We start from the raw sequence: 72,089 nt of genomic DNA, 5'->3' as shown, positions 1-72,089 counted from the left end.
GAGGAGTCATAGCTCACTACACACCACTCACCACGCTCATCATTGGGAACCTGCATAGGGAGGAGATCTCGCTTCTGGTGCTAGAAGGCTCTACAGCTGATGTTATCCTGGGATGTCCCTGGCTGCAGATCCATTCACCTGTCATTTCCTGGTCCAGTGGAGAAGTAGACACCAAATGTAGTCATGTACCAAATGTAATGGAGTTAGTTCTCTTCCAATCATTGTATGCATCTTCCTCAGGAAGACCCTTCATCTCAACCTCCAGAATCCACTCTCGATCTTCACTCCACCGCTGTTGAAAGCCCAGAAGTGCAGTCCACAGTGAAGGTGCCATAAGAACACATGGCGTTCCAGGACGTGTTCAGTAAACAGCTGGCTACAAAGCTTCCACCCCATCGGTCATGGGACTGTGCCATCGAGCTGGTACCTGATGCCACACTACCCAAAGGTAGAATCTACCCTCTTTAGATCCCGGAGACACAGGCCATGGATGAATACATCAAGGAGACGCTTAAACAAGGGTTCATTGTGGTAAAGAAGGACGGAGGCTTGAGGCCATGTTTCGCTTACAGAGCTCTCAACAACCAAACTGTCAAATACTGTTATCCTCTTTCCTTGGTCCCAACCGCCTTGGAACAACTGAGAGGTGCTCGCATCTTCTCTAAGCTGGACCTGCGCAGCGCCTACAACTTGATCTGTATTCAAAAGAGCAACGAGTGGAAAACAGCCTTGATCACACCCTCTGGGCACTATGAATACTGGGTCATGTCGTATGGGCTAGCTAACTCGCCTTCAGTCTCCCAAAGCTTCATGAATGAGGTACTCCGAGACATGCTCCAAAGATTTGTCATCATCTACATCAATGATATCCTGATCTACTCCCAAAACCTGGCTGAACACCACCATCACGTTGCGCAGGTCATTCAAAAACTAAGAGATCACCGACTTCCAAGAACACCCGATCCCAACCTATCCTTCGTTGTGGAATTGGATGTATCCTCCAATGGTGTAGGTGCGGAGCTCTTGCGGCAGCAGTGGGAATAAGCCTAATTTTATCCATGTGAAATTCATCTCCCGAAAACTGTCCCCAGCTTCATTCTTCACAATAAAACTTAAAAGTCACCTACCATCCAGGAGACAAGAACATCATAGTGGATGCGCTTTCCCACCCTCATTCTCCAGACTTACCCCAACCGTCTCCTGAAACCATTCTCCCTCCAGACTTCTTCGTGTGCCCTATCCAGTGGTCTCTGAATGATCTGATCACAGCCGCCACCAGAGAAGAGACTGCTCTGCCGGAAGGTCCTGAGGGGAGCACTTACGGTCCATCTAACCTGTGTGTAACCCTCATGGTCTCGTCTTGTCTCCGAGACCAGGGCATCCAGGTAACCAGCAGACCCTCTCGCTCCTCCGTGAACGCTTCTGGTGGCCAGGTATGACCCAAGACATCTAAGGTTCGAAGATGTCCCATTTGTGCCATCTCCAAAACATAGTGACATCTACCGGAAGTCAAGCTCCATCCTCTACCCATTCCTCACCGTCCATGTTCTCACCTGGGAATAGACTTTGTCACCTTCCTACCTCCATCCGAAGAAAACACCTGTATCATGAATAGGCTCATGTCCATCTGCAGGGGGCTGTTCAAAGGAACAAGAGCCAGGTCGATGCCAGAAGATCAGCAACACCCACCTACCATCCTGGACAAAAGGTCTGACTCTCCATCAGGAACATCTGCTGACTCCCAGATGTATTGGCCCATTCACCAGGTCGTTCAGCTCCACTCACTCATTCCTAATTACCATAGTACTAACCTGCCACACCTGTCACATCCTCATCAAGCACCCTTTATAAGCACACTGCTCTCACTCACTCATTGTCCGGTCTCGTCAGTCTCAACATGGGAGTGAACTTACCTGACGAGTCGACTTACCTTCATGTACTTACCTTCATCGTCTTAAAGACACTTGTTCCTTCTACCCAGTTATCCTCATCGTGTTCATCCTTCCTTCAAGAAAAAAATCATTGTCAGTTAAGTTTGACTTTCGTTTGAACTGCTTATGCACTTCACTCACCTGTTTGACGATCCTATAGATCGCAACCAATCTGTGAATAAAGAACTGTTACGTGTCTCCTCTCCTGTTTCCTGACACTACCCAATTTGGCAGCACTGCTCCTGATATTTACAGGCTTTTATACAGCATGCAATTAATTCATCACAGCTTTAAATGAGGCTAAGGCAAAGATAGCAAGCACACTGAAGATAAAGACTATAGTACTGAATCATTATGATTTCACTATGATTAAGATTTATACTTCAGGCAAGACACGAAGCGGATCTATGTTATGACCAAATATTGTCATACTGTACTCCCATAATACTTCATGTTGTTGTAATGTAATATATTTAGACATTATTATACAATATACATTATTATGCAGCAAGTGCAATCAAAGTTTAGCAGGTTTAATATTTAACACTTACATGCCCCAGATTACAACATAGAAATGAATAACAGTCTCTCCTGTCAACATTAATTGGCATGCATTCTGTCAACATTGATGTATTTGTATTCTGAATTCAGTTATTCTAGATTAGATTAGTATATATAACCATTACAGGGAATGTATTGAGGAAGCATGCATTATATGGATCAAAGGTGACAGTAAAGGCATGTACTGTTATATTTCAAAATAAAATTATATTTCAAATAAAGCTGTTCTTTTGAACTTTCTATTTATCAAAGAATTCCATCAGCATATTCGAATGATTTATGAAGGATCATGTGACAATGAAGAGTGGAGTAATGATGCTGAAAATTCAGTTTAGTTACAGGAATAAGTTACATTTTACTATGTATTTACAGAGAAAAGAGTTCTTTTAAATTGTAATAATATTTCACAATATTACTGCATTTTTTATCAAAAGAAGGAACTTTTTTGGTAAACAAAAGAAAAATCTTACAGACCACCTTAATGCATGTCTTATTATGCATGTCAAATATTTGACCCCATAATCTATTTATATTGTCATCTGTTGTATTGGCAGTCATTTGTCAGTCTACAGATGCTCATCACGCACTGAGCACAGATGCTGATGTCACACCCCAGGTTCCAAAGGTCAGCGCTGGCATGCCTACAACAATGGTCCTTATGTGTTGGACTCTGTGGAAAATATGCCATTAGAAGCATATATGCATATCGGTTAATTAGTAACTAAACTTGATAGCATAATTGCAGTTAAAAGCATCGTATGCTGTAAAGCGTTTTATAGCACTTTTATTTAGAACTTACATTTAAATCTTGCAATGTTACATACAAAAAAATAGGTGTTGGCCTATATATAGAATTGCTTGGGAACACTTTGGACTTGTTTTTTTGCACAATATCAGTTCCACTTTGTTATATGTATTTGGAATTAATTTTATGTCACAATGCCAAAACTGTAGCAATTTGTGTCACGGGTGGAATAATGGTGAAGTGGGGATTCAGTTGCAGGAAATGAAGGACCTTTAATTAAGTGGTAAAATGAAACAAAAAGACAAACAAAACTACCCCGAGGGGGAAAACAAGACAGGCATCTCAAAACTTGACTTTGGCAGGAAAAACCAGAAACACGAGGATAAATAAAGCGACGAATCAGCACAGGACAGCAAACACAGGGAGACTAAATAGGGAAGCAAACAAAAGAGGGTAATGAGGGAAGCAGGTGGGGCAAATGAATCAATCAGGTAACAAGATGATAGACAATCAACAGGAGAGCACATGGCACAAAAAAGAAACACATGTCAAGCCATGTGCTCACAACAAACAGGACTATAACACAAGCACATGACAAACCGGGAGTGTCAGAGCTCTGTCACCAAACCAAGATATAAACTAGACAGGCCAAAAGTGATGTCCGGCCTTGGAAAATTGACATCTTTACCCTTTATTCAAATATTATCAAAAATCTGTTAAAGATTTTGTAAGCATATTGTGTATTTGTGCTTGCCTTGGACCCAAACATTTTATTTGTGATAACACAATGACACATGCTAAATTGTGTCGACATAATTTCTTTGTATGACAGCCTGGCAAAAAATAATGAACACAAGCACAAATAAGAGAGAACCAATGAAAAATTAATAACTGATTATGTTGTAGCCAATGTATGTTTTTTTTCCTGTGATCTTTTTGGTTCTCTGTGCATTTTAAAAACAAAAGCTGTTTTTTTTTTGTTTTTTTTGACAAACCATTTTGCTACTTCACTGTAAAACGTCTTTTAATGCTTTGCAGAAGTGTCAAAGGTATTCACATTCATTACTCAAGTAGAAGTATAGATACTAGGGTTTAAAAAGACTTCTGTAGAAGTTGAAGTATCAACTCAAGCTTTTTACTCAAGTAAAAGTGTAAAAGTACTGGTTTCAAAACTACTTAAAGTATAAAAATAAAAGTAATATAAGGAAAAAAAATGCCATTAAGGACTTAAAAGCTTAGGCTTATAGTGCACTACCCCACCTCCTCAAAAAAAAAAAAAAAAATTCTAAAGGCCATAATGACTATAATGTTATATTAAATTGTTAATGTTGAAAAATGTGGGATGCACTAGGCTACTTGTTTCAGCCGCATATATGCCCATTGAAAATGAACACATTTTAGTGCAATGCAAATACATTAAAGAACCATATATGTGTACTACTCAGCATTAACGTGTTTCATGGAGCGGATATGATGACTAGTTGCCTAGGTAAGTATTGTAATGGTGCACAGTGTTGCCAGATTGGGACGGTGATTTCCAGCCCAAAAGTTCACCAAAACCTGCCCACTCCAAGAAAAAAACGCCCAAAAATGTACTGCCAAAATAATGTAATATAATTTTATTACCATGTCATTCAAGGTTGATAAGCACCATTTTTATCTCTTTAAAACAAAATAACGATGATAAAATAAAATAAAAAATAAATCAATTTATGATTTAAAATAAGGTAACACTTTAGTTTAGGGTCTAATGATCACTATTAATAGGTGTTTATTATTGATAGGTTGATTTATGAATCATTTTCTCAGAAGCATTCATTTACTGAAAGCTACTAGCAAATCTAGGTAACTAAGTTTATTAAATACATTCACAATATGTACACATTCATTATTGATCTTATGCCTAATTCAGGGCCGTAGACAGGGCTTTAAAATCAAAGAGGTCCTAAATTTGAGGTTGTTAGGGAGTTACATTTTTTTATTTCTCTGATATGTGCATTTCAAGATGTTTGAAGGGCAAAAAAAGTATAAGAAATAGCTTTAAAACCATGTTAGCGGGCAGTAGATTATTTGTCAATCTCTCCTCATTTCTCTCAATCTCCTTATTTTGCCCTGTCTCTTCCCCTCCTAAAGCTGAACTTTTTTTTTATTTGCTGAACTCTACAAATTGTATTATATTAATTCTTGATATGTACACATTAATCTTGTGCCTAACATGATGAAAACGGCTTTGTTCATTTTTCTTGTCACCTCACAATGACAGTAAACTAATTATTACATTACATGCGTCACGTTACATAGGCCTATTTTCAGTTAAAAATGGCGAAATTAGACAAAAGTTTATTAGTTTGCCTGATTATTTGTGTCCATTCGTTAAACATCTATGACCTAAAAAAACTGTCAAATATGAAATGTTTAGTTTAGCTACTTACATCTTATCTCGCACTTGATCGTAAACTGAAGCGTTGAGTCGCTCTACTACATTTCGTGCTCAGCAGCTTCTGTGAACATAAAGCCCGCCTACTTTGATTTGATTGGTCATCTCAAATATTCTGACATTGACGAGCAATGACAGACCAATGAGTCTCAGATGAACACACACACACACACACACACACACCTCGAGGGCGCCTACTCTAGCCTGTTAGTCCTCTAAAACAGGGGTTTTCAACTGGTTCTGTGCCAGGGACCACCATTCTGACTAACAAGTAATCGGCGGCCCACTATTGTGTGTGTCTGTGTGTGTAGTATGTGCAGAGCCGATCCTGACCTCCCTGGGGCCCTAAGCAAAATTCTGTTTAGGGGCCCTCATACCTGACCCGTGAGCCATGAACCATTTGCCATTGCCACACAGTCACACCTGACACCCCAGTGTTCCCACTACAATCCCTCCTTTAACTAGTTGTAGCGAAAATGTAATTCCTGATATCAGAAGACATTGTTACTAGTAAAAAGTTCATTCTTAATATCAAGAATTTACATTTTAAATAGTACAAATTGAATTATTGATATCAAAAATGCATAATTATCCTGTGAATGAATAAAAGCTAAAATGGCGCCATAGCATGCATGTCACTGTGTTTTAAATGATAAAAGTTAATTCTTGATACTCTTGATTCTTGATGGTTATTATTTACTGAGGGATGTGCATCCATATTGACCAGAATCTCCAGCCAATCAACATTTTAAATTCAATGGAGCCTATCAATAGTCAATGTCAATACATTGCTTTCCATATTGCATTTGGGCAGAGTTGTAACTAAACCTTGACTGAGCGACTAGATAATCATCGTCTTGTTTTAAAACTATAATGAGGAGTGCCATCACGCCCGTATTGTACTGGTCCCAACTCACAACAGATGTTTCTGCTGGAAAGTGCGCGTTTCATTTCATGCACGTGCATATGATATGATCGCATGTTAACGCGCGACGCGGTTATCTTTTCCGAGCTGCAGTTTATAAACAAACACCGTTGTCCTTTGTCGTTTATTAAACATAATAAATCAACTCACATCAACTTAACTTTAGCCTACTGTTCTTTGCTGACATCAAACTTTGAGAGGAGAGTCACAAGTCTGCCTGATAACTGTTGCCGCAATGAACTCTTATGGTGGTTTTTTCTCTCTCTTTTCGTGACCAGAAGGATAGTTCCGCTTCATTTTCTCATCGATATTGTAAACATTGATTGACACGCTTTGACACGAGGGGGAGGCGGGGCCTTGAGTAATTTGCGGGGCCCTACGCACTTTGCGTAGTGTGCGTATAGGGCTGATCGGCTCTGAGTATGTGGATTCCTTTGTCAGATAGCACAGTCAGACGTCGAATTGAGGAAATGGCTTCTTTTTTAAAAAATTTTTAATGAGTTTGTCATGTCATTTTGCTGTGTACTGAACCTATTCACGGCTCCATCAACATTTCATGCCAAATCGCTATATTTCCTTGTTTAAAATGTACTGCAAGATGCAGTTTCTTTCCCAATCGCGATAAGCGCCAAACCTATTTTTAGCCTAAACGCGATACATCCTCTCGACTAATCAGAATTCTCTCTCTCTCTCTCGCTCTCTCACCCTCAAATCACTCGCGCGTATCACGCCAGACGCTCAATTTGCCTCATTCGCACGACCGCGCCGCCCTAAACGCCTCATTCGCGCTGCAGGACCTCCAGATGCGCGTAAACGCGTCTTTACATTGACTTGACATGAAAATCACTTGCGCCAGACGCTCTATTCGCGTTTGGTGTGAACGCTACTCACTCACTCACTCACTCACTCACACAAGGTCATGTTGTGATTTGTTTTATGTAAAGCAGACAATGGTTCTACTTTTTATGGGTTCGACACTTTACTGAATGCCAATGTATTTATTACTGACTGACTTGCCTTTTTTTTTAAGACAAACTTTTTTTTATGGAAAAAAAGTGATTTTAATAGTGAAATTATGTAGGCTGGAATGCATGTCACGGACCACATGCAATGCCACTGCGGACCACCAGGGGGCCGCGGACCACCAGTTGAAAACCCCTGCTCTAAAATGTTACAATGAGGAAATGCATAAATGATTTAGAAACGCACAACAACAGCTACAAATAGAAAATACCCCAAACATATTTTTTTACCATCGCTTTGGCGCCCCCATGGTGCTGCGCCCCTATATGCACCGCATATAGCGCATACCCACTTTTTGTGCCACTGAGGGTTGCCAACCGTTCCGTATAATCCGGAATCCGCCCGTATTTAAGGCATCAATGAAGGTCCCGTACATTCAGGCATACGCTCTAAATTGAGAATTAACCATTTCTTTGAGACAAATCTTTGTTTGATTTGCAAACATAGACGTTCGCTGAAGGCTTTAAGACCCAGCAGAATCCTCTACCGGCTGTTGCTCCCGCTTCACAGCCATCATGACTCACGCTAAACGGTAAATTCATTCTTTCACTGTCCGCGTTTTGATTCCGGCTACAAATAACGTGATTATTGTTCATGATTCCAACATTCAGCAACGCAAGAAAACATGCAATCTACCTGAGGGAAGACGTTATCAAAAATTTTACATTTAAGTAACTTGTACCGTAGGCTACTTGGTTGAACCTCCTTATTGAAACACAAAATAAACAATAAAATCTCAAGCACCAAAAGCAGCCCATACTAATCATCTAATATCTCTTTTCCACCAAGGCAGTGTTGGTGCTGGTTCGGAGCCAGAGCCTAGTTTCAAATCGGTTCTTTGTTTTTCGACACCCAAAGCACCAGCTCTGAACCAGTAAAAGTGGTTCATAAGTAGCACCCAAACATTCCATTGTTGATGGAAAGCTTGATGAATCGGAGCGGCGCGGACCGATCGTGTTTGGAGAGCATATGACTCCTTGTGCTTTTGGATCGCTTTCGCAGTGCTTTGATGTCATGCGCCAATCGGTCTGCGAGAAGCCGAACCATCTCGAACAAACCTGATGTGTTTGTTTTTAGCACTGCCGCGCAACATGAGATGTATACAGTGATGTAAGATCTGGCTCTGTGGTGGCTCTCTGGCCTGTGGAAAGGCAAACCGGTTCTTAGAAAGCTTGTCAGTCGAACCAACTCCGAACTGGCAATAGCGCTGGCTCTGAACTAGCACCTGGTTCTTGCTGGTGGAAAAGGGGTATAAGTTCCCTTTCGGGGGGAACTCGCGATGCGTCGATGACGCTTTGGGAACGCCCCCAGCGTGATTGCGTCTGTAGCATCTATGTCAACTAGTCCAATGGAAAGAATGAATGTCACGGGCGGGTGACGTCATGACCAGGAACAGATTAAAGCGCCTCCGGTGCAACCGGCATTAGCTTCTGTTGCCTCATCAAGCGATCTGTGTCTATAATGTCTGTTATATTTTCTGTTGTCTGTCATGTTACAAAACACTATGGCGAAACAATTGTACAAGCCGTGTGCTTCTCCCTGCCTGCGCTATTTAACGGGTGGGGATACACACAAGCTTTGTGTGATGTGTTTGGGATTGGAGCAGCAGCAGGCTTAAGCATCTGGGGGCCCGTTTCAATAACTAATATGGGGCCCTACCCACATAAAACATAAACATAATAGAGCAGAAAAAGCAAGGATTCCTGTTGGTTTGCATCAATGGTATATTATTTTAAGTGTGCACTTTCAGTTTCAGGAACAGGCAGCTATCCATAATAAAATATAGAAATAATCCAACCATATTTTATTAAAACTATATACAATTATACTCGCCCTTTCACGCAGGGCAACTTCACTGCTTAATTGATTTGCGCAGTATATTTTCAGCTGTCTGGGCTGACTTTCAAAAACTGTCTGTCTCTGTAAACGGGGCTTACTCCCTGGCATATCCCTCACCTGTCTCAGCGGTAGGAACTTCATAGTCATGTTCTTGTTCTACTAACAATGTTTGGTCATCATTATTGCCAGCAGTTTGAGTTGAAGACGGATAATCTGTATTTTGGCTAGCATTCTGTGACTCGGGTTCGGCCGCTGCTGCCGCCGGTAGGGTTACAGATGCTGGACCAAAGAAAGAGGTCACTTTTGAGTAACTGAATAAAGCTTTTCTTTTGTTGTCTGACATCTTGTTGGATGATTAACATTAATGGCGCCGCGGATGGCTGCCTCGGTGTTGAGCTCTCCAGTTGTTACACTGTTTTTGTTAGTTTGTCCTGTTTTATGTTTGTCATTCGCTATCAGTTATACCAGGGACGAACTGCTGAACATTCGGCAGTGCACACCAACTGATCACCAACCAGTTTTTGATTCTTCTGGCGTTTTGCGGAACATTGTCGTCGGTTGCGCCGCTGCACTGTGGAAACAGTATAAGACGCGCAGGCGTGGGAAGCGAGCCGGCACACTCGTTAAGCTCAGGCAGCGCGGATTCAGAACGGCGCTGCCTAGCATCCATCTGGCGAATGTCCGCTCTCTCCCTAACAAAATGGACGAACTACTTCTGCTCTCACGCAAAAACAAGGACTTTACCAACTCTGCTGCTCTGTGTTTCACGGAAACCTGGCTGAACGAAGCCATTCCGGACAGCGCGTTACATCTACCGGACTTTCAGCTGTTCAGAGCGGATCGCGATATGGAGTCAACGGGGAAAACGCGCGGTGGTGGGACATGCTTTTACATCAACAGAAGGTGGTGTACTGATGTAACTGTGTTAAGGAAGATGTGCTGTCCTGATGTGGAAGTGCTTTTCATTAACTGTAAGCCGTTCTACTCGCCGCGGGAGTTTTCCTCGCTCGTTCTCATCAGTGTTTACATTCCACCGCAAGCACACGTGAGTACGGCGCTGCAACAGCTGGCTGATCTGATCACAGAAACAGAACAACAACACCCGGACTCTGTTCTTATCATTCTCGGAGACTTTAATCAGGCAAAACTCACACGTGAACTGCCTAAATTCAAACAGCACATTACATGCCCCACCAGAGACAATAATATTTTGGACCATTGCTACACCACAACAAAGGATGCATATCGCTCCGTCGCCAGAGCAGCTCTAGGACTTTCCGATCACTGCCTGGTTCATCTTCTACCAACTTACAGGCAAAAACTTAAAACTGCTAAGCCAGTAATAAGGACTGTAAAGAGATGGACCAACGACACAGAGCAGGTCTTACAAGCCTGTTTTGAATGCACTGACTGGAGTGTTTTTGAAGCTGCTGCCAGCGATCTGGACGAGCTCACAGAGACTGTAACATCATACATCAGTTTCTGTGAGGATTTATGCATCCCTACCAGGACTTACTTATCATTCAACAATGATAAACCATGGTTCACACCAAAACTCAGACAGCTTCGTCAGGTCAAAGAAGATGCCTACAGGAGTGGGGATAGGATCTTGTATAATCAGGCCAGGAACACATTGACAAAGGAGATTGAAGTGGCTAAGAAGAGCTATGCCAAAAAGCTGGAAAACCAGTTTTCCTCCAACGACCCTGCATCAGTGTGGAAAGGCCTGAAAGACATTACCAACTACAAGACACCATCCCCCAGCATCGACAGCAACAAGCATCTTGCGAACGAGCTGAATGTCTTTTACTGTAGATTTGAGACCCCCGATCAGACACCCCATACCCGCCCTGACCATCTCTCTACACAGCCATCAACACCTCCAGCCATCCCCCTCCCCTCCCCCCCTGCACTTCAGATCAGTGAGGATAATGTGCGTCAGATCTTCAGGAAACAGAAGAGAAGGAAAGCACCAGGCCCAGACGGTGTTTCACCAGCCTGTCTGAAAACCTGCGCTGACCAGCTGGCCTCTATCTTCTCACTGATCTTCAACAGATCACTGGAGCAGTGCAAAGTCCCTTTCTGCTTTAAACGCTCCACCATCATCCCAATCCCGAAGAAACCAAAGATCACAGGACTCAATGACTACAGACCTGTTGCCTTAACATCTGTGGCCATGAAGTCATTCGAAAGACTGGTGTTAGCATATCTGAAGGACATCACTGGACCCTTGCTGGACCCCCTGCAGTTTGCCTACAGAGCAAACCGGTCTGTGGATGATGTGGTCAATATGGGACTGCATTACACCCTACAACATCTGGACAAACCAGGGACCTATGCAAGGATTCTGTTCGTGGACTTTAGTTCTGCCTTCAACACCATCGTCCCATCACTGCTCCAGACCAAACTGACCCAGCTCTCTGTCCCTAGCTCCATCTGTCAATGGATCACCAGCTTTCTGACAGACAGACAACAGCTAGTCAGAATGGGCAAAATCACGTCCGACAGCCGCACCATCAGCACCGGTGCTCCACAGGGATGTGTTCTCTCACCACTGCTCTTCTCCCTGTACACAAATGACTGCACCTCTAAAGACACCTCTGTCAAGCTCCTGAAGTTTGCGGACGACACTACTGTTATCGGACTCATCCGGAACGGTGACGAGTCTGCGTACAGACAGGAGGTGGAGCAGCTGGCTCTTTGGTGCAGTTATAACAACCTGGAGCTGAACACGCTCAAAACAGTGGAGATGATCGTGGACTTCAGGAGAAACCCCCCTGCACTCCCTTCACTCACCATCATGGACAGCACTGTGACTGCAGTAGAGTCATTCAGGTTCCTGGGCACCACCATCTCTCAGGATCTGAAGTGGGACACTCACATAGACTCTATTGTGAAGAAAGCCCAACAGAGACTGTACTTCCTGCGTCAGCTGAGGAAATTCAACCTGCCACAGGAGCTGCTCGTACAGTTCTACTCAGCTGTCATCCAGTCCATCCTCTGCACTTCCATCACCGTCTGGTTCGGCTCTGCTACCAAAACCGACCTCCGTAGACTACAGCGGATAGTTCGGACTGCTGAGCGAATCACTGGCACTACCCTTCCCACACTCAAAGTACTGCACTCATCCAGAGTGAGTAAAAGGGCTCGCAAAATCACTCTGGACCCGTCACACCCAGCACACTTTCTGTTTGAACTGTTACCGTCTGGTCGACGCTACAGAGCACCGAGCACAAAAACAACCAGACACAGGAAAAGTTTCTTTCCCCAGGCCATCTACCTCATGAACACTTAAATGTTCCCCTACTGTGGAACAAACATGTGCAATACTTCCCTCAGACATTTCATTATAGCACCTTATAACTTTATATATATTTATAATTTATAATCTTTTCTTTTTATTTTATTTTTATTTTTTCTTTTTTTTATTTATACCTATGTTACTTGTCACTTGTCTTGTCACTCTGTATTGTATGTGTACTGGAAGCTACTGTCACCAAGACAAATTCCTCGTATGCGCAAGCATACTTGGCAATAAAGCTCTTTCTGATTCTGATTCTGATTCTGATCTTTCGTTTTTCAGCACCACTGGCATATGTACGTTTCATTTCCTCTTACTGTAAAATAATTTTCCTGCTCAAAATAACATTTTAACCTAACGGCAAATAAGGCAAAGGTATAAAAACATAAACTAGCGATATTATATTTCAGATCGCTTAAGCCGTTCGCGGGGGCGGTAAACGTTGCCATGGTAAACGCGGCGCGAGTTCGACCAATCAGAGACGTCATGGTTTTGCTTAGAATTGTGGGTAGTGTAGTATTTCTACAGAAGATTGCAAATAACAAGGTTGATTTCATACCTTGTGGCTTTTATAGGAGCAGAAACTTTCGTTTCACAACCTCGTAGCTCGTGGTCAATCTACCTTGGATGGTTTAGACATTATGGCTGAAAATCAATATCCTACGGAGAAAATGAATAGGATTCTGCTTGTCTGTTGGGGGCCCCCTTGGAGGGCGGGGCCTGTTTCAATTGAAACGGGTGAAACATAGGTAAGACCGTGTCTGGAGTGGAGCATGCGGTATCAGCCTTCGAGGGGGCTGATTGCCAGCATTGTGAGAAGTTTCCGCTTCGCATGCTCCGCTCCCGCCTGTCACTTTTTGAGGAAAGTGGCCAGGCTCACGATCCTCAGGGTGCTGGACCCGCTGCTGCTGAGGCAGCACGGATAAATCATTCCTGGGGATCGCAAATGGATCTCTCAGCGGGGTTGGAGACGGGTCCGAGGGCCTTATCTCCTCCCTTACCTGGGGGATCCAGTGCTCTCTCTCCGGTGTCAGGAGCCCGAACTGCATCTTCCCCTGCCCGGGAAGAGAGCCCAATGCTTCGGTGCTCTAGCTCCGAGGAGGTAGATGTACTGAGTATTTGACAGTGACACAAATAAGGGGGAAGAGGATTCGCCATCTCTTTCCCCAGCATATGAGGAGCTGGTGGAGGTGATTACTCGCGCTGTAGATACATTTCATATTGAATGGCCAGCCGAGAGAAGATGGGCTTCCTCCCATCTAATGTTTCACCTCCATCACGAGGCCTTCCATTTTTTCCCGTTCCGCACTGTGAGATGTCTAGATCGTGGAATAAGCCATACTCGTCCCGTCTTTTCAGCCCCCAAGTTCACGTATATTCACAAATAAGGGGGTTGAAAGAGTATGGCTATGGGACGATACCCCGGGCAGAACAGACACTTGTGAGCTATCTGTCTCCCGGTTCAGCATCGTCCCTGAAGGCCTCGGCTTTGCCCACTAAGCCATTAGTCAGGTTCATTATATTCAGATTTTAACCTTTGTGGGAATTTTTGGGGGATTTGCTAAACTATACATTTTTGGAAAGGTTATTGTATAAGGAGTCAGAAAATCAATGTTTGCATTTGCTCAGATGTCTATATGGCGGCCATATTGAAGTTTAAAAAATGGCCGCCGTAAAATTTTAAATTGTAATATCTCGACTTCTGAATAAACTGGAATGTTGATTTTTACTGCTAAACCCACACTGTAAGGGTCAAGGAATCCAATGGTGCTAGTTAAAAAGCTACAAGATGTTACCACATTTACCCATAGATGCATAATTAGGTAAAAAAAAATTACCCTGTGTGGTTGTTTTCTTGCAATATCTTTGTAATGAAAAGTTATCATTTCATATTCCAGCTGTTCTTCAAAAAATAAAGATTTTTTATATCACTCATTAAAACATTTAATATTTATTGTGAGAATGATTACAAAGACATGCACATTGCAAACCTACTAGAATGGGTGTTGAGAGTGATCCACACACAAAGTAGTTCCTGTTGAAAGATTTTATTTGCAGTGATGTTTCGAGCCAATGGCTTTTCCTCAGACTTGCTATATCAGAAGTGTCATCCCTTAAGAACATTGTTTTACAGAGCATCTAACACATGTATAGTAAGTATTATCTTCATTTTACCTCAGAAAATATGTTATACATTTCAACAACATATTTATACATATATGACTACAGCTAACTAAGCTAGCTAATATTACTGTATAGTGTGTGTCATATATGACTTTTGCTCCTCGGACTTCTGATATACAGGGATATTGTGGAACACACAACATATTATATCAGCTGTGCCATCCCTCAAGAACATTGTTTTACAGAGCATCTGGTACATGTATAGTAGGTAGCCTATTATCTTGATTTTTTTTCCTCAGAATGTTATATTTCAACAACATATACATTTATGACGGCTGCTAACAGGTCGCTAATATGTATATTTATACAGACTTCATCAAGTACAAGCGACTCTGGCCAAGATACATCGCAGACATGCATGACTTGAGGACCAATCACCCTCAGACATGGGAGGAACTACGAGCAGGCAATATATCAGTCACCAAGAGAGTCATTCCCTTTGTGTCTGTTGGGGCAGACCATGCATGCGAACACCTGAACAAGCTAATGAAGATTAGCTCTGGGATCATTGGCATCTCCAACAATGCCACTGCCAGACAGAGATTTTTCATGGTCACCCCAGAACTTTCTCGTCTGTCGAAAGAGTTCAAGAGTCAGTTTGACATGGAAGCTGACAGAATCACAGAGCATCATGAGCTTGGGCCAAGTGCAGTCAAGAGGGCACATGATACAATCGACAAGATCAAGGCAGCCATACTCAGCCATGGAAACCCCTTTATCAATGAAGGTGACAACCTGCACAATGTGATCACGCAAGCCTACATCCCAGATGAGTATGTACAACAGATCTTGAATGCTGATGCCACTGACCAGAAGTTATATGAAGACTATGTGTCAGAGCGTAGCAATGGAGATGTCAGCCTCTGGGCCCCTGTGAAGAAAGAGAACAACAAGATGTTCCTTTCTGGGAACAATGGAACAATTCTGCTCCTGATGGAACAATTCTGCCATGCCATGACAAGTCCAAATTAATCCATCTACTTGAGAAGCTGACAGAAGAAGACATGCCCCATGAAGACCATCAGCCGCCTCAAGTTGGAAGTTCTACTCACCAAGATGCAATGCATACAGGACTCACAGACCTCACATCTACTGATCAGCCAAGTCGGAAGATGGCACTGGTGGACGGTATGGTGCTTGTGCAGAAGCTGAGAAAAAAAAACGGCGACAGTATTGACAGTCAAGGATCTGAGTGGCTGCTTCAATGACAGACTGATGCAACTAACACGAGATTATGATGAAATCATCCTCGTGTTTGACACATATTGGGCAGATTCTCTGAAGAGTGCAACTAGAGATAAACGAAGACAAGGAAAAGCTTCTATTCAGTATCAAGTCAGAGATGACACCAGCATCAAACACATCCCAATGAGCAGGTTCCTCTCCCATGACAAGACTAAGAGTGATCTGACTGAATATCTTGCTGCCAAAATTCTGGAGTACAACAAGGGATCCTCCAAGCTGATCATCACATCTGCTTCTGGGCTCACTAGGAGCAACAAAGACCTTGTCTTTGAAGAAAACAACCACGAAGAAGCAGACACACTGCTGATCCACCAGGCTGTGCTGGCTTCACAGCGAAACCCACATGATGCACAGTTGGTGTTTTTCTCACCAGATACAGATGTTTTGGTGCTAGTTACAGCAAACTATGATCTCATGTTGAAGAACACGCCCATTTCTATGGCTTCTGGTGTTGTGCAGATTGAACCACTGTGGTGAGCTCTAGGTAAAGAAAGAGCAAAGGCTTTGCCAGCCTTCCATGCATTCACTGGGGCTGACAATACAGGAAGGTTATCCCGCATAGGCAAGGCAACCTGTCTGCAGGTCTACCTCAAAGCAGATGAAGACATTGTCAAAGCTCTGCAGATGCTTTTGGATGAAGCAGATGTGACAGAAGGAATGCTGTCAGTCCTAGAATCCTTTATATGTGCAGCTTACTCACCCAAGGGATCAACATCAAGGCAATCCCTCAACTGCGATGGCATCTCTTCTGCAAACATAGGGCAGAAAGTGACAAGCTCCCTCCAACACTTGGAGCTCTGAAGCAGCACATCTTGAGAGTTCATGTCCAAACAAAAGTATGGGCACAGGCAGCCATTGCACTGCAGGATCCACAGCTGGATCCTCTGCAAAACGGATACTTCAAACACTTGGATGGCATGCTCAAAGCAGTAACCACAGAGGTCCTCCCAGCCCCAAAGGCCATCCTTGAGTTGGTTCAATGCAAGTGTAAATCTGACTGCTCTTCTGGGAGGTGCTCCTGCAGAGCTAAGGACTTAGCCTGTACTGACATGTGTCAGTGCAGCAGCCAGTGCCAGAACGATGATGATTCCCAAGCCGTGATGTATGAAAGCGATGATGATTATGATGATGTATAGAAACTGTCTAATTAAAAAGGTTGCTTAATCATACTGTGATCTAAATGTGTATGTCGATAGTTCCAGAACATCCACGTTTTACATTAGCTAATTTTAAACTCTTCAATAAAAGGAACTCCAAGTTATCTGACCAACTGCTTGTGATGTGTAGTTTTTTTTTACCCATATTGTGGATGTATTTCAATGGGATGATAAAAAAAACATGGTTTTTAAGGAACATGGAATATTAAATGCGAACAACTTTTCATTACAATGATATTGCAATAAAACAACCACACCGGGTCATTTTTGACCCACTTATGCATCTATGGGTTAATGTGGTAACGTCTTGTAGCTTTTTAACTAGCACCATTGGATTCCCTGACCCTGAAAATGTGGGTTTAGCAGTTAAAATCAACATTCCAGCTTATTCAGAAGCCGAGATATTACAAATTAAAGTTTTATGGCGGCCATTTTTTTTTTATTCAATATGGCCGCCAAATAGACATCTGGGCAAATGCAAACATTGATTTTCTGACTCCTTATACAATAACCTTTCCAAAAATGTATAGTTTAGCTAATCCCCAAAAAATTCCCACAAAAATATATAGTGAACCTGACTACATTAAAAACAACATAAAATCTAGTGGGCAAAGCATATACAGTAGCAGGTCAAGCCGGAGCCTGCCTTCACACTATAGCAGTGCTTCAAGCATATCAGGCTGACCTGCTGGGGGATTTGGACAGAAGTGAGGGGGTGGGGCCCGATGAAATTCGAGAACTTTGTCGGGCCACAGAGTTATCCCTCAGGGTTACTAAGGATACAGCCGGAGCAATTGGGCAGTCTATGGCAGCCCTTGTAGCAACTGAGAGACACCAGATAGAGCTTTTCTGCTAGATGCTCCTGTGGTTCCTTCTGGCCTCTTCGGCGACGCCGTTAATTCGGTCATTGAGAGGTTCCAGGAAACTAAGAAGCAGGCAGAGGTTTTCAAAAAAATGTCTCGGTGCCATCTCAGGGGGCCATTCTGCCAATCCCGCCACCCTTGGTGTCTCGGGGCGCAGCAGTCTCCAGCGAGCTTCTGGCGCAGTGTCAACTCGACATTGCGTCAGACTCGCGCCTTCTGAGGGGGGTTCAAAAACGGTCAGTTCGGGTGTTTCCTGCCAGATCCCCGAAACACGAAACGGGGTTTCAAATACATCAGAGGCCAGCTTCGAGAGGCTGGTTCCCTTAGTAGATTTTCTGGCAGAATGAAAGAGTCTGCCAAACATATCTCAATGGGTCCTGCAGATAGTAGAAAGAGGTTACAGAATCCAGTTTGGTTCTCGTCCACCACTCTACAACGGGGTGTTGCTCACAATAGTGCATCCCGAGAAGGCTCTGGTAATGGAGCAAGAGGTGAAAGCTCTGTTAGATAAGGAGGCTATAGAGCAGGTGTATCCACCCGACAGAGCATCGGGTTTTTACAGTAGTTATTTCATTGTTCCAAAAAAGGATGGAGGGTTGCGTCCCATACTAAATCTTCATCGTTTGAATCGTACAGTTTTCTTTCAAGATGCTGACACACAGATCATGACTCAAATCAGATCCGAGGACTGGTTTGTCATGATAGATCTGAAAGACGCATACTTCCATGTCTCCATCCTCCCTCAGCACAGGAGGTTCCTGAGGTTTTCTTTCGGGGGCAAAGAATACCCGTATCGGGTACTTCCATTTGGTCTAGCTCTATCACCCCGCACATTCACGAAGTGCGCAGATGCAGCTCTAGCCCCGCTCAGGCTGCAGGGCATACGCATTCTGAATTACATAGACGACTGGCTGATTTTAGCGGAATCAGAACAGTTGGCGGTTCGGCATCGAGATGTCGTCCTCGCTCATATGCAGAAATTGGGGTTGAGGCTCAATGCCAAGAAGAGTGTGCTTTCTCCAGTACAGAGGACCACTTTTCTTGGTGTGGTCTGGGATTCGGTCACGATGCGACCCGTTCTATCACCCGCTCGTGTAGCTTCTATCCTCACAGCCACAAAAGAGCTAAAGCTAGGCCAGTCACGCACTGTGAAACAGTTCGAGAAACTGTTAGGCCTCATGGCAGCAGCGTCCAATGTGATACCCTTTGGCCTGCTGTACATGAGACCTTTGCAGTGGTGGCTCAGAACCAGAATGAAACTCCGTATGATCAAGATCACGCGGTTCTTATATAGATCGTCAGGGGGGGCTGCGTTCGCGTCCACTATGCAAACTGGCGCACCAGATCCTCCTGTGGTCCCTAGGGAAAATACTCTCTCTGAGGGCAGTGTATATTTCCAGGGGGCCAGAATATAGGAGCAGACACCCTGTCGAGGTAGGGGCTGAGGCCAGGGGATTGGAGATCGAGGCGGTGGAGCAAATTTGGGAGTTTTACGGCCAAGCAGAAGTGGATCTGTTTGCGTCTCAGCACACGATGCACTGCCCACTTTGGTTCTCCCTTACTCACCCAGCCCACCTGGGGCTGGATTCTTTGGTGCAGGCGTGGCCGAGGCCTATTTGGTTTGCGGACCTAATTCATCTCCTCGACGGCCCTCCCTTAGAGATCCGGATCAGGAGAGGCCTTCTGTCTCAGGCAGGGGGCACAATATTTCACCCCCCGGCCAGAGATTTGGAAACTATGGGTTCGGCCTCTGAGGGGGCACAACTTATAGAGTGGTTTCTCAACCGAGGTTGTTGAGACCATTTTAAGCTCCAGAGCTCCTGCTACGAAGAAACTATATGCATTGAAATGGAGAGTTTTCACTTCTTGGTGTCACCAGTGTCAGTGGGATCCGGTTAACTGTTCCGTTAATACAGTACTTGAGTTTCTGCAAGATCGCTTTGCATCAGGTTTATGTCCATCCACCCTTAAGGTTTATGTGGCGGCCATTGCGGCTTTCCACGCCCCGGTGGGTAGTACATCTTTGGGTCGAGACCCCCTGATCACACGTTTCCTTCATGGCACCTTGAGGCTGAGGCCTGCAACTCGGACTAGGGTGCCGGCTTGGGACCTTTCAATAGTTATTGAAGGCCTGTTTGGGGCTCACTTTGAGCCCTTAGATTCGGTTTCAGAATTTTTTTTTTACATTTAAGACCGACCAATATTCCGAGGCCTATTGTGCTGCAGGCTTTCTGTCCTCATCTGTTTACCTCTTCGGACCAGGAAAAGCTGAACCTCTTGTGTCCAGTGCGAGCAGGCAGCGAGCTCTTGTGTTCTGTTCATCGGACCTCTCCGTGTAGAAAATCCGATTAGTTATTTGTCTGCTTTGGATCACCCAAGAAAGGTCTTCCAGCCTCTAAGCAGCAAGTGGATAGTTGAGGCTATTTCTCTTGCTTATGAGTCCTCTGACCAGCCGTGCCCTTTGGTGGTCAGAGCTCGTTCCACTAGGAGTATGGCAGCCTCTAAAGCCTTATTATCTGGGGTTTCTCTCCAAGAAGTTTGTGATGCGGCAGGTTGGTCCTCACCGCTCACATTCGTGAGGTTTTATAGCCTGGACCTGGATGCTGCCCCAGGGTCTCAGGTGCTTAGTGCTTTGTGTTAGTTCTGACAACATGCTGACACTCAGGTATTTGTAAGTCTGGTGATTTGGGTATTCTCGTTCCCAAAGCGTTGGTCCATTGACGCATCGCGAGTTCCCTCGAAAGGGAACGTCTCAAGGTTACAACTGTAACCCTGGTTCCCTGAGTAGGGAACGAGACGATGCGTCGCCCTGCCATACTTCCTATATCCCTGTGATCGACTTGCTTCGGCAATTTCGAAGCTAACAAGCTACAGTTAGTCCAAAATGCCGCCGCTAGAGTTCTTACGAGATCAAGAAAATATGATCATATAACACCGATTTTATCATCACTGCATTGGTTACCTATAAAGCTCCGTATTAATTACAAGGTATTGCTACTGACTTATAAAGCCCTAAACGGCTTAGCTCCAGTCTATTTAACGGATCTTCTATCGCCCTATAATCCATCGCTCTCTTTAAGATCACTAAATTCAAGGCTTTTGGTCATACCTAGGATATCCAGAACCACCAAAGGAGGGAGAGCATTTTCACATTTGGCTCCAAAACTCTGGAATAGTCTTCCTGATACTGTCCGTTGCTCAGACTCGCTCTCCCAGTTTAAAACTAGATTAAAGTCGCATCTCTTCAGCCAGGCATTCATATAATCCCACAGTTCAAACTACAATCCGGCCTCTAGCTCATAAATGCCAGAGGAGACCTGGCCCCCGACTGAGCCTGGGTTCTCCCAAGGTTTTTTTTCTCCATTAGGTCACCTGATGGAGTTTTAGGACACCATTAGGTCACTTGATGGAGTTTTTCGGTTCCTTGCCACTGTTGCCTTTGGCTTGCTCAGTTGGGGATATTTTGGGGATATTTAATTTAATTTTAACAATCAATAAATTCCTCTTGAAACAAACTTTGTTGTATTATTTAAATGTAATACTGTGAAGCTGCTTTGATACAATCTGTATTGTGAAAAGCGCTATACAAATAAACTTGACTTGACTTGACTAATGCCGGTTGCACCGGATGCGCTTTTATCTCTTCCTGGTCATGATGTCACCCGCCCGTGACGTTCATTCTTTCCATTGGATTAGTTGACATAGATACTTCAGACGCAATCACGCTGGGGGCGTTCCCAAAGCGTCATAGAAGCATCGTCTCGTTCAAAAACATTTAGGCCTAGTTCAAAATTGTAAGTGCCATATAAATGCTTTTTTTTTTTACTGTAATTTCAAAGACGTTCAGTTATTGTGCTTTTACATTTGATGCCATCTATGTATCTTCCTGACAAAAAAAAAAAAAAAAAAGATAATAATAATAATTATGTTTTGAATAGAGGTTGATGATCGTAATAGCCTATCCGTTGGTGTAGCTATATATAGAAAATGGGTAAAATTCAACAATTTGAACATGGAACCACATTATATCTATAGGATTGAACCATATAGGGCCTTTAAAATGAAGATTACAAAAGAAAAGTTTAGTCTCTATGGTATTCTGTCTCTATTCTGTTATATTTGAGGTATTATTCATGTCCATATTGCAAATAGTGACTGGGTTAAGTATCAATACTTAATACTTACAGGGTTAGTTGTTTGTTCAGATCACTAACCCTGTTATAGTGATCCCTGTCTTCCCAAAGAACACTAAATATTTGTGTGAAATTAATATGTGTATATTACAATGCGGGAACATTTTTTAATTAAAATTTTTTCAAATCAAATTTATAAAATGGAAATAATTCAGTTGATGGTCATGTTTATATTTAGAGCTGCCTGATATGTGGCATGCAAAATGCCTCAATATACCGAAGAAATATCCGCTTAGATTAGTGAGGAGATTCCCAAACATTTAAAAAATACATGAAGAAATACATTGAACGCTTAACCACACAAACTCAGTGAACCCGCAGATAAGCAAATTAAGCTGTTTACTGTGGATATGCCAACAACAAACGGTGTGTATTGCATTTAATATTTAGCTTGATGGAGTAGTATAATATGTGTAGTTTACTTTATGACATTTTTATTATGATATCATAAAGATATAATAGACAATGCAGACGATAGAGAGAGAGAGAGAGAGAGAGAGAGAGAGAGAGAGAGAGAGAGAATGTGCTTGGATAAGAATAAATCTACAACTTTAAATAGTTATATATTATATTTTTAGAAAAAATAGTTTTATAGTTTTTTATTTTAAATATTAATAATTAATTCAACATGCAAAAATATCTTACATAATTGTTTAAATATCAGAAAAGATTAAAATTATATTGATATTTGTTTTAGCTCAATACGGCTCTTGTTTAATTGATCTTTATGGAAATCCTTGAATGAGAAAATTAATACTGTTTTTTTTTTCACCAGTCATGTTTCAAACATGTGAGTTTATATTTTCACAGTAATCATCATAATACAATGCAGTCAGTGTGATGCTTATGTGATGTAAATGTCTCTGATTTCATATTATTTCTGTTTCACTGAATTTGCAATCAAACCTACCACTATTATAGAAGATGGAATCTCCCATTTTAAAGATTGATCCTAATAAGTATACATAATCAGTAGTCAATTAACAGACACCTTTACCCCAAGTGATTTACAGTACACGTATTACAGGTACAAACTCCCTGGAATAAACTAAGGTTATGTGTTTTATTCAAGGTCACAATTATGAGTTTACGGACCAACCACTGAATGTTCAGCGTCTCAAAGCAGGACTCTTCTGATTACCAGTCACACAGCACTACATCCATAGTCATACATGTCAACACTAAAGAAATAAATGATTTAGACCCATCCTGAACACCAGAATGACTTTCATTTCCAAGAATTAGTGACAAAAGGACCTAGCAGTCGGCAGTCGTGTGTTGAATTTTCCATTTCACACAGTTATCTTTTTATGGCCGTGTGGGCAGAGATATTTTGTTTTACAGGTCAAGGTTTTCTTCAAGAAAGATTTTGTTTGCTCAATTTTCCATGCAAATCATTTTAGTGTCAATGGAAACATCTGCAAGGTCAGCAAGGTATTCTGTCTCTATTCTGTTATATTTGAGGTATTATTCATGTCCATATTGCAAATAGTGACTGGGTTAAGTATCAATACTTAATACTTACAGGGTTAGTTGTGTGTTCAGATCACTAACCCTGTTATAGTGATCCCTGTCTTCACAAACAACACACAATATTTGTGTGAAATTAATATGTGTATATTACAATGAGGGAAAAAATTTAAATTAAAATGTTTTCAAATCAAATGGAAATAATTCAGTTGATGGTCATGTTTATATTTAGAGCTGTCTGAAATGTGGCATGAAAAAATGCCTCGATATACAGAAGAAATACCCGCTTAGATTAGTGAGGAGTTTCCCAAACATTTAAAAATACATGAAGTTATAATGCAACAGCCTTTCGCCTTGTTGAAGTGAGATCGTGATTTATTGTATCATCTACTCTCTTGGGGTTTAAGAGTTGAACGCTTAACCACACAAACTCAGTGAACCCGCAGATAAGCAAATTAAGCTGTTTACTGTGGATATGCCAACAACAAACGGTGTGTATTGCATTTAATTTTTAGCTTGATGGAGTAGTATAATATGTGTAGTTTACTTTCATATGACATTTTTATCTGATATCATAAAGATAAATTAGGCAATGCAGACGAGAGAGAGAGAGAGAGAGAGAGAATGTCCGTGGATAAGAATAAATCAACAACTTTAAATAGTTCTATATTATATTTTTATTATTTTTAAATGTGTTTGTAATATTTTTTTTAACTATTCATAATTAATTCAACATGCAAAAATATCTCACATAATTGTTTAAATATCAGAAAAGATTAATATTATAGTTAGATTTGTTTTAGCTCAATACGGCTCTTGTTTAATTAATCTGGAAATCCTTGCATGAGAAATGTCAAACATGTGAGTTTATATTTTCACAGTAATCATAATAATACAATGCAGTGTGATGCTTATGTGATGTAAATGTCTCTGATTTCATATTATTTCTGTTTCACTGAATTTCCAATAAAAGCTACAACTATTTCATAATGTCTCTCATGAGTTTTTTTCTTTCTTTTCTTTTTCAAATGAACACCTAAATAGAAGTGTGTATATATATATATATATATATATATATATATATATATATATATATATATATATATATATATATATATATATATATAAAAAATATTTATATATATTATATATATACAATGTAGAATTCTGTTTTCTGCATTAAGGTCTCATAAAATGTTTCCAAATAAAACTTAAGATAATAGTATTTTCATGGTGGACACAAATTTAGGCTGTTACTTTTTTATTTTGTTTACATGTTTTATTCATGCATAAATATGTATTAGGTATTTACTGTAAAACGATTTTAAGTCTTACCATCTACATGTCCCTTGAAGTGACGTTATAATAGCAAATCAATTCAGCCTAATTCATGGAATTATTAAAAAATAATTGCATTAATTATAATAATTCTATCCACAGATAAAATACTTTTAAATACTAAAAACCTATCTATTATTGTCTGAATCGGTATTAAAAAAAATACCTGTTTGTGATATGGCAGATTGTCCAAAGTACTGTTGTGATACAGAAAAGTGTATGGTTTAGGTGTGGGTGAATGTGCATAAATCATCTCATCCTCACCTTTGACTGCACATTATTGCATATGCATGTAACAGGATGGGAGGGAACTTCAGGTCAGTTATACTGCTAAAAATAGCTGTTAATCATTGAACATCATTTTAACATGCTAAAACCTTCTTGCCCCCATGGTGTCATTAAGATGATGTTATTGAATAGTTTTATTAAGATTTAGCCTTACACATATCTTGTCTTCTGGAGACAAGCAATGCTGAACTACTGGCTTCTGAACCCCAACTGTAATGTACACTTTTTGTCAATAGAGGGCAGACTCTTATAGTGACAAAAGATATATTTTCTCCAAAGATATATAGTTCTAAAAAAAATTCTAAATATGAAAGAAAAGCAGAGTCCACACCACAACTACCATAGTCTGCTCACTGCAGAGCTGGTGGGAGGAGCTAGATGTCCAGCTCCCCTCGCTGGATGTAGTGGGAGGAGCTAGACGGTCCAATCACACCCTAACCCTGCCGAACTGATTTCACTTCCACGTCTTCTTGAGCAAGTACACGCAAAATGATGTCATAATTACAGTCTTGACAAGTAGCAACGTACACACAGTTGGTTATATTAAGACAGTGAACGTAAACATTTAAGAATGTGTGTCAATATAACGAATCCATGCATTAGGTCTTAAAGTGACAGCAACCTTTTCTTTCCTATGTCAATAATGTTAATCAAACAACAACAACAACAACTAAAGAGACAATCTCTCACTGCTCTTAAATAACTTCTGTAGCTTTAATAGGTATCTGTGTATATTTACTTTATACAGTAATACAGTTTTCACAAGCACTGTTTGTATAATTTTATCTTTGTTCTCTTTTATTTATTTGTGCTATTGCTTAATATTTGTTTATTTGTTCGTATTTTATTATTGAATTTACTTGTCTTTAATATTTGAGCCTTAAGTTAGTTAGGTTGGTATTAGGTATTAGTTTTTGCTGCGATCGTAAATTGGAATCGAGAAGAATTGCCTAAAATGTTGGTATCGTAAGGTTATAGGTCAAAAACAATGAAAGCAATAACTTTATTTAGGCCTATTTATTTAGACGGGGCCAGTGAATGTCAGGGCAACTATCAGATGTAAAAAAAAATTAAAAAAAATAAATAATAATAATGGTTTTGAGCCCTGAGTTAAAGGGATAGTTCACTTTGAAATAAAATTTTGGTATGTTTTAGCTTACCTCAAGGGCATCCAAGATGTAGGTGTCTTTTTTTCCGCAGTAGTTTCAATTTTGATATTTTTAGGTCAAACCGTTCTTGTCTGTCAGTCATATAATGCAGGTCGATGGTCACTGTCTCAAAGAGCAAGCACAGAGTCCAAATTAAAACAATTCCCCATCGTCCAAATTACAGACTGACAGACAAGAACGGTTTGACCTGAAAATATCAAAATTGAAACTACTGCGGAAAAAAAGACACCTACATCTTGGATGCCCTTGAGGTAAGCTAAAACATGCCAAAAATTTATTTCAAAGTGAACTATCCCTTTAATAGTTTTGTTTTTTAGATAGTTAACAGTAATACTTGTAATGATATGACATTTTAGTCAAACAGTTGCCTACATGTGTACCAATTTGAACTGTACTGCAGAAAGACTGATATCATTATATCATTTATAAAAATGTTGTATTGACTTGGTACCAATTTAAGTACCGGTAGGCTACTTTTCACTTACTAAATATAGTAATGTATAGCTGCCGATTTAAAGAGGCAATCATCTCTTCGCATTCTCACTGAGGGCGAACCGTCTCTTGAATAGAATAGAATAGAATAGAATAGAATAGAATAGAATAGAATAGAATAGAATAGAATAGAATAGAATAGAATAGAATAGAATAGAATAGATATTTCCAAAGTTTCACTGATGCAGAGAGAAAATACAGGATTTTACATTGTGTTTTATTTCAAGGTTGTATCACTGATACATGGCCTATATTTGCCTGCATGCACTGAGTGCGGTGAAGTGAAGTGAAGGACCACCCGCTCTGGACTTTAGAGCAGTGACACGCGGGCTCTCCTGCTGCAGGTGTATATTAGACACCTGTGCGCCTCCTCTATAGGTAGATCCTGGACTTACATCCACACACACTCACAGGACACACAAGGTAGGAACATCGGTCTAAAATCATTTTGCTAGGTGCTTCGCAAAGCATGCTTGGTGTTTTCTTTTGTTCTGGGTGTATCAGAGCAAGCATGTGCTCACAGCAGAGGAGTTTTTAATCATGAGTGTCGGGGAGTGAATAAACTGTTGCTTAATGGTGTGAAATGACAGAATATTGACGTATGAATGGTCTGCTGACAGACTGATCATTTCTCAGTATATATAAGTAAACACAATGAATCTGTGCATTTGTGAAATATTAACACGTCCACCACAATCCCAGCAGCAGGTGAGCCACAATCGTGAAGACCAAATCACTGCTGTTTAACTGAGAAAGAAAGAAAGAAAGAAAGAGAAAGAAAGAAAGAAAGAAAGAAAGAAAGAAAGAAAGAAAGAAAGAAAGACTTGTTTACTTTTTTACATATATACTTTAAGTTGTTTATTGTTTGTAATTAATACTTTCTAAGTAGAAAATAACTTTTTTACTCTTAATTTTCTTTATTGTTTTCATCACTGCTTTTAAAAAAGAAAGACTTAATTTTGTACTTTTATATTTACATATTTACTTGAAGCTGTTTATTGTTTGTAATCACTGATTTCTAAATAGAATTTTTTTTCTTTAAACTGTTTATTATTATTTTTTCTTGTTTATTGTTTTCATCACTGCTTTATAAAAAAGAAAGACTTAGGCCTATTTTTTACTTTTATAATTACATATTTACTCTAAGCTGATTATTGTTTGTAATCACTGCTTTCTAAATAGAAAATAACTTTTAATTTTAGTTTTCTTTAAATGGTTTATTGTTTTTATCACTGCTTTATAAAGAAATACATATTTACCTTTATTTACATATTTACTTTAAGCTGTTTATTGTTTTTAATCACTGCCTTATAAATCAGAAAGAAAGCCTTTTTTACTTTTACAAAAATAACTTTTACTTAAAATGAAAGAAAGAAAGAAAGAAAGAAAGAAAGAAAGAAAGAAAGAACTTTTACTTAGAACAAAAGACAAATGCAGAAATGCAGAAAGAAATGCAGAAATGCAGAAATGCAGAAATGCAGAAAGAAAGAAAGAAAGAAAGAAAGAAAGAAAGAAAGAAAGAAAGAAAGAAAGAAAGAAAGAAAGAAAGAGATGTTTGACCTAACTGATAATGTGTGTTGTATGTGTGTTGTAACTGAAGGCTATGGCCCCGACAGCTGAGGCTCATCTCGCCACGCCGCCGGAACTCGGTACGTGTCCCGTATAAATCCACTTCCACTTCCACACCGGGGCGCACTTCCTTCCCCCCCTTTCCCCTTTCCCCTTTCCCTTTCCCTGCTTTCTTCCTCTCATGCGGTCGGCATGTCTTTACTCTCACAGACGCAGACCCCCCGGTCAAAGATGCAACCGAACCCGAACCTCGGTCTTACACGGCGGCAGAAGAGTCCGAGTCCGAGTCTGAGGAGGACCCGTGGGATCTCCCCGAGCTCCGGGACACCGGGGAGAAGTGGTCCGGTAAGAGCAGAGCAACGCACGAGCAGCCGGACTGAACTGAACCCAGCGCGCGCCTCACACTCTTTGTGTGTGTGTGTCTGTGTGTTCTTCTCCCGCAGATCTCGACACGAGGGGGAAAGTTCTGCGCGTTCTCAAGACCATCGTGAAGTTCGTTCTCCTGGTCGGTTTGCTCTACGTGTTCGTCTGCTCTCTGGACATCCTCAGCTCCGCTTTCCAGCTGGTAGGAGGTAACTATACACTTTCTTTAACCTCTTTGAACTTTACAACTTTTGTTTTTCTTAATAAGTTAGAGCGAGAGAGGAACTGTGCTGTACTAAACTGTCGTATAAAGTGAATAGGTCTTTCGGCAAAGTGAGAGACTTTTGAAACGTGCCATATACAATAAATACTGAGAAGGTGCTGAAACTGTGGCATTCTTCTGACCAAACCTGTGTGTGTGTATAAATAACAATGAAGAAATGTATCTGTTACTGGAATATATATTTTCCAGGAATAGATAAATGTTTATTTATTTTCTGCAACATAGGAATACATTTATCTCATTCTCCCTAATTTGTTATGCCATTTGATTCTGAAACGCATTACATGTAAACACTGTCTGCATTGTGCGCTGCGCTACGCCGGCATTTAAAGCCCCCCTGTTGTCAATTTCATCCATTAAAACTAATTTTTTATCCCCAAACTGCGACATTTAAACGTTTTTTCCGTAAAAAAAAAAAAAAAAAAAACTTCATGGCTTAAAATAGCCTGAATGTAACTCTACACCCCTGCCTTATTTAGGATACGCGGTTCTATGAATATGTAAATTAGCCCCGCCTCCACTCACTCACTCAGCTCAGAGATCCAATCGATGACAAATCACACATTGACCTGATTGGTTACAAGGTAGTCTGTGACGTCAGAAACACCAGCGATCTTTGGTTCACTGCAGTTTTAAGGAGAACATACTCAGCAATGGTGTTCTGTTGACTTATGAATTTGTACATAGTCTTAAAGCATATTAAAATAATAATATTATTTTATAATTATAAGCATATAATAATAATAATAATAATAACTCTTTAAATTACTTGATATTCTCTCACTATATCAATATCACCCTGCTGAAAAGTAATTTTATAAAATATTTAAAAGCTGCTTTTTAAAGAAGTTCTTCAATGAAAACAATAGTTATTGAGGGTAAAACACTATTTCAGTTTTCTAATATAAATAGTCTTGTATAAACAATTCTTATTATTTTTTTGTATTTTTTTTTTTAGCATTAGTTGTTTTAAATTCAGATTAGAGTATTTTAAAATGTGAATCATTTATTCATCTAAATATTTTTAGGACAGTTTGTGGCCATTTCCATAGAAGTTTACTGACTTTTTTCACTTTTAATACTTTTTTACTTCTTTGCTGTGTAACTCTTCTGTGTTGTCCTTTTTTTTCTGTAGAACTATTTTTGTCTTATGTATTAACTTAAGAACTCTTCTATGCTTTATAATGCTATATACTCTATTCAATCATTGAAACACAAGCAACTGTACTATAGGATATTAACAGTGTTGGTTATAATGCATTGACAAGTAATTACTTTCCCTTTACTCTTAATTTTTCTTTTTACTTATTTTATTCATCAGAATTACTTATGATGTAATTGCATTAAATACTGTTTTAGACTATAGAACAATTCTATAAAACAAGTGGGTTTAACATCAAAATGTAACATCTAATTTCAAAATGTATGTTTTTAATGTCCCTTAAATACTTTGGTCAGTTCAAGAATCATTTATGCAATTTTATATTGTTTATTTTGAAAGAATTAAGAGCAGTTTCACATCTATCCTTGTATTGTTCAGCTGCTCGAGGTTGATATGGGATTTAGAAAGTAATAAGTAATGCATTATTTTTTAGAGAGAGTAATTAGTACAGTAATCTACTGAATAACTACTCAGGAACAGTAACGCACTAGTAACATTCTAGTAACTACTATTAACTAACAAGAAACTCTGATTAATGAATTAGTAAGTACTAGTGCAAAGCTGAATGTGTTTGTTCAATATTAGCTAATGAGTAACTACTATTTTTCAAACCTCACTGAAGACTAAGAACTATACAGGTTCATAATTAATAATGCATAATGTATAATATATAATATAAGGTAATGGTAACACACTAGTAATGACTAAAGTGTTTCCAAATCCATCTGAAGGAATTACTATTCAAAATCTTACAAAAATCTAAAAAGCTTACAATGACTTCGGTCAATATTAGATAGTTATCATGTTTTTCACTTTAGAATACTGATCCAAATATGTAGTAACACTTGAGTCATTACTAGTCATTACCTTTTATTATAAATGATGCATTATTCATGTTAATTCTGAGCATACATAGTAGTTGTAGTACTAAAAAAATAGTAGTTACTGATTAGCTACCAGTGAACTACCACATTCAACTGAGCATGATTACTTACTAATTTGTTAATCAGAGTTTCTTGTTAGTTAATAGTAGGTACTTGAATGTTAATAGTGTGTTACTCATGTGTTCCTGTGTAGTTCAGAGTAGAACAGTATTCTAAAGTATTACCACTATACTTGTAAATACTTTTTGAGCACTTACCCAACACTGGATATTAATCATATTTTACTCAGTTGAAACTATATTTGTCAAACTAGGGGGGGAAAGTGTTAAAGTGTTTGATCTTTTGTAGGTTGAAGGTGAAAATGTACTTCAAACAAATGGGACTTTATCAAAGCGCACGTCAGTTTAACATGGTTAATGTGTAAAAGAGGCATGTTATCTGTGAACAGAAGTAGATGTGTTGTGGTTCTGTCACTGTGTGCAGGGAAGGCAGCGGGCGATATCTTCCAGGACAATGCGGTCCTGTCTAACCCGGTGGCTGGGCTGGTGATCGGAGTTCTGGTCACTGTTCTGGTTCAAAGCTCAAGCACATCGTCCTCCATTGTGGTCAGCATGGTGTCATCTGGATGTGAGTGTGTGTGTGTGTGTGTGTGTGTGTGTGTGTGTGTGTGTGTGTGTGTGTGTGTGTGTGTGTGTGTGTGTGTGTGTGTGTGTGTGTGTGTGTGTGTGTGTGTGTGTGTGTTTATGACTCTAATACAGATATGCTAATACAGATATCTGATACATGATAAGCACCTCCATGTAACAACAGTAGCACAAATTGTTTCAAAGTAAAAAGAAATCGATATCCAGGCTGTAAAGTGTGCAGCCGTTACCTTAACACACTTCCACCTGAAATGACTCTTGAAAATTACATTCATTTGTTCATTGTAACGCATTCGTATTGATTCTGTCGTATTAACTCAGTTGCTAGTTGAATTGTATTAGCGTATGTCGTACACTACCATTGGGATATTTTAGGAAATTAATACTTTTATTCAACAACAATGCATTACATGTATCAAAAGTGACAGTAAAAGACATTTATAATGTATCCATAATTATATTACAAAGATTTTTATTTCAAATTAATGCTATTCTTTTGAACTATTCTATGCTTTTCAACACTGACAATAATACATTTTTCTTGATTATGAAATCATCATATTGGAATGATTTCTGGAGGATCATGTGACACTGAAGACTGGAGTAATGATGCTGAAAATTCAGAATTGATCACAGGACTAAATAACATTTTAAAAAGAATACAATAGAAAAGTCATTTTTAATTGTAGTAATGTTAGTTTTTTTTTTCTGTATTATTGATAGATGCAGTCTTGGTGAGCATAAGAGACTTATTTCAAAAACATTTGTCAACTTCTGAATGGTAGTGTAAATATAATTTTTCTCTGTAAATGTCAGTGTTGGAGGTGAAGTCAGCTGTGCCAATCATCATGGGTGCCAATATCGGCACTTCTGTGACAAACACCATCGTGGCCGTGATGCAAGCAGGAGACCGCAATGAGTTTCGCAGGTATACCCAACTGTGGATATAGCTTTTTTTGTTCGTGTTAAACAGTGTTCCCATAGTCATGGACAACATCAAATTTCATCAAGTTATAAAACTCTGATGTCCAGGCCTGGAAAAGTCACGTAAATAAGCGAAATCTTATTTCTGTTGTGCTTTGCTCTAAAATATTTGATCACCTAAATATTGCTGTTTGTGAGTTTCATGAAGGGGTCATGACATGAGAAATCAAATTTGCCTTGTTTTTTTTTTTATATATAACAGGTCTTTGTACCAATAAAACATCCTGCATCTTGTTTCAGAGCTTAAAATTAAGCTCCAAAAACGGCTCGTTTTGATATTGCGGGATCTGTGACGTCACATTTGTATATGAAACTTCATCTCATCATCTCTGAACAATGCCTGAACTTTGTATTTTGAGCACTTCTTGCGTTGTTTTTGCCTCTTCACGATGACTCGCTTAATTTAGTTCTGAATTGCTTTGGACAAAAGTGTCTGCTAAATGACTAAATGTAAAAATGTAAATCTTCAGTTCATTGTATTAAACTTCATCTCCTAGGCCCCGCCCACTGGCGTTCAGTCTCTTAACGGCTGACATGTTCCTACATGAGCGTCACGTTGCATCAAAAGCAAATAGAACCCATTATAATGACTGACGCTGTCTACACTGGATACAGTATACAGACGCATGTTCAGTTTACTCCACGCTTGAGTCTGCCGACAACAGGACAAATGGAAGAGTGAAAGATTGTTCATTTTGAATCGTTCAGTTTAAACAGCTTCTGTACAGACTTCAGAAGGATTCCAGCGTCAGAAACAAGTGGATGGTTTAATTTAATGACGTCCTAGATCTCATTGGAGGATTATGTGTTTGTTTTGTTTTGTAATCGAGGCACAGTGTAATGGAGAGTTCGCAGAGAAACTTGTTGCCAGCTGTTTTGAATCTGACAGCAGCTGCATCACAAAACGCAAGTCAACGATTTCATAATGCTTTGTCTGTAAACGACGGTTTTTAAAACACTTACTCGTGTGCAATAGCGAGTGGGCATTGATACTGTTTCTTAGCCAATGACGTTAGCCAATCATAACCATGGCCGTTTGCTGACAAGCCTTAAAGGAGCAACGCCTTAAAAACTGATCATTTCAGACAAAGGCTTGAAATCGAATGAGGGTTTAAAGATAGTTTTTGCACACATGTATCTTGTGCAAAAAAAATTATTAACATGTATAAGTGAACCTCAAGGAACATATTAAAATAATAAAATGAATCAATGTCATGACCCCTTTAAACATGCCTCCAAATTAGTGAGATAACATCTGTTGATGGTCATTGGATTAATGTGTATGCTAATACACTATTTTTGCCTTAAGATAAAGTGGTGCAAAAGTAGCAGTGATATGGCTCTTTTTCAGCCACTTTGAAGTTACTTGCTGAAGGAAATGGAGTTGCACATCTGAGAAATGGGATTTGACATTCATTCTGTGTGGTTCAGGGCGTTTGCTGGTGCTACGGTCCATGACTTCTTTAACTGGCTGTCTGTCCTGGTGCTGTTGCCTCTGGAGTGGGCCTCAGGATTCCTCTACAAGCTCACCGAACTTGTGATTGACTCCTTTAACATTCAGAGCGGTGCAGACGCTCCGGAACTGTTAAAGGTCATCACTGAACCCCTCACCAAGAACATCATTGAGGTGAGGTCAACATCAGTGCTTATGAAGTAGACCTGTCGGTTTATCTAGTAGCTGTTACTTCATTTGTATCGGGCAGCTGATCATATAGGGCTCCTTTGCTGCCACTCCTTTGCATAAACTCTTTCGTCACATCTAGTTTTGTCATTGCTATTGTCCCATAAATGAATGCCCAACAAGTTGTTAGCAGCTGCAAAAATTTTGTCAGTTACTTGGTTCATATGGTGACATCAGGTCATATCAGAAAGATTGTATTTATGATTTATGGCACATGAAGGCCACCACAATGTAATTGTTACAAATGGGGAAACTAAAGATTGAGCCTAGAGTTTCAAAGTTGGGGATGTGTCAGTGAGAAAACAACACGAGCGCAATGGAAACAGCTTCTTTATTGACGGTAAATTTGTTAAAGTGTTTAAAATGACTGTTTTTTGTTTGTTTATATGCTAGGATGCATGTCCAAAATATGATATTATTGTATATTAGCGATAGAAGATATATTCAGATAGAAGACAATTCAGTTTACAGCTCCTTCATAAATTCAATAATAACTTGAAGCAAAAACACACCTGATGCACATTTATTATTTTTATTTAATTTTTTTAGAAGCAGTTAAAAAACCTTGCTGTGTTTAGTAGAAAGGGTACATCACCATCTTAAGGCCTCGACATACTACAAGCGGAATCGAAAAAAGAACTGGTGTGATGTCATTTCGAGAAAGAAAAAAATCATGCTAAAACTACATTTGTTTGGTGTTCATTTCAGCTTGCCAAAGCCAACTTTCTGGAAAAGTTCGCTTTGGCTTGTAAATGCTTTTGAACTACCATTGGTCCGTGGTGATGTTGTAAGAGGTGGGTGTGGCTCTGAGGCTCCGCCTTCTTTGATGTGAAATTAATCAAATTTCAGTCCGTCGAGGTCAAACGTCTACAAGTTATAACATTAACACTGGAGAGTCGCCTATATAGTAGAAACTGGCGTTGTTATTCTACTTGAAAGAGACACTTAAACTGTTTTTTATGTTTAATACTGTAAAGCTGCTTGATTTTAAGGAATCTATTGTATAAAGTGCTATTTGAATAAACGTGACTTGACAGGATAGTGCCGAATTGCAGAGCTTGTGCAAACGTATCCACGTCGCTATGATCAGATGCTTTCTTATCTGCTGTTTTCTCACTGCTGTCATTTTTGTTATTTAGAGGAAATCACGTAGCACATATTTACATATTCATCTAACCGTCGCTCTCAGCAGTGTGGACGGCATCAGATGTTCGCTAAAAATATATTGCTGCTCACGTATTTCGAAAACATCTTTTTACCCCTTAGTGAAGAACGAAAAAGATATCAGAACTGACTGTATATCAGGGCCTTTACTCCACCAAAGTGACTTGAACGCATAATTACGACTTCCCAACTTGTAAATATGAACTTCCTTGAATACATCGGGTGGTTCAAAATCTGACGCCTCATTTTTTTTACCCCAAAAGTGTATTTAGACAATTGAATATCTAATATCTTCCCCATCTCTATGAACTTGCTTTGCTCTCTACTGTATGCCACCTCAATTATCTTTATTGAGAACCTTTTTTCCCCTTGTTCTTCCAGCTGGACACCTCTGTGATCCGTGACATCGCCACTGGAGACCCTGCGGCCCGGAACAAAAGTTTGATCAAGATCTGGTGTAAAACGCAAAAAGTCACGGTGAGGGAACTGAAAATGGGTTGAGTCCAGCGCTCCCACTATTTATCGTCAGTCACCAGAAGGCTGTTAAAACATGAGGAAATAGGATTTATCATACTGATGGGAATTCAAAAGTGAAACATTGGGTCTATTTTTGTAAATACAAATACAGATATGCAAGACTTTTATCTAAATGTATGATACATTTTGTTAGGAGATAAGGTTAGGAGATTTGTTCAAATCCAAAGTCAAATACTTCCCTACTATAAAAGTAGGCAAAAAAAAAAAAAAAAAAAAATTAGCCAAAAGAAGTATGTCCAAATACAAAGTATTTGAAAAACAGTTGGCGAAAAGTCCCTGGATGACCAACTACTTCCAGTGAGATTCTGAAGTGTGTCTCTGATGGACACTTTACTATCCCATGAGGCCATGGGAGAGGATTTATGAATGGAAGTGAAGCGACGCACCAGACGCCATAGATCACGTGACAGTAACATCCTGAGGGATGTAGTACATCTGTAGATCATACTATCCATATTCATACTTTATAGAGCATACTTTGTTAACGGTTGCAAATTAAATTCGCAAACTACTCAGACAGTATGCAGTGTAATTGTGTTAGCATGTTGCTAAGCTAACAATGTGATACTCTAATAGAGTGGTGCAGGTATGACGTTAGAAATAAATGTTGTGATGTTATTTCCATCAAGAGGTTCATCAGTTTTTGGTCTTTGTGTGACGTCATCATTTCATAGAGTGGTGCAGGTATGACACACTTTGTAGGCCAAAACGTGGAAACGAGTTAGCATTTTAACACTTCCGGTTCCATCATCCTGAAATCAATTGTTTTTTTGAATGAGGTTTTGGTTGAATGGCTGAAATAAGGTCTGTGGGGAACACAAGCTCAAGACACTTTCATGTTTTATTCTACGACGTAAAATACATCGGTATTACCCGACTCATGATTTTAAGCTGTTACATAGTCTTGGAAAACAAGACTCGGTTGCTAACAAGTGGCTAATGGGACTACAGAGGGTGTCGAGGAGATTAAACGTCATCACACTGAACAGGTAAACCCAGTCCACTTTTACAGCCTCATTTTGCTTATAATTGTGCTCTTATAAACTATTCTAACTCAAATTGTCTGGGAAAATGTTTTTAGATAAGAACTGAAAGAGTTGTCGGAAGCTTAGTGATGGTGACGTTGAATTCATGGGACCGTGATGTGGCTTGTTTATAGCCTACATTTAGCTTTTTACTTCAGGTGACAGCTTCAAAATTCATAAAAGTTGTGTTCATCTGTGATAATTATCTTGATGCACAAAACGTGTGTCAAACGTTTGTTGACTACAGAGCTTGTTTTTTGCAATAATCCAAAAGCCTATGGAAAAATCCTATTGGGTTTTTGTCGAGGGAACCAGTGTGATGCGAACTGCCGATTGACCTACAAAGTGGCATCATACTTGCACCACTCTATATCCATAAATATACACACCACACACATATTGTGTAAAATAGACCATTTTTAGTTTTTTTAACTATTTTCACTGACACGTTTTAGTATTAAGTATAGGCCAATCAACTACTTGGCATATATTAGTATATACATTGCCATATATTTCCACACTGTAATACGTTCTGTATGCATATGTTAGATAGCCAGCCAGGACAAAAGCTTTAAATTCTCTCTCTTGTATGTGAGGTTTCAGTCTGAGGATGTACTCTTCGTTCATTTCAGAACCTTGTGAATATATCAGTCCCTGGACTTGCAAACTGCACCCCTGATGCTCTCTGCTGGACTGAGAACAACCAGGTCTGGACTCAAGAGAACCAAACAGAAACGCTCAACTTAAAAAAATGTGAGTGTCTCTGCTCTGTTTGATGTGGATCTTGTAGCAACCATCACAGGACCTTCCTGGATCAACAGCTAAAGCCTAAAATCAGTCCATTTCCCGTTCTCTTCCTTGCATAGTTCACTTATTTTAGCTTGAAGCCATTGACTCTCACAGTCATGAATACAATGGCTTCTCTTAAATGCCGAGGGAGATCTTAGCTTCACCTTTCCCCTTATCCCATCCATCTACTCTACCTTTTCAATGGGGCTATTCTTCATGACAGCCGAGGCCAGCGTACCTGAACAAAGGACTTTTCCTCTGGGTATAAATTTGGGTGATTTAAATCAATGCTAGCAGTTAGATACCATGTTGAAATTCCAGCCTTGACTTGGTTGAGTGGACTCGAGTATTTAATCATTGAGTCCTTCAACTGTGAAAGAGTATGCTTGGCTCTTTAAGGAGCACCTCAGTCTAGCACTTCCCGGACTGAGAATTTTAAAAACATTTTCTGTAATCTATATCAGGGGATTTCAATGACCCCCAAATTTGTTAATGTCCTTGCAAGGAACCACCTTCTTAAAACACCAAGGCAGCTATAAATGGTATATTTATTTGGTTGTTTTTAATACATTTTACACTATTTTTCTCTGAACCTTTGTAACAGTCACCCTTGCAGCCCCTTGGCTGATTTTAAAAACCAACTACTAGTAACATAATCTCATTATCATAATTTGTACTTAATATCTTAAAATAGCCCTCCGTATCTTTTAAGATTGTGCAGTATCATTAGGGGCCAAGCACCAATATTTATGGCAGCCCATAGAACCTCTTGCGGGAAAATTATAAATTTAGCACACCGATAGAGGACAATCTGAACATTAACCACAGCAAATTTGGAGTGTCTAACTAAATACCTCTAACTGTTCAAACTTGCAGTAACTTTTATGCTTATAACTTTTGAACTGTAAGGGCAAGAAACTTCCCCTCTGGTTCCTTGGCACAAGACGATTCAATTGCATTCACCATGACCATTTTTCAACCATTAAGAATTTTTCTGAACTTGTCCATGACAGTTCTTCCGATTTGCAAAAAAAAGTTATGAAAAAAGCGTTTTGATAAACCTAACCACTCTCAAGAAACGTGCAATTGGATGCTATATCCAATAGCTTTCTACAACATCTAGACTATATCTTCGCAATAATTCAGCGTACGTCATCACAAGCATGACCTGAGGCTACGTTCAGGGTTTACGCAATGCGCCACCTACTGGTCAAGAAATATGAAAATGGCTATGTTTGCTTCTAACGTCTGAACTGTTTGCTCAAATCATAAAACTGGTCTCTTTTAATTCAGTGCAGCATGCCGAATCGAATTATACCCAATTATCCCATATCTGCCAGTTTGAAATTTATCTAATTTCTGAAATTGATATTTTACACTAGAACTACCGGAATTCTATAACTACTATAATGGCAGTCATAACAGTCATTCTGACCGCTCATACATTATTTACATTTAATTTCAATAAACTACATCAAATCTAAGAATAAATGGATCTGCAATGTTAGGATAGGTAATAATAAACTTCAGAACACTACATTTTAATTCTAATGTAGGCCTATGTGAAAATGTATTAGTTAATTGACAACCACAGAACAGCTATTGTAATTACAGATACAAAGTCGAAAGTGATCAATTTTCAATTATTTTCTTTGTAAAATGAAAACAAATGTATTCATCCTTGGATATTAGAATACAATAACTGACAAACACATCGTCAATATGCATTTCAATGCATAGGTAAAACCTTTATGGGCACATATGAAACGCATATGCCCCAAACTGGCTAAAACAGTCATTCTGACCGTCACAGGAAAATAATATGAAAATATAATAAACTGCGGGAAAACGAACTGATTTAGTAACCAATATTTGTTTTAGTGAGCAAAAATATCATGCTGTAAAATTACAATGAAAATTGTATGCATACGGTCATACGGTCGTATGCATTTATGCATAAGGTCAGTATGACTGTTATGGCCATTCAACTCTTTTGTGTCTTGTAATTTTAATATAATAACAATGATAGAATAAAATATGGATACATTTAGGAAAAGTCAGGGTCCTAGAGTTACATGGGTTTTATTTCAACAAAGTTATTATATTGCAAAATTTTAAAACAGTCAAAATGACTGCCTTGGTAGTTCTAGTGTTAAACTGATCTTGATAGATTCTTTGTCACTGTCATACTGACACCACAATGACAATGACACCAATTATGCCAAATTCACTCGAACTTGCTGTCTGAAATTTAGATAAAAAAAAAAAATAAAAAAAAACTTTCTTTTACTATTAGACCATTAGTCTGATTTTCACCAAAATCGACACAGATCATCTTCTGACCATTCTGACAAAAAGTTTTCGATTGACCAAACCGTTCTTGAATAACACTTCAACAAATGTGATGGCCTGGTGCCAAACTGATTCTGAGGCTGTAACTCTGCAACGCTTTGGCATATTGACACCGAACTTTGTATGTGTCATTGTGTCCTCACACTGACCACACAACATCAATTTGGTGACCGTGCCACCTATTGGTCAAAAGTGATAAGTAATTGAATCATATTACAAGTGATTATATATTTTTTTTAAATTCAGCCATTTTGACTAAAATAATCTAAAAAGATAATTTAGTCAATCATTGTTGCATGACCAACCAACTAACCCAACCTAGGGTGGTTTGCTGGTTTTCTAGCTGTTAAATGCCCCCAAATCCTCTAAAACTGATGCAAACCAACGTGACATCCCAACCCGTTTCATGAATGTTGCTTTATATTTCCGTAATCTCTGACAGAGTCGTCCTCATCTCTCTCTCTTCAGGTACTCACATGTTTGTGTACGCTGATCTACCTGACCTGGCCGTGGGGTTGATTTTGTTGGCTCTGTCATTGCTGGCTCTCTGTACCTGCCTCATTCTGATCGTCAAGCTGCTGAACTCCATGTTGAAGGGTCAGGTGGCGGTCGTCATCAAAAAGGTGCTCAACACAGGTGAGTCAACATGAGAGATTAATCTTCTGCTGATAAGCTCTGCTGTTAATTGCTAATATTAACCTGTGATACGCGCTCTTGTGACTTTTACAGAGTTGAAGACAAAGACTCATGTGGCAAATATTTGACCCCGTAATAAAAACATGCATTTGGTCATTCTTTCCAGAATTCCGTCTCAGCACATTCCTGTAGGTGTAGTGCGTACTGTAAGTGTGTGAGCATGTATCCTGTCATATGATAGTCAGCACAGGTGATTCAGTCCTGCTGCCTGATGAGCTGAACAGGAACATTATATAAGCCTGAGTGTGTCTGAGTGCCACAGGTGTGTGTATGTGCAGGTGCTGTTGCTATCAGAGGACACTCGGGTACATCCGTCTACTGTACTTACAGTTTAACCAATGCAACCGTCACAGCCCAACAACTAACAATTGATGAACCCGACTAATTAATCTAGCCTTTTTTTTAGCTTTATTATTTTAGCGGATCATTGACTGAGTTTGGAAAAGCATATTTCTGCTGCATGGGATAAAGAGTAGGAATAGTATGCTAGTCTGAATTCTGCCATTGTCATTATATGATCCTCGCTCATCAATCCTACCCATTTGGCCCCTAAGAGGTAGCCATTTATAATGCCAATGAACAAAATCCCTTTTATGATGGTTTGCTGTGTAAAGGCCCTTTTACACCAAAGACTTTAGCTATGAATGTTCTAATTCTATGAATTTTTTGTTATTTTTCTAATTCTAAGAGAATAGTGAAGTCCACACCACCACCATAAGTCATTACACAGAGGAACGACATCACTGGAATCACTTTTCTTTTTAGCTCATGATTGATAAAACCATTGACAGCCAATCAGAATCCACTCCTTCAGAATCCAGACTTTAAAAAGCTCGAGCATTTAAAGCAGCCGATGACAACTGCATTTAAATCTGCGTTAAATTAAATAAAAGGAATAAAATTGGCTAAGAAAACATGTACACCAATTTAAAACTCATAAAATCATTGTAATAAAAAGTGCGGTAAAACATGTCTCTTATGTGAGACAGTGTCACAAAATTACAAAAGAAGAAATCTCTTATAATTAATCCGACATTCATTTTATACAATATTTGTATGGTTAAGTGCCAAGTAGTTCTGTCAGTCCATGGAAACACTTTGTGGTCCAAAGGTGGTAGGATTTGTAACAAATTCACTAACTTCAACCTTTTAGTTTCAAGTTTAGTAGTTGATACTTTTTTTTATTTTTTTCATACTAAACATTGTTCATGACCTTTCTAATACGGCTTTAACTGTTGCCAGATTTCCCCTTCCCCTTCGCCTGGCTCACGGGATATCTTGCCATCCTTGTTGGAGCGGGAATGACCTTCATTGTTCAGAGCAGCTCGGTCTTCACCTCAGCCATCACTCCACTAGTCGGTCAGTAGAGAAACCCTTTAACTGCCATACAAGTACATCTGCAGGTCTTCATGCTGGTCATATTGATCGGGCTGGAGGTCAAAATGGTGCAGGTTGAGTCACAATTGCATTTGACCCGACTAGCCTAATTAGAGATTTTACCTAGCATTTCAGATCAAGTGCAGCCTTGGTAATCATTAAGTTGATTACATTTTAGATGACTTGGTCTGTGACGTATTTGATTGTTGATGATTTCTATTTATAAAAAACAGTAGAAGATCATAATAAATGATTTGTGAATAACCTAATGAACCAATCATTCTTCCCACCACTGCTGTAGATTGTGACACTTAACATGCTAAGTAGGTAAATGTTATTTACTTAAGCCTTGGCGCCTTTTTCTTCCTATCCAGGTATTGGTGTCATTAGCATCGAGAGGGCTTATCCACTCACGCTGGGCTCCAACATTGGCACAACAACCACTGCTATTCTAGCTGCTTTAGCCAGTCCTGGAGAGACACTGGCTAACTCACTACAGGTTTGTTACTGCCCTGCTGGGAGAATAAGAGGGGTGTAACGGTACACAAAAATGACAGTTCAGTACGCACCTTGGTATTTAATTCACGGTTTGATATCTTTTCGGTTGAGCAGTGGGAAAAAAACAAAGCTTAATAAACAGTTTACTGAGCAAACTGTGTTTATCTTTAAAATAAAATACTGTCAATAATGCTTCAATCGACAACAACAAACCGTTTATGGTGCTTTGTAATTTGAGTCCGAAGTTTTCGTATGCGTTTTTTCGTATTCGTTATTCAGTGACACTGAATTGTCAAAACACCTCTCAAAATGCTTGCTACGTATGCGAAAAACGCAGAAAATCAAATCCGATCTGAATTTTATGATGGACGAAAGTTTCGGAGGCAGTGTGTAAACGTGATTGACACAACGTGAGGTCGTAATTATTTTTTTAATCTGCGAAAATTGCGGAGGAGAATTTCTGACTCCGTGTGGAAGGACCTTTAGTTTACAATTATTGCATTCCTATTCTAATCCGCTCCATCTATTTTTACATGCATGTCCGGGCCAGTTTTTCACCGAATTTCGTGACCTTACGAGGTGCTGTTGTCACCATAAGCCTAATCCCAACACTAACCCGAATCCTACCGTCACTACAGCACATACTATACTGTACGTATACGGTCACACAATTTGATGGATCACTAAATTCTGCGAAACGTAGACTCGCTTGCTGTCAGGCTAATCCTTTATCCGAAATGGAAATACTTGTTTTACATTTACAGGCAAGTATATAATGTTCGTTACAAATACATGCACCGTTTCACCCCTATTAAAAAGTTCTAGTTTAAGTTGCTGTTTTGATTTGTATTACTCTGAACACCGATTAAATGACTATATCATTTGTATTTTCTTCCAGATTTCTCTCTGTCACTTCTTTTTCAACATCTGTGGTATCCTACTGTGGTATCCCATCCCCTTCACGCGCATCCCTATCCGAATGGCCAAAGCTCTGGGCGACCGCACGGCCAAGTACCGCTGGTTCGCGGCGTTGTATCTCGTCCTGTGCTTCCTCCTTTTCCCGCTGTCAGTCCTAGGCCTCTCCATTGCGGGGTGGCAGGTCTTGGTGGGGGTCGGAGTGCCTGTTGTGGTCTTTGCGATCGCTGTGGTCATAGTGAACATCATGCAGAATCGCTGCCCGCGTTTCCTGCCCTCATTCCTCCGCAGCTGGGACTTCTTGCCCAAACCGTTGCACTCCCTCAAACCCTGGGACAGAGTGGTTACCGCCGGCATGACTTTCTGCAGGACTCGCTGCTGCTGCTGCTGCAAGTGTTGCAAAGAAAAAGAGAAGGATGAAGAGACAGATGACATTAAAACCAAGGATAGAAGTTTGGAGATGTATGACAATCCAACGCTCACTATAGAGCATGAGGCTAAAATAATTGCAACGCATTTATAACACTTAACGGACCCTTTTTTAATGTAACCTATTGTGATAATAACAGGGTGAAGCAACATGAGAAATGCAAGATTTCAGAACTACAGTAGTCAACATTTGAAGCGGATCAAAACATTTCATCACTGTAGTAATACAGCACTGGATACAATATAAGTAAAAGCTGCTATTTTTTTGTTATAATGATCATGTTAAAATGTAGATGACTCTACTTAATTCTACTTGAAGCTTTTCATGTCTACGGATTCTATTTATTCTGAAATGTGTTGTTTTTATGGCAGTGTTCAGAATACCAAATTAGATTCATGTGAGACTTTGTTGTTGATGACAGCAAAATATTTAATCACTATACTAATTTAACACTATATGCTTTTGGAAAATGTTTAAAGAACATGTGACACTAATGTCCCGCCACAATTTCCTGTTTTAACAGGAAGTACTATATCAGCACAGGAAAGAATATTGCACTTGCAAAGCAATTAGCGTGGTCTTTCAGAACAATGCATCAGGTACACCGAATATAAAATGACACCATGGTGCAGAAGTTGCTACCTAACTGTTGATGCTTCTGTTGTGGTAATTCTTTGTAACTGACGTACCAGAGCTTTCATGAAATTCCGAGTTTGTATAAATCTTCAGTATAAAAAAAAAAAAAACTAATATGGAGGTTAGCATGCCCACGAGAAAAATGCAGACTCTTGACCGTAATTTTGCACATTATGTAGAACTATGTAAAGATGCGTTTGTTTGTTTTTAGATCTTTGTAAACATAAAATTTGAGGGTTTTTTTTAATGTCTGATTTGTACTGTTGCATTTTGTCATTTCATTAAAAAAAAATTGACTTAAAATATTTCTTTACTCCTATGTAAGATATTGTCTTTAAATTTGTATTAAAAACAACATGAGAACACTGGATCTGATTTTTATAACCTGATGTTTTCTTTAAGACCTACTTAGACTAAACTTGTTAATTTTTAACTCCTTATCTCTTTATAGCTTTATATTGTGAGTCAAAGATGCTCCAGTTTCAATTTGTTTTGTTTGAATTCTTAATCGCAATACTTATCAGAATGTGTGGGCATCTGGGCGAGTTCTGTTATCATGTGTAGGGTAAGTAATGAGACAACAGCCAGAAACTCTTTGTACTGTGCACGAAGTTCTACGACTACTTCATGGATGAAACTGAGAAAATACAGATGAAAGTACAATTCTGCTTGGGGATAAGGCCAAAACAAAGAATGTTTTACTGAGCCTTTGAAGGAGAAATCCAGGGCCATGGTTTTGCAATGTTTTTTTTTTTTGCAGTTTATAAACCGCAAAATCTCACAGATTCTTAAATTGTTCCCTCATTTTAACAGATTGTGCCCTTGGATTATTAAACTGCACCCAAAGGTTCCCACTCTGTGCTCTCAGATTTGTAAACCATACCTATAGTTTGTACCTACAAATTCATAAACCACAACTTCACCATTCAGCTAGACTCGTCATCCATAACTCCATCTAGGTCAGCCAGAAACCTTGGTGTGGTAATTGATGATCAATTAAACTTCACAGACCACATTGCTAGAACTGCCCGGTCATGTAGATTTGCCTTGTACAACATGAGGAGGATCAGGCCCTTCCTATCAGAACATGCTACTCAACTCCTAGTCCAAGCGCTTGTTTTATCCAGACTTGACTATTGTAACGCTCTCCTGGCTGATCTTCCAGCTTGCACAGTCAAACCTCTGCAACTGATCCAGAACACCGCAGCTAGAGTGGTCTTTAACGAGCCGAAAAGGGCACATGTCACTCCTCTCCTCACAAAATTGCACTGGTTGCCAGTTGCCGCTCGCATCAAATTCAAGTCACTGACGTTTGCCTACAGAACAACCACTGGTTCTGCTCCCTTTTACTTTAACTCTTTACTTCAGACTTACGTGCCATCCAGGAACTTGCGCTCTGCAAGTGAACGACGTCTTGTGGTGTCATCTCAAAGAGGCACAAAATCTCTTTCTCGGACCTTTACCATGACTGTTCCCTGCTGGTGGAATGAGCTGCCTAACTCAACCCGAGCTGCTGAGTCCATAGCCACTTTCAAGAAACGGCTGAAGACGCTTCTTTTTCGACAGGACTTGATCCAGTAATACTAACACTTTCTCTACTACTCTATTCTATTCTGTTCTATAACAACAACAAAAAATTAAACTGGATTAAACTGAAAAGGGTCATAGCACTTGCATATTGTTGTCCTACTGTTAGTTTAACTGCTTCTATTGTTCTCATTTGTAAGTCGCTTTGGATAAAAGCGTCTGCTAAATGAATAAATGTAAAATGTAAATGTAAATAAACCGTTATAACTTAATTGTTACAACATGAAGCAATACATTTAGGTTGTCACTTTTCCAGTGAGGAAACATACAGTATGCAATTAAATGCCATTTGATTCAAGATCATCTAGGTACACAAGATCAACGGACAACTTACATATATCATTCAAATAAGGTAAACGGAATATCAAGAATGGGAATGAGCTTCATTCTCTTGAAAATCGCTAAAATTTTCCATGGATTTGTGTGTGGATAAGTGTGTGGATGAGGTTACCTCTACAAGAATAATTACTACCCATCCGAACCAGAAACCTTGGATGAATGTTGAGGTTAGAGCTCTTTTGAGAGCCTGGGATTCTGCATTCAGGTCTGGTGATGCAGCAGCAGAAGGAAATTGACTGTGGGTGTTAAAAGAGCCAAGGCTGTGTATGCTGCAAAGATATAGGGTCATTTTTTTTGGTACCAACGACCCCCGGACCATGTGGGCGGGCATCAAGGCCATCACGGTCTATAACAGCAGAGGCACTGAATGTCCTAGGGATCCATCTATTTCTGATGCTCTCAATAACTTTTATGCTCGCTTTGAAGCTCTTAATACTTCCTCTAGCACCAGACTTGTATTCTCAACGGATGTGCTGCCTCCTAGTGTAACCATAGGGGATGTCAGGAGGTCCCTCCTGAAAGTCAAGCCCCGTAAGGCAGCTGGCCTAGACAACATTCCAGGCCGGGTTCTGAAAGACTGTGCATTCCAGCTATCTGAAGTACTAATGGCGCTTTTCCACTGCATGGTACAGTACGGCTCGGTTCGGTACGGCACGCTTTGGCGCTTTTCCACTGCATGGTACGGTACGGTACGGCTCGGTTCGGTACGGCTCACTTATGGCGCATTTCCACGGCATGGTACGGTACGGTACGGCTCGCTTCGGCTCGCTTTAAATGGTACCACCTCTGTTGAGGTTCCAAGCATAGACAGTATATAAACTGGACACAGCGACCCCATTGGATTCAACGGAGACAAGTGAAGTCAAATAGAAGCACTAACTTCCTGATGGTCGAGCGTACTGCGCAGACTCAAACTGAGCTTGACGACATAGATGTGACGTGAGCAACCCGTCTATCTACTAGTAGCTGTGCCGAGAGAAATCTGAATCATTCCCTTACGAAACTTGCAGAGACGGAGAGTGTGAGTAGGAGGTGTCCATGAGCTAGAAGCAGGAGAAACTTTTGCCAAGTATTCTGATTAATTACTTTGTCATTTTGCCTCCACGTCCCCCCGATTGCGCGCGAGCTTCTCCTCCTGTCCATACGGTAATCTCTCTACTGTGCGACAGAGAGTCGCGTGGTTATGACTTACAGGGGTGGTAGTGGTGCAATGGATAAGACACATTCCTTTGGTATGAGAGACCCGGGTTCGAATCCACTGTTACCCCTTTTCCACCAACAAGAACCGGGTGCTGGTTCAGAGCTAGAGCTATTGCCAGTTCGGAGTTGGTTCGACTGACGAACCGGTTTGCGTTTCCACCGGCCAGAGAGCCACAACAGAGCTATATCTTACGTCACTGCATACGTATCATGTTGCCCAGCAACGCTAGCGCGGCAGCGCCAAACACAAACACACCAGACTTGTTCGAGATGCATCGGCTTCTCGCAGAACGATCAGCACATGAAATCAAAGCACTGCGAAAGCGATCAAAAAGCACAAGGAGTTGTATGATCTCCAAACACTCCCGCAGCTCTGATCGGTCCACGCTGCTCCGATGCATCTCGAACAAGGCATCAACAATAATAGACGTTGCGTTACTATGGATGCTCATGGGTTTGCGAAAATAAATCGGCATCCAAACACGGCGAATCCAGCGCGTTCGTGCAGCTCGCCGTAACTTACATAGACGGATATTATAATCGAGCTGCTATTAGCTCGACTAGCTGCTATTTAAAAATGGCGGTCACAAGTTTCTCTTCAGTCTTGTTGGCCACGGTAACCCCGCCCCCAGCCTCTGACGCAAGCGGTTCTTTCTTGGCTCCGTTCTAGACCCTGCAATGATTTGGTGCTACTTAAGAACCAGTTTTACTGGTTCGGAGCTGGTGCTTTGGCGGTGGAAAAACAAAGAACCGATTTGAAACTAGACTCTGGCTCCGAACCAGCACCAGCTCTGCCTTGGTGGAAAAGGGGTATGTGAGACACCAATGTGTCCCTGAGCAAGACACTTAACCCCTAGTTGTCGCTTTGGATAAAAGCGTCAGATAAATGTAAATGACGCAATCGTTAGCCTATTTTTACAAAAACGGCTTCTACGGGGCCATAACGTAAGATACAAGGTAGTGGAGCCTTTTATACATTTTCGTGTTTCTTTAGAAATAAATAATGGACAAATGGAGTCTTTAAACACCTCAGATGTAAAGTTATTCGCTGTCAAAGTGACGCCAAAATGAATGGGAGTCAATGGGACGCTAACAGCAGGTGATGGTCCGCTAGCCAATGGCGGCGCCCGGGGCTACTTCAAAATAATATGAAACCCTGCCCCCCTGGTTCCAAGCGTACCGTACCAGAGCCCGTCTACGGAGAGCCTTGGCACTTCCTATTAGCCCCATTGTATCGATCTTGGTTGCAGTTCCATTAGAATTCCACTGGAGGTGATCGCGGGCGAGTGCAGACTGAATGGGAGTCTATGGGGCTAGACGGCTAAATTTGTCTCTTTCACCCGATTGCCTTTGAGAAATCTCAAATTTTATTGTAGGTTTTGCAAGTTCAACATGGGTTATAGGTCGAAAATTTAATGAACGAGTACTTATGTCCTTTCGATTTCTTACAGGTTGAGTTGTTGTTGCCCATAACACGCTAGCATTCTGCTAATGAACGCTGATTGGTCAGTGAAGGATTACGACCAGAGATGCCGCTTGATGGCATTGTGGCATCCGAAGCGGGACCAGAAACAAACAAAACAAAAACTCTTCTAGCACGTGTATTTACCTGTGTCAGCTGTGTTGTCGATGCTCGAGAGAAAAGAAAGTGCAGAGCGCGAAAGCACCAAAGTGACTGAAGGATTGCCGTAAAGCAGTATCTCTGGTCGTACGATGTGTATGACGTCATTAGCATTTTAAAAGACTTTTTAAAGCAAATAAGTGACTCTAAAAAATCTAACACCCAGAAATGTGTAATTTCTTTGCATCTCCTTTCGAATACATTACAACATTCAAATTACTAGACAAAAAATTATATCCTGAGAAAAGTGGAATTTGATGGGTATACCGCCATAGACCTCCATTCATTCTGCACTCGCCTGCGAGCGCCCCCCGCATGGACAGAGACGTGTTACTGCAGCCAGTCCAGAAACCGGAAGTAACCAGAGAGTGCCAATTCTCTTCCTATTAGACATTAGGCTTGTTTGAGATGCGAATTGCCTCGCCTGAAATGTATGCGAGAGTAGGCGGCTGCAGTGAGAGGAGGAGTAAAAAAAGAGCAGGCAAGCCGGACAGTTCGCTCTTCACGCAGTGGATCTGACACCTGCGAGATCAAAGATGGATATCGCGGGATTCACGGGATTCACGCTCGTGCACAGTGTTGCTAATAAACTGGATGGAATTTAAGTTCTGTTGCTTTTATATGAAAAGAAATATAATGAACAAGACACCCATAAGTAGCCTACTTATTTAATTCCATTCCAAATACATGTTACAGATTTTGCTCATCTCAAACAAGCCTATTCTCTGACCGTACCGATACTAAAATGTGACGTGAAAACAATGCAGATCACTGATTGGTCAGACAGAATCGTCACTACCAGCGTCATTGTATTTGCGACACGAGACACTGGGGCTGCGTTCCAGTCCAAAATTGTAATGCCCTTCACTTGCTAACTTCCCTCCGTCTCGTTCACTCGGATGTACGTCATTGCGAGTGCCCACTACTGGCGGAAACTGCAATGGGCTGAATTGGAACGTCCTAAGCCCTTGATCACTTGGAATCAGCTATGTAGTTGATTTATTATTTACATTTGTTTTCCCTTTAAGAATTTGTTTAATCCAGCATCCAAATGTATATATGGTTTTTTGGGTTGTTTTCAATTAAAAAAATTTGAATTAATATATCATAGAGTTGTTTGTTGTGGTGGTGATTAGACGAGATCTGTGGTGACGTCACAATCGTACTGCATTGTGGGACATATAGGTGCCTGAAGTGTACATATAAGTAGACTCGCTCCCTCGGTCCAAATCGAGGGAACGAGGGTCTGTCCATCTAAACTTCCCTCGTCCACTTCACGAAGTGGAACGCACTTCAAAATGGCGGCGGGGATTCCCCCGAGGGGAAGTGCTTAGGGAAGTTCGCGAGTGCGTCTAAAAGTGGACTGGAACGCAGCATAGGCTTGTTTGAGAAGAGCAAAATCTGCGCAGAACCGATCACCGGTGATCAGCGCGAGATGCATGCCGGTTAGAAATGTGTCCGAGTACGGTCCGCCTTGCTCTGATGTCATGCTGACGTATGTCAAAAATCTCTCGCGAGCGCAAGGCGCACCTGTCGGATTCTGCAGTCGAGCGCAGTTGCTCTCCACCGACTGCGCTGATCAAAAGCACGATGGGAAACGACTTGCTGACGACACAGCTTAATGCTCATTGGTTTAAACAACTGTGATGTAGGCTATATTGTTCTCTTTTAAATGTTTGATTTTAAAACTCTAATATCAGGTTTTATGTGTATATGTTATGTGTGAATATTCCCAAACTATCTGACAGTGCGATCTCTTTGGGTTATGCAATTTAATTTTTATAAAAAAAGAAAATAAATAAAAACACATATGTCTGTATTAAAGAAAAAAAAATATTGATAAACATGTATTTGGAATGGAATTAAATAACAAGTACTTTGGGTGTATTGTTCATTTAATTTATTTTCATATAAAAGCAACAGAACTTGAATTACATCCCAGCTAACAGGGGACGTCCCCCGGACTTTTCCAACGTCCCCTTAGGTCCGCATTAGGTCCGCTTTGTAACGTTCCCGAGCGGACGTTCGGAGGACGTCCGCATTTGGTCCGCTTTGTAACGTTCCCGAGCGGACCTTCGGAGGACGTCCGTATTTGGTCCGCTTTGTAACGTTCCCGAGCGGACCTTCGGAGGACGTCCGTATTTGGTCCGCTTTGTAACGTTCGCTGATGGACGTTCTGATGACATTTGTCCGGGCCAGTTTGCGAACGTCTATTTCGTCCCTCACCTGCCATTTCCATGACAACACAATCCAGTCGCCCATGCCTTTGATTTTTATCATTAGACCGGACATCTTGCAACTCAGACAAACGAATAATTAAACTAAAATATAAACCCATATTGGATTTAAAAGGGGATTTGTTTATCCATTAAATGAACTGTAATAATAGATTTTATCTAAAAACCATGTTTTTTTGTTTTGCAGATTGACAGTTTTATAACTGCAAATAAACTATAGTAAAAATATTATTTGAATTAATTGTAAAATTAAGTTAATGTTAAAATTGTTAGTGTTTTAATTTTAATGTTAAGATAATAACTTTCATGTTACTTATAACTTCTATCACTAATTAAATATGTAATCAAATCACGAGTCTGTTTTCAGCCAATATAATTTAAACATCAAAAACATGAGAAGTGATTCAATTGAATAGCCTACAATTTATTATTCCGCATGAAGAAAATATGGTTGAATCTCAGGAGCTCTAAAATAATGCATCGACTTCACATGATGAATGCAGCCAAGGAAAATGCGAAGAATGGAAAAGCACATTGCTGGAAAGAAAGTGGAAAATAACACAGGTAAGACAAATAAAAGTATCCTCCTAATTTAGACTACCTGTAAAAATGTTGGTCAGGCGATCGAAGGACTGGTTTTATTCAAAATAAGTTATTTTAGGAAAAATATTACCGGTATTCTAATTATTGCACTTAAGACTGATAGCACATTGCATTTCAAATAACAAAAAAAAAAAGTGTCATATCTACACACTATAATTTTGGCAGAATATGCCTTCCATAACACACTAGCAAGTGACGATCAAATGCACCTAAGCGAGTGACGTCATTCATTATGCGGCACGCAGCATGTATCCGTGTATCCATGGCAACGCTCAGCTGCGTAGTGACAGTTAACGGTCCTCCTCAGACGCGGCCTTGTGTTTTCTCTTTCGACAGTCTAAAAGGTATTTTTAATTTTTAGATTAGTATACATTAGTTATCGTAACCACTATACATCATTACATATTATGAAAATTTGACCTTTTAAAACGTTTGCTGAAGTTGTCCGCCGTTGTACCACTGCTAACCGTTATGCTAACACTACGAAACTAACGTTAAATGTTGCTGAAATGAAACGACGTTATATTTCACATATTCATATATAGACATATAAAATCATAACACTACTGAATGTGTTCATTTTGTTGTTTTAGATGCCAGGGGGGAGAACTGCCAACGGACTAACCCCACAGCTGACCGACCGAGACACACACACACACACACACACACACACACACACACAGCTGCCAGCGCATTTGAAGACACACACACACACACGGAAAGAGCACAACACCTTTACAATTGTTTGAATAAATACTTTGTTCCTTACAACGTGTCTGTTTTCTTTGGTTAGCCAGAAGTAAAATAAAATAAAAGGATGTTAAAAGGACTTCTAATGAACGTTCTGTAAAGGTCCCCGAAAGTTTTCCAAACGTCCCACTAAGGTCCCTCGGGACGTCGCACGACGGTCCTGCAAACGTCCTGCGCACGTCCCCCGCGACGTCCTGCTAACGTTTAAAGAACCCTACACGAAGACGTCCAGAGGACGTTCGCAGAGGACGTTCAGGGACGTTCTAGGGACGTCTTTTTGTTAGCTGGGATCCAGTTTATTAGCAACACTGTGCACGAGCGTGAATCCCGCGATATCCGCCTTTGATCTCGCAGGTGTCAGATCCACTACGAGAAGAGAGATCTGTCCGGCTTGCCTGCGCTTTTTTCACTCCTCCCCTCACTGCAGCCGCCTACTCTCGCATACATTTCAGGCGAGGCAAGGCGCATCTCAAACAAGCCTATTATAACCCGCTAGATTTAAATAGCCAGTAGACAACAGCCAACGCTGTAGCACCTGTTTGTAAAGTATCTACTTGAAAAAAGAAGTAAAACAATTTAAAAAAAGAAATGGCTGAATCGTGGTCAATGGACGAGGTGCAGACGTTCCTCTCGTTGGTTGCCGAGGAGCGGATTCAGCGAGAGCTGGATGGGGCGACACGGAATGAAAAAGTGTTCCAAGAAGTAGCTCAGCTCTTAGCCGCACACGGCTACCACCGGACCTACAAACAGTGTAGGGACAAATTAAAAAAAACTTAAAAGTGACAACAGAAAGATAAAGGATCACAACGGCCGGAGTGGTACAAACAGAAGAACGTGGAAGTGGTTTGACCAAATGGACGCGATCTACGGAAGTCGACCTGCGAGCAATGGGAGAGAGGGTGCCCTGGACTCGGCCACCTCGTTGTTGGACAACACAATCGAGGATGGTACGTTATGTTATGTTATGTTATGTTATGTTATGTTATGTTATGTTATGTTATGTTATGTTATGTTATGTTATGTTAATGTTTCAAGTTTGAAAGTTTCACTTTATTGACCATCTATATTGTAAAGCTTTATTTTGTTTTTTACATCGAACTGATGCCTATTTAATTATTATTTAAATGTTCTGGATTTGTTATTGTTGCTAGTTTGATTTGTGTTGCAGTTATTTGTGCATTACAAACATTGTACAAACTTTTTGTTTCAGATGCACTGTCTATGATTGACTCGTTAGCACTTTCTCCGTGCAGTGATGCCTCAACGGTGATGATAGCAGCATCGCCACCAGCACGACCGTCTACACCAGCAACCTCCAGCAGCACCAGCAGGACACCAGAGCGTTTGGTACCAGGTATGAAATATGACTAAACACTTACTGTTACACTTACAAATCATATATTTAGACTAAGCTTACCCAATCCTTTTCTTATGTCGATTTGAATGCCTGCACTAAAATTGGATCTATCATGAAATCCTGTTGCTCACCATAAATACATTATTGCTAGCTACTGTAACTTTTGTGATTAGTTCACATTGTAGATCATGGGGTTGTTAATGAACAGTTCTTTCATTAATTAATTGATGATATGTGATTCTGTTAGCTTGATTTTTACTCTCAATTTTTTTTACTTTTAGTAAAAACCTTTTTAAAAAAAATTTCACAATTCTAACTTTTCTTTCTTTGTGTCCAGGCAAGAGGAAACGGAGCATGCACCATCAGGAGCATCTTGCTGTTTTAAGAGAGATGCAGGTGGCTGATATTCAACAGCAGGAACTGAACCGGGCACAGAGGGAGCTCCATTTGCAGATGGCAATCGATGAGGCCCGGCAAGCGAGGGAACAGGAAGCGGCCTTAAGGACGGAGGAAAATGCACAAACTGCTGCATTCAATCAAGCCTTCCTCAACGTCATGGGGATGCTTGTACAGGCGATGAGTGGCCGACAAGAACAGAACTCTCTGCCCGACTAAAACCTCCCAAGTCCATACTTCACAGAAATAGTTTTTTTTTTTTACTTGTTTTTCTGTGAATAATTTTTATACTACATACGTTTGTGCACAACGTTTAAAGTTTGCTTAGTGTACATTTTTTACTTTTAAATTTGTTTATATATACGTCTTATTTTTTTATATATATATATTTTTGCACTACATACATTTGCACAACATTTAAAATTTGCTTGGAGTACATTTTTTACTTGTAAATTTGTGTTTATATATATATGTCTTTATATTTTACATTTTTTGCAGTACATACATTTGCACTTTGTTTAAAGTTTGATCTCTTTACATTTTTCTTCAATAAAATTTACTTGTCAGACATGTACTTTCCTTTTTGATGCTTTAATATTTCATGAGCATGTAATATAGCTAATTATACATGTAAATTATAAATAATGATAAAAACCTGTTGTAAAACCCCTTACTAGACAGCTCCAATTTTGGCAAGTGGGGCATACATGACACCCAAAATAAAAAGGTTGCTGTGATTTATGAGCAACAACCTTTTTATTTTGGGTGTCATGTATGCCCCACTTGAATAGTCTATTCTGAATAGAGACATAACCAACATATATTAAGAAAGCCAAGTCTACAAGTAAGAGTTTACAGTTCAAGACTCAGAATTAATCAGACTGTTATTAATATTGAGATATATAAGCTAAAATATATATATATATTAAATGTATACAAATATTATGTGAATGTACTAGGATAACAACCACAACTAGTGTAGCCACAAGTGGGTTCATGCTCCATTTTAAATCTGAAGATATCTTTGAAATGATCCATGCTGTGGAGTATATCAGGGGAGTTTTTTTTAAGAGAAGGCTGATTAGATTCTTAACAAATATTTTATTGCCCTGTAGACACCCATTTACAGTCTATGACTAATGTCTGGTGAGGAGAACTGGCCCATTCATGCTTTATTGTAGTCAATCGACATACCTTTCACACCTCTGCTGGTATGAGACTTAATCAGCATTATTCTTTTATCGTTATTCTTTTGTTTGAATTCAGCCATTATAGCCTTTATTCTGGCATTATGCTTGGTCTTCAACACCTCTGTCATCATCCCACTATACATGAATAATCCGCCTATTATTTTAAGTCTTGTTAGAAAAAAAAAAAAACCTTATGTGAATTCTTTTAACAAATTAAAGTATGTATAGAATAGGTCTTGCAGCAGGTGGATTTGAGCAACAGGTATCATCAAGCTACATGTCACAATTTAAAAGATTAATAGTACACTTTTACTTAAAACTTACTTTAAACCACCATTGAGTATATGTATCATATTCTGCTCGCGGTTTAAAATAGTGTTTTGACATAAAATGAATAGAAATGTTATTCTGTATGACAAAATATTTTAAAAAACATGTGATAATTATTTCTCCAAATATGCACGCAATTGGATAAGAGCCCTGATGGATGTTGTATATTGCATGTAAATGAACACAAATAAACCTGGGAAAACATGATTGACTGCATTATGAGTGATGATTCCTATTCAAAATATCAAATGTTACAGATTAATAATTTTGCACTCCTGGAATAAATTAAGAATTTAATGTCACTGCAAAGCAGATTTATCATAAACAGTGGTCAAATATCAAAGCTGGGGTCTTAAATATTTTATTGCTATTTATTATTAATATTATATTAATATTATATTTATTTATAATAAATGGTTAATAAATATGCAAGTGAAACTTCTTCAAATACTGCACACACGTTTATTGACAACACACTTTACAGAACAGACATAGTCAACTATTCAAGTAACGCATCAGAGCCTCACGGACATCCCTGCCCTCCTCCTCTACAGGCTGTGCCAGTCCCAGCACAGGCTCTGCTGCTGAAGGTGGATCCCATGCACTCTCATAGGCCTCTCCATGACTCTCACAAAGGTTATGTAGAGCACAGCATGTCAGCACCATAGATTTCACAAGGTCGACCGCACAGTCATTTCTTTTCATAAGGCAACGCCATCTTCCTTTTAATCTACCAAAAGCATTTTCAACCACTACACGTGCTCTGGAGATTTTCACGTTGTAGACCCGCTGTTCCGCTGTTAGCCGTCCAGTGTCAATGAATGGTTTTAAGAGCCAGTTCTGTAAGGGATAGGCAGAGTCTCCAAGGATGTAGTAGCCAACATTCACCCCAGCAATGTTTTTGGTGCTAGCTGGTATGTGGTTTCTACGGCTTGCCAACTCCCACAGTGTGGACAGTCTCAAAACCCGAGCATCATGCAGGCTTCCAGGCAGTCCTGTGAAAACATTCCAGAAAAGTCCCTTTCCATCCACAACACCTTGAAGAATGATGGAGTGCCAGCCTTTACGGTTGAGATAGTCACAGTGATAGTCTTGTGGTGCTATTATGGGTATATGTGATCCATCAATAGCACCAATACACTGTGGGAGTCCCCATCTGTTCTCAACGTAGGCAGCCATTTCTTTAAACCTCTCCTGATCTGGAAAACGAATTTGTTCTGGTACCAACAACGTCTCTGCTGCAGCACAGAACTCCTGAACACACCGACACACAGTTGAAATGCTTGCTCCAAAAAGATGTCCAACACTTCTGTACTCAGAGCCGGTTGCAAGCTTCCACAGTGCAATGGCTACTCTCTTCTTTAGAGGTACACACACGCGGAAGTTTGTGTCCCGTCTCTCCATCGCAGGACGCAGTTTGTTGCACAAGTGGATAAACGTTTCTTCCGACATTCTAAAGTTCTCCAACCACTGTGTGTTTGTAAAACCAGGAACAATCACATCCCACCACTCAGAAGCTCTGTTAAATGTCCAAACAGATGGTCTGTGGCGGCGACTTTGCGAAATATGATACATCTGAAATACACAGATTACACATTTTAATACATAAAATTGGCAGCTAAATTCATTATATGCTTTGTGACGATATAGCGATTGAGACCCTAAACAAGATTAGCTTACCCTCGTGCGCCGTCGGGCAAACCGAGTGATGTCGTCATCTTCGCTTCGTTGTAAGAGTTCCCAGACTCTTTTGTTTTTTTTAGCAGTAATTTGTTTAGCTGCCATCAGCCTCATTTTAAACACATTTCTCCGTCTTGCAGTTAAAAACATCCACATGCCGAGAATCAAGAACACCATCCCCTTGATAGGCTCCATTCCTGTATTGTGCGTTTGAAATGTGGCGCGTTTACGATGATGTCATGGCAGTAGAGGCGGCAACTATAACGATCAGTCCCACCCACTTTAAAGCGGTACTAACTGCAGTGGAAAAGCAACCGAGCTAAAGCGAACCGAACCGTGCCGTACCGAGTCGAGTCGTACCACGCAGTGGAAAAGCGAAGCGAGCCGAACCGTTCCGCGCCGAGCCGAACCGTACCGTACCGAGCCGAACCGAGCCGTACCATGCAGTGGAAAAGCGCCATAACTAACATCTTCAACATCTAATTCTTTCAACGATAAGTTGAACCACTGGTGGTGGTTGAGGAGATTCCCCCCTTCTATGTAAAGCGCTTTGAGTGCCGAGAAAAGCGCTATATAAATGTAATGAATTATTATTATTATTATTCAAGCCAAGGTACCATCATGCTTTAAATCTGCCACCATTATCCCTGTTCCAAAGACTTCATCAGTTTCACACCTGAATGACTACCGCCCAGTAGCACTAAGTCCGATAGTTATGAATTGCTTTGAGCAGTTGATCATGGAACAAATAAAAAAAGGGGGAATCGCCTTCAGCATTGACCCCCATCAGTATGCATATAGGGGGAACAGATGTACTGCGGATTCCATCTCGTATATTGTACATATGGCCCTCACCCACCTGGAAAAGAGGGACTCTTATGTGAGACTGCTTTTTCTTGATTTTTAGCTCTGCTTTTAATACAATCATACCACAAACACTGGTGCACAAGTCAGAGGCACTCGGGCTGTGTCCAGCATTATGCAACTGGGTATTGGACTTCTTAACAAATAGGAGACTGTTCGAATCCACAGTATCACTTCCTCTCCCATTATCCTCAACACTGGCTCTCCCCAGGGTATTGAGTCCCCTCCTTTACTCTCTGACTCTATGACTGCTCAGCAACATTTTCAAGCAACCACATTGAATATTGCGGATGAAATAGCAGTGGTGGGGCTAATCTCCAGCAACGATGAGACTGCGTATAGAGCAGAGGTTGAGCAGCTGGAGGCTTGGTGCAGAGTTAACAACCTCTGCATTAATGCTTAGAAAACAAAGGAAATGATTGTGGATTTTAGGAGGGTCGTTAAGAGCATTCCTGTTCCTATCTACATCGGAGGAACACCTGTTGAGGTCGTCCCTAGTTTCAAATATCTGGGGATATACTGTACATCGACCATGACCTAACCTGGCATTCTAATGCCATGAGTATAATAAAGAAGGCCAATCAATGGCTGTATTTCTTGAGGAGGCTCAAGCGGGCTGGTCTAGGCATCACAGTCCTTACATCTTTCTATAGGTGTGCGGTGGAGAGGATCATCATGTCATGTGTTAATGTGTGGTTTGGAAACTGTTCTGCCACAGACAGAAAGGCTCTGCAGCGTGTGGTGAAATTGGCACATAGGTTTACTGGCGGAAGTTTTCCAACAATTGAGGATATTTACAGAAGAAGATGCAGGGACAGGGCTGCCAGTATTATTAAGGACTCTTCCCACCCTGCCTGTTTCCCCCCGCTTCCCTCAGGAACAGTTTTTTTTTTTCCAGAGGCTGTTCGTCTGACAAATTCTTGCTCTTCTACTCTGCGTGCAATAACATAGAATTAATATATAAAATAACAGTATGATTTAGACATTTTATATGCAACAATATTTGACTATGTATGTCCTAATTTATTACTAATTTTATTCTTGCATTGTCTATTCTAGTTTATTTATTTATTTTCTGATATTGCAATTGTGCTATTTATTGAAAAAGCTGCTTTGACATACACTTTAGTTTCTAATGTTTTACTGGTTAATGTTTTTATCTTGTGTTTCAACTGGGACCTTAGTACTTGGTTTCGTTCCTTCATGTGAAAATGTGTATGGAATGACAATAAAAGACCCTTGAACCCAATGTCACATAGTGACATATGCTGAGCCCTGGGGGGGTTATAAGCCATAGTAGCTCAGCACTCTGGCTTATAACAAGAGCCTATTCAGTACACTTTTCTCACACATTTCGAGTGACAAAGAACTCGGGCGGTCATCCGGAATTCCTAGAACGTTCGGTTTCATTCCTACTGACCACAAGAGGCAGTGTAAACACTATTGGTACACTACATGAGGAAAACTACAGGCCAGTATCCCTTTTTCATTCATTGCTAAAACACTTGAACAAGTCATGTTAAATCAAGCCTCTACCTTTCTTACACAGAACAACCTCCTGGACAACAACCAGTATGGTTTCAAAAGCAGTCACTAATCTGAGACTGCTCTGCTCTCGGTTATTGAAGCTCTGAGACTGGCAAGAGCAGCTTCCAAATCATTAGTACTCATCTTGATGGATCGGTCTGCTGCTTTTGACACAGTTAACCACCTAATCCTCCTGTCAACCCTCATGATGATGGAACTGCACTCCAATGGTTTGAGTCTTGGGTCCTTCAGGGTGTCCTGGAGGGCTAAGGTGTCTATATCGCAACATCTAGGTACTGGGGTTCCTCAGGGCTCAGTGCTTGGACCACTGCTTCTCCATCTACATGTCATCACTTGGATCTGTCATTCAGAGACATGGTTTTTCATATTACTGCTATGCTGATGACACACAACCCTACCCTTTCATTCCAGCCAGAGGATCCAACAGTTGCTGCTCACATCTCGGCCTGCCTGACAGACATTTCTTGCTGGATGAAGGACCACCACCTTCAATTCAGCCTTGCAAAGACAGAACTGATTGTAATCTCAGCCAACCCAAAACTTTATCACAACTTCTCCATTCAGCTAGGTTCATCAACCATAACTCCATCCAGGACAGCCAGGAACCTTGGAGTTGTGATTGATGATCAATTGAACTTCACAGACCACATTGCTAGAACTGTCCGGTCCAGCAGATTTGCCTTATACAACATTAGGAGGATCAGACCCATCCTATCGGAGAATGTTACACAACTCCTTGTCCAAGCTCTTGTTCTATCCAGACTGGATTATTGTAATGCTCTCTTGGCAGGCTTTCCTGAATGCACTGTCAAACCTCTGCAACTGATCCAGAATGTGTCACACCTCTCTTCATCAATTTGGACTGGTTGCCAATTGCCGCTCACATCAAATACATTTTTGCCTTCAGAACAACCACTGGTTCGGCACCTTTATACCTGAAATCATTACTTCATACTTATGTGCCCTCCAGAAGCTTGCATTCTGTAAGTGAAAGGCGCCTTGTGGTGCCATCCAAAAGAGGCACAAAATCACTTTCACTGACTGGACTGTTCCCTGCTGGTGGAATGACCTGCCTAACTCAACCCAAGCTGCTGTGTCATTAGCCATTTTCAAGAAATGCATATTTTTCGTCAACACTTGACCCATTAATACTAGCACTTACTATTCTATTCTGTATATCCGTTTATTATTATATATATTTTTTAATTGTTACTGTAACCGGTCCTACTTGACCTGCTCTTAGCGGGAGTCTAACCGGCACCTCTGGTGTGGGAGGCAGACACGCAAACTAGGAAGTTAAAGACCACAGTCTCTAGCATCAGTCACTAGTGTGCCTCTTGGGGTCAGTGGAGTGAGGTTTACACGCACAGCTCTTACTGGCCTATGTTACACTCACCCCCCTAAACCTCACTCCCATCCGGGTCACGGGACCAAATGTAACTGGTCCTACTTGACCCGCTCCGAGCAGAACTCGAACCGGCATCTCCGGCGTGGGAGGAGGGCGTGCTCTAACAAGGACGTTAACGACTGCAGTCTCCAGCATCAGTCATTAGTGTGCCTCTTGAGGCCAGTGGAGTCAGATTTACATGCACAGCTCTTACTGGCCTATTTTACACTAGGTGTACTAGGGCTGGGCTATAAATCGATAATGAAAATATCGCAATCATTTTGACGACGATGTAAAATTTGAAAATGTCGTGAATATCAAATATTTCAAATTCAAGCATACTTTACCAAAGAATGCGCCGAACGTCCAATATTACATCCCCCTTTTGTCTTGTCACGTATTACCGTGTGAGAGACGTGAGGTGGGGGAGGCTCTGCAAGAAGATAGTAGCTACAAAGGGCGGTAGCACCATTAAACTCTTTCATTACCTCAAGCAGCATCCTGTGCAGTACGAGCAATGCATGAATCTCTGTGAGCCATCATCACTAGCCTTGGCCTCTTCATCTGCCGAAAAATCTGGTAGGCCTGTCGTCCCTAAACAAATAAAGCTGGTTGATTCATTCTCTAGCGGTGTGCCATATGTGAGAAATAGTAAAAAGCGATACATATATATCGAATATTGTAAAAATTGACAATATCGAGATGTCAAATTTTTTATATATATCGCACAGCCCTGACGTGTACTGTGTTATGTGTACTGTGCTAGACTAAATGGGACTAGTCACAGCACTTGTATATTGTTGCCCTATTGTTGGTTTGATTGCTTCTATTGTTTCCTCATTTGTAAGTCTCTTTGGATAAAAGCGTCTGCTAAACGATTAAATGTAAATGTAAAATGTAAATTAATGCCACTCACCTGATAAAAAATTAAGGCTGCTCCTGAAGAACCACACAACTCATGGCATGAGAGCAGCAACGTTTACCTTATAAAATCACAGAGATGCCCAGGCAGCAGGCATAGCATATGTCCGCCAAGAAGACTCCTCTAAAGGCAGCACATGAAGATGAGATGGCCCAAGCAGAATCAGAAGTTAGACCCAAGGGTAATAGCTTCTCTGTTACCCTGTAAGCCAGTGTAATATATCCAGTTAGACAACCTCTACTTCGACACAGAAGCACCTTTCTTCACACCACCGTAGCAGACAAATAATTGGTCTGAATTGAGCAGTAGTCTCGACATAACATTTCAAGGCACGAACGGGACACAAAAGTTGAGCACTCGAATTTTGAAAAGGGGACAGCTCAATGCTCTGGTTTATGAAGGAAAAAAAAGAGGATTTGGTCGTAGGACCACCCCAGAGCAACCAATGCAAGCACAACTTGCTAACCAACAGTGCATGCAACTCACTGACATGTTTTGCAGAAGCAATAGCCAACAAAAAAAAATTTTAAGGACATCTTTTTCATATCAAGGATCTGTAAGGGCTAAAACCGAAATGAACAAAGGAATGGAAGCAAAAGTGGCAAATCCCACACAGGAAAATGAGGATGTTGCGCAACCTTCAGAAAGCTTCCAAGGTTTGCCCCTTTCAGAATTTTAAGTAACAAAGGAAACCATGGTCTGGCTGAGTAGCACACTGTGCTTGCACAGGGAGATCATCCTCATCCTCCTTGATCTGAGTGCTGCCTTTGACACCATTTCTCATAACATCCTCCTTGACAAATTAATCTCTATTGGTTTTACTGATACACCCTTGGAGTGGTTTAAATCATATCTCTCTTGCCGCATTCAGTTTATCAGTTTATCCAGCTCAAACATTTCAAATCAGAGCCATCCCCTGTCACTACCGGTGTTGCCCAGGGCTCTGTCCTGGGGCCCCTTCTGTTCATCATCTATCTGCTTCCACTTGGCCATATCTCTCGTAAATTTAACATCCATTTCCACTGCTATGTGGATGACACCCAGCTCTACTTGTCCACCAAACCTACCGCATCTCTCCCACCCACTTCCCTTTCTGATTGCCTAACGGAAAAAAAATACTGGTTCTCTTGCAACTTCCTCAAACTTAACAGTGACAAAACTGAGGTTCTCCTCATTGGCACCAAATCCACATTGACTAAATCTGACAGTTTTTCTCTTACCATTGACAACTCCACAGTTTCCCCCTCCCCTCAGGTCAAGAGTCTGGGTGTGATCCTAGATAGCACACTTTCATTTCAGGCTCACATTAATAATGTCACTCGGACTGCATACTTCCATTTACGTAACATTAATCGCCTCCGACCGTCTCTCTCACCAACTAGTACAGCCATTCTCGTTCACACACTGGTCACATCCTGTATTGATTATTGTAATTCTCTTCTCGTTGGTCTTCCTCTCAAATCCATACATAAACTTCCACTGGTTCAGAACTTTGCTGCCCGAATAATCACTAGAACCCCTTCTATTAATCATATTACTCCTGTCCTTCAGCAGCTTCATTGGCTCACAGTTAAATACCACATTGATTTCAAGATTTTGCTTCTGACCTTTAAGGCTATTCATAACCTCGCTCCTATTTTTAAATCCCGCCTGAAAACACATATTTTTAAACTGGCATATCCTACGTGATCTTGCTTTCTTAATCTTTGTTCTAGTTGTTATGTACCCTGATTTTATGCACTGTAATTATAGTTGTTAAATTTTATCGATTTATTGCTGTATTGTTTTATTATGTTTTGTGAGATGACCTTGAGTGCTCAGAAAGGTGCCTATAAATAAAATGTATTATTATTATTATTATTATTATTATTATCATCATCATGTGTAACATCTCACAAAACAGAGGGATAGATGGAAACGCATAGAGTAGGCAATTCAGCCATTTGTAAGACAGAGCATCATGGCCCAAGGGTCTGGACTCTGGGCATTTTTGTCTTTGCGAAAGTGAGTGGTCATCTCTGAAGTAAAAATATCTACCTCTGCTCTTCCAAACCACAGCCAGATCTCTTGCACTACATCTGAATGAAGCCTCCATTCTCCTGGATGTAGTTGATCCCTGGAAAGAGCATCCGCTGTTTGGTTGCATGCTTCCAAAATAGAAGCCGCCCTCAGCAAAGCGAGTCGTGGCTGACACCACGTCATGATCTTGTGAGTAAGCTGTAGAGACCTGCGGGCCACCCTGGTGGTTCAGACGGAAGGCTGTTGAGGTATTATCAGACTGGACGAGAACATGGCAGGCCTGGCAAGAACACTGCACATAGTTCCAGCAGGTTTTGTTCTGTGGCCTGAGATTGTGTATAGCGACCAAAAATACCCCTATATTTCAATAAATACCTGTTTGGTTCAGTAATTTTCTGTCTCCATTCTGGTTGTTTCCTGACAATCACCTCTCTCTTCTTTTTTTTTTTAAGATTCTTCTCTTGCAGCAGGATCATTTTTATTGTGCTCGCTGTGCCTCACTGAGTTTTTGGTCACTTTTTATAGTAAGTGTTTTTAACTACTATGTACTAACATTTAAATCAATCATTTGATACAATGCACTTATTGTGAACATATATGTTTTAAATTTGTACTTGAATTTAAAAATACCTGCAGATTACATTACAATTAATTTCTGTAATGACAGCTATAATTACACTGTTGACCATTCCCTAATCCCACCCTTAAACCTACCCATACCACCCAACCATACGGGTAAGCACTTAACTTTACCCGTATACACCTCAATGTGTTCAAACATGAGCAAGTACATTATACTTAATTTTTTTTTTCCATATAAGTACATAGTAGTTAAGTAAGACACCTAATATAATGTGTGAGCGTTTTTTTTTTCTTGATATGAGAAGGGCATCTAAAGTTATTTAAATCATGAAAATAATTGAAAGTTTTACATCTTTAACTAAAAACATTTTAGAACATTAATGAAATAGAATAATAATAATAATAGACAAGCTTAGCTTAAAGCTACATTGTGTAGGATTTTCTCCCATCTAGCGGTGAAATTGTTTATGACTACCAACTGAATATTACTTTCTAGCCCCTCCCATTCCGAGGGCGTTTTAACTCCTACGGTGGCCGTATTATTTCAAATCTGCCGGCAGTCGCGAGTAATCTCCCCCTCGCATTCGTCACGGTGCCACTGAGTGTAAAAACGCGGAAGGCGAAGCTTGAATTTCCAGGTATGTCCCTCTTTGGCTAATGTATTTTCAAGATGGAGGCGCAACATGGCTTCCGCCATTCGAGCGACTCGCTCGTATGTATTCTAAATGGCAGATTCTACGCTTACGAGAATACTTGATTAGTTGGTAGAAGTAATTGCACATTAATGAGCACATATATTTTTGAAAGAACAAAGTGTTTTTTGCTAAGAATCAACTACACAGTGTAGTTTTAAATGTTTTTCATAGGCACATTCAGCGCAGTTGAATCACCTGACTTCCACCTGATTTTTGGGGAACCAGAAGAACGCTCCAAATTGCAGTAAGACACTAATCAAGACTTCACAGAGAATGACTGAATAAACCACGTATATATAGACAGTTATCAAGGGAGATGACACACAGGTGGAAGTCATCAAACAATAATGAGTCCAGGCAATGGGTTATGGGAAGTGTAGTTGTTGATTGAGTGGCAATAGTTTGGGGATGGAGTGCCCACTGGTGGCTATCAAGGGCACCGCAGCTACACTGCAAACATACAATTATGTCGTACTATTTTATTTTGAATCTCTTATTATTAAAAGGCCATTTTAAATAGTTTTCTTAGTCTGTTCAATTGTGCGGACGGTTGCACCACCTGACATTTTGGGAGTTTAAGATACCAAAACATAAAATAATATTGGTAACACTTTATTTTGATGGTCCCTTTTAAACATTTATAAGTATTTTTGCAACTACATGTCAACTAACTCTCATTAGAGTATTAGTAGACTGTCTGCTTAATATCTACTAACTCTTTATTGTGATGCTCCTCCAACAGACATTCTACTGACTATAGGTAACTTTGCAACTACTTCTAACCCTAACCCTACCAGGTCTACTAATACTCTACTAACACTCTAATGAGAGTTAGTAGACATGCAGGTGCAACATTACTTATAGTCAACAGAATGTGTTAAAGGGAGCATCGAAATAAAGTCAAACCATAATATTTATTATTTGAATGTACGAAAAATTCTTTTTAACTAAATCGTTTTTACAGATTAAAGTGATACATGCCATGAAATTATCAAATAATTTTAATTTTAACAAAAATCTGACTGTTGACAGGTGAAATAATCTGTTCAGTTGATCAGTTGAGAAAACAATAAAGCAAGTAATCATTACACTGGGCCATAAGGAAGAACTATTCTCGTCCTATTTTTGATATCAAGACAAAGTTCAGAATGGTATGTTCAGTTAATTCCACTATCAGCAGCAGATAGCAGATATACCTTTGATAGGGAACATACAATAGCAGCAAATAAATGACTAATTAAAACAAGCCGATCAATTCCTCACAGTCCCTTCTCATCCAGATACACTATTGTGAGAAGTGAACAAGGAAATTGTGTTAAATCAACAACAATATTGTTGCCTGAGAGGGCAAAGTAATTAACAGTAATATCAGTTAATTTCCAATCACTTGAAAAAAAAAAAAAATCACTTTATATTTGTGAATAGGTGTTTGATTAGCATTTAGGAAAAACTGGGGAGATTATTAAAGATGTTAATTGAGCCACCCACCACCAAGCAAGCACAACCTAGATACTGGGCTTTTTTGTTTCATCCTCTGTTAATGCAAACGAGCATGTCCAGGCTGAAGCTCAGGAGCCTTGCTTCCCAGACAGCAACATAGTGTCAGCCCAGATTCGGCCCACATCTGGTGCGGGTGGAATCCACATGTACCAGATGTGGCCCGGATCTGGGCCGACACTGTGTTGCTGTCTGGGTTGCCTGCCCTGGGGAATCATTGGGTACCATGATGGTAGTTGAACAAAAGATTAATTTTAAGTTGACAAAACCAATTCAATTCAATCAGGCTTTGTTGGCACTATGATACGCTGATCATCAACGTTCTGCCAAAGATTAAGAGACTGAAGAATATAAAGTACATAAATGCATTACACAGCAAGTCAAGAAGAAAATATCTTGTTATATCAGTGCAAGTGAAAGTTATGACGTTAGTTAAGGTATACAGATAATATATATAGGTATACAGAGACTCATTTAAACTAAATGGTTAATAGTAATTGTTAAACTAAAATTGTGCATATGTAATGGTTTAGGGGTATAATAATTATATAAATCATATAAAATAATTATAGTAAATAATCATCGCTAAAAGTCAGACAATTCTGTCTTTAAAAAGAATTTACTATAGCAAGAGTAACTGGGAGAGTTACTGTGTTACTGTGGCAATGAACACTGCTAATATCTGAGGCACTTTCATGGTGCATAAAACCCAGGGTTGGCGCAAACTAAACTGAAACATATCTGGCTATCCCCATAAACCTGGACTATTGGAATGTCTGTTTTTGTTTTGGTCTGTGTGATCCTGCCAACTGCCACTTTAACCAAGAGTGTTTGGACACCCCGGGTTGCCAGTTGGTGAAAAACACAGCATGGACGCCAGCAAACAAATTGAGTTAGAGATCACAGAATCTACCAGACCTAAAAGCCTCCTGTTACGTGTCAATCTGGCAACCCACGTGAGTGTGGCGTATGAGGAGGAGGGGGGTGGGGTAAACAACTCTATCCAATATTTTGAATTTAAACTGCAGTACCCATTTCAACCCCTAGCTGTCAATGTTACACAACACTTTCTCCGACAAGTGGATGCGATGAAACCAGTTTCCCTGTCTGTTTATGTGACATAAAGCCTATAGATCTTAGTCAGGACAGCACTAGTGCCATATTTAACTCTTGACAGGAATGAAAACAAGGCTGTGAGGAATAGAAGTATTGTGTGTTCAATGGACCGTACTGTTGTTTAACAACATACCTCAGCTCAGCTGATTAAATGTCTTTCCAAAAAAAGATACTGGACACACGTTACTGTCACAGGGTTGTTGTAAGTAGGGCACAAGGAAATACGAAACAATAATCGTTTAATAATAGTCCAACAGGAACACGTGGGAGAAATGCAGGTGAACACAACCAACACATTAATGAGACAGGACAAGAAACAGAGACTTAAATACACAGGGAGTAACGAGTTAATTATTTGAACAACAGGTGAATGGAATACATAATCAGACACATTGGAAAATTGGGTTAAGTGACGGGCACAGGGAAAACATAGAGCTCCAACATGATGCGTAACACGAGAATTAACCTCATTGGTTCTTACTGAAGCTCAAACGTGATGCGTAACACGAGAAGGAACCTCATTGGTTCTTGCAGAAGCTCAAACGTGATGCGTAACACGAGAAGGAACCTCATTGGTTCTTGCAGAAGCTCAAACGTGATGCGTAACATGAGAATGAACCTCAATGGTTCTTGCAGAAGCTCAAACGTGATGCGTAACACGAGAATTAACCTCATTGGTTCTTGCTGAAGCTCAAACATGCTGCGTAACACGAGAAGGTACCTCATTGGTTCTTGCTGAAGCTCAAACGTGCTGCGTAACACGAGAAGGAACCTCATTGGTTCTTGCTGAAGCTCAAACGTGTTGCGTAACACGAGAATGAACCTCATTGGTTCTTGCAGAAGCTCAAACGTGCTGCGTAATACGAGAATGAACCCTCATTGTGTTATGTCGAGGAAAAGACACACACACACAGTGCTTTGACGGAACGCAACTTTCCTTGTTTACTTTCTTAACAGTCACAGAATCCGGCACACTCAGGAGCATGCGCACAAGCATGACTTTACAACAGTATTACGACAACAGATAACAATGCAGAACTGGTTAACAACACAACATTTTCCCCCCTCCCACCTAGCTTAAGTATGAAATGTAGCTTCAAAGTCCTGGAAGTGCGCAGGACGTGCCCTCACCCTCACAGGACGAGTTGACACAGGGGCATCAGCAGATTGAGAGATTTGACCGTGATCAGTTCCCACTTCCTGCCTGATGACTTCCTCAGGATTCAGATTCAGTGGGGGCAGAATGTAGTCCATGACCACAGAACGGTTTCGGCTTTCATCCCTAGCGGAAGGCGTTGGCACTCTTCGAAGACAACTTGCATGCCAGCGTGACCCATTAGCAAGCTCAAAAGTGACTGGCCCTAACTGCCGTTTGACCTGGATGGGCTCGGACAGAAAAGAGCCCAGTTTATTGCTACAGTGTGGCCTTCGGGCTCTTACCCAATCCTGTGCTCGTATCTCGGTAGTAGGGTTGGGTATCGGTTGGGTTTTATCCGATACCAGTACCTACTCGGTATTTTTCAAACGGTTCCGGTGCTTAAACGGTTCTTAAACCGGTACTTAAGAAAACGAAACCGCACACACTTTATCAAAAAAAATAATACCTGTGTGTGTTTTCTGAAAAAGATTTTCTGATTTCTGATTAAATAAAAAAATTGTGCCGTTTAAAAGGCTACTGATGTAGCCGAAAACACTTAAGTTAAGATAAAAATTTTGTCTTCTCATATTATTTATATATATTATATATTAGGCTATATTACGTATTATATATTATAGACTTTTACAAAACAGAGAAATATCTGACACTGAGCAGAAATATTTAACACACATAGTATAGCCTCATATAAATATACTTGATATACTTCATACTTGATATGCAAGATTTGCAGTTGGCATTAAAATACTAGACTTACCCGAAGAGGAACACTGCAGCTGAACTTGAACTTTAGTCAAGAATGTGAGAGGTTTTGGGTTCTAATCCGCCTTCGTAGTTTTTTGTTTGTTTGTTTGTTGTTGTTGTTTTTTTAAACCGATTATGCTCATCAGTGGTTGTATATCAAGCAGGGACACTTTGTGTGCATTAGGCTATATTTTTTTATTTCACCAGAACTCTCCACGCACATACTCATCTGAGACGCGAGCGCACACACACACACACACACACACACACACACACACACACACACACAAACTCTACACACACGAGACGCGCGGAACTCTCCGCGCACATACTCATCTGAGACGCGAGCTCACACACACACACACACGCACAAACTCACGCACATACTCATCTGAGACGCGAGCACGCACACACAAACTCTCCGCGCACATACTCATATTGACGACGCCTCATAAATAGATCGATCTCTGCAACGTATTGAAGCGCGTCCACGTCCAAAGTATTGAAGCGCGCGTGAAGAAAGTGCGGTGCGCGAGCCACAAGAATCCGCGCCACTGATCGCAGGCAACGAGCACTTTGATCATTTAAAAAAACACAGTTCAGCGCTAGATCGTCTCTTATTTAACAAACGAACTAAATTAATGCTCTGCTGGTTAACTGGAGATGTTTTGTTATTGGATCATTCGTGCCGCGAGATGTTTTATAGGGGGCGGTGAAAAAAGTCAGGCACCGAAATCAGGCACCGAAAGTTGCGTTCTTATTCGGTCTGGTTACTACCGTTTACGTCGGAACCGGTTCTCTATTGGAACCGGGTTTCGGTACCCAACCCTACTCGGTAGGCCTAGCACGATGCTTGCGGTCATATCTGGCTCTCATGTTGCGGTGACGTTGATGAACCCGTGCCCGGGCCGAAGAGTTCCCTGGGAGCTGATGAGGTGGGCGGAGCCTGGTCAAAGGTAATTCTAATTCCCTGCCAAGCATGAGACTGGCAGGGGAAACTCCCGTAGTGGCATGCTGAGTGGTGCGATAATGCAAGAGTGTCTGGGAGAGAGAAGCTTTAAATGCAAAACCTTGGGCAAGGTGTGCGCGTATGCCATTCTTCAGACTTTGGTTAAACCT

General features: G+C 40.3%; 3 protein-coding genes across 3 annotated transcripts; 2 read left to right on the top strand and 1 right to left on the bottom strand.

The window, feature by feature from the left end:
* Positions 1-27,515: 27,515 nt before the first annotated feature.
* On the top strand, positions 27,516-45,513 carry slc34a2b (solute carrier family 34 member 2b). The gene is made up of 13 exons (XM_082145123.1): positions 27,516-27,584; positions 28,762-28,810; positions 28,941-29,075; positions 29,174-29,302; positions 31,906-32,049; positions 32,883-32,994; positions 34,482-34,677; positions 36,277-36,372; positions 38,090-38,210; positions 41,067-41,234; positions 42,537-42,653; positions 43,046-43,170; positions 44,068-45,513. The coding sequence occupies exons 2-13, from the start codon at positions 28,765-28,767 to the stop codon at positions 44,605-44,607; spliced, it is 1,929 nt and encodes a 642-aa protein (XP_082001249.1). The 5' UTR covers positions 27,516-27,584; positions 28,762-28,764; the 3' UTR covers positions 44,608-45,513.
* Positions 45,514-52,904: 7,391 nt separating this feature from the next.
* Positions 52,905-55,700, top strand: LOC309480667 (uncharacterized protein). The gene is made up of 3 exons (XM_082145301.1): positions 52,905-54,434; positions 54,698-54,841; positions 55,182-55,700. Exons 1-3 carry the CDS (start codon positions 54,341-54,343, stop codon positions 55,457-55,459), a joined length of 516 nt encoding a protein of 171 aa, XP_082001427.1. The 5' UTR covers positions 52,905-54,340; the 3' UTR covers positions 55,460-55,700.
* A 1,555-nt stretch (positions 55,701-57,255) lies between these two features.
* Positions 57,256-58,635, bottom strand: LOC309481531 (uncharacterized protein; the record flags this gene model as incomplete). Its single annotated transcript, XM_082146495.1, has 2 exons — positions 57,256-58,335; positions 58,441-58,635. 2 exons carry the CDS (start codon positions 58,633-58,635, stop codon positions 57,256-57,258), a joined length of 1,275 nt encoding a protein of 424 aa, XP_082002621.1.
* Between the last annotated feature and the right edge of the window lie 13,454 nt (positions 58,636-72,089).

Source organism: Leuciscus leuciscus (genome assembly GCF_965113295.1).
Source record: "Leuciscus leuciscus genome assembly, chromosome: 18".
Lineage (NCBI taxonomy): Eukaryota > Metazoa > Chordata > Actinopteri > Cypriniformes > Leuciscidae > Leuciscus > Leuciscus leuciscus.
The sequence above is the reverse complement of the archived record's forward strand: the minus strand, read 5'-3'. Positions and strand labels throughout refer to the sequence as shown.

Excerpts from the sequence above, each read along its gene's own strand:
- LOC309480667 (XM_082145301.1), top strand. The coding sequence starts at position 54,341 with ATGGACGCGATCTACGGAAGTCGACCTGCGAGCAATGGGAGAGAGGGT. Across the intron at positions 54,435-54,697 it reads GGACAACACAATCGAGGATG|ATGCACTGTCTATGATTGAC; the intron begins GTACGTTATGTT and ends TTTTTGTTTCAG. Across the intron at positions 54,842-55,181 it reads ACCAGAGCGTTTGGTACCAG|GCAAGAGGAAACGGAGCATG; the intron begins GTATGAAATATG and ends CTTTGTGTCCAG.
- slc34a2b (XM_082145123.1), top strand. The coding sequence starts at position 28,765 with ATGGCCCCGACAGCTGAGGCTCATCTCGCCACGCCGCCGGAACTCG. Across the intron at positions 38,211-41,066 it reads AACGCTCAACTTAAAAAAAT|GTACTCACATGTTTGTGTAC; the intron begins GTGAGTGTCTCT and ends CTCTCTCTTCAG. Across the intron at positions 41,235-42,536 it reads CAAAAAGGTGCTCAACACAG|ATTTCCCCTTCCCCTTCGCC; the intron begins GTGAGTCAACAT and ends AACTGTTGCCAG.